Here is a 72,089-nt window from a genome sequence, read left to right on the forward strand (position 1 = left end):
AACTGTACGTGTTGGCAGTGAGAGGTACAGACCAGGAATGGAGTGCTGACGAGGAGTGATAGAGTTTTGGAGTGAGAGAGTTGACATTTTTTTTTATTCGTTCATGGGATGTGGGCGTCGCTGGCGAGGCCGGCATTTATTGCCCATCCCTAGTTGCCCTTGAGAAGGTGGTGGTGAGCCGTCTTCTTGAACCGCTGCAGTCCGTGTGGTGAAGGTTCTCCCACATTGAGAGAGTAGGCCATTCGACCCTTCGGGCCTGCTCCGCCATTCAAAATGATCATGGCTGATCATCTAACTCAGTACCCTGTTCCCGCTTTTTCCCCATATCCCTTGATTCCTTTAGCATTAAGAAATATATCTATCTCCTTCTTGAATATATTTACTGACTTGGCCTCCACTGCCTTCTGTGGTAGAGAATTCCACAGGTTCACCACCCTCTGAGTGAAGAATGGTACAGCAAATTCAGGCGAGGGGCAGATGCGCGGTTATATGCGAATATCCAAATGTTGTCGTCTGAGTTGCACCAATCTGCCATTAGCTTTGCGAAAACAGAATCTCGCTGTCTGCCCCACCATTGAAATGCATTGAATGGCATGAAATTGCTGTATTTGCGTGGTAGATACAAACTAAACTCACCACAGAAAGTTAAGTCTTGTTATTTTAAGTGTAAGTACCCTTTTAACGACATGATAAGAGCATAAGAACATAAGAAATAGGAACAGTAGTAGGCCATACAGCCCCTTGAGCCTGCTCCGACATTCAATAAGATCATGGCTGATCTTTGACCTCAACTCCACTTTCCCGCCTGATCCAAATATCCTTTGATTCCCTTAGAGTCCAAAAATCTATCCATCTCAGCCTTGAATATATTCAACGACTCAGCATCCACCGCCCTCTGGGGTAGTGAATTCCAAAGATTCACATCCCTCTGAGTGAAGAAATTCCTCCTCATCTCAGTCTTGAATGGCCAACTCCTTATCCTGCGACTATGACCCCTAATTCTAGACTCTCCAGCCAGGGGAAACAATCTCTCAGCATCTACCCTGTCAAGCCCCCTCAGAATCTTATATGTTTCAATGAGATCACCTCTCATTCCAGAGAGTATAGGCCCATTCTACTCAATTCTCTCATCCCAGAAATTAATCCCAGGAACCTTTGCTGCACCGCCTCCAAGGCAAGTATATCCTTCCTTAGATAAGGAGATCAAAACTTTACGCAGTACTCCAGGTGTGGTCTCACCAAAGCCCTGTACAACTGTAGTAAGACTTCCTTACTCTTGTATTGCAACCCCCTTGCAATAAAGGCCTACATGCCATTTACCTTCCTGATTGCCTGCTGTACTTGCATGCTAACATTTTGTGTTTCTTGTACGAGGACACCCAAGTCTCTCTGGATACCAACATTTAATAGTTTCTCACTGTTTAAAAAATATTCTGTTTTTCTATTCTTCCTACCAAAGTGAATAACCTCACCTTTCCCCACATTATACTCCATCTGCTACCTTCTTGCCCACTCACTTAACCTGTCTATATCCCTTTGCAGACTCTTTGGGGTCGATTTTGAAATGGTGGTGGGTTGGCAGCAGGGGGGTGAAGGTGCGTGTGGCAAACCCGTATGACCAAACCCGCACAACCAAAACTTACCATTTCCGACGCGATCGCATGGTGTTTGCCGATGATTAACATCCTCTCCGGGTTTCGCGCCCGGCAGCCAGCCTGATTGATAGGCGAGGGAGGGGGAAGGCGAGAAAGAGAGAGGGCGAAACGTCATCCGGCGCCGGAATGGAAGACCGGGGGGGTGGGGGTAGACAGTGGAAGATCCAGGGGGAGAGGGAAGATCCAGGGTGAGGGGGAAGATTGGGAGTGAAGAGGGGGACATCAGGGGGGGAGAGTGGAAGATCAGGGGTGATGAGGGGAAGATCGGGAGGACATCGGGGGGGGGTGAAGAGGGGGGCATCGGGAGGACATCGGGGGGGTGAAGAGGGAGACATTGGAAGGACATCAGGGGGGGGTGAAGAGGGAGACATTGGGAGGACATTGGGTGGGTGAAGAGGGGGAGGTCGGAGAGAGAGACATTGGACATCGGAGAAGGGTACAAAGGTAGGTTCATTTTGTGTTTTAACTTCCTTCGATGGTTTTTTAATGTAATTTGTTTAGTTTCTTTATCCCTGATCCGGCCCTTCACGTCTGGTGGGCAAGCCGCCCAGGTAAGTTAAAAATCATTACAATCACTTAATCTGTCACAGGTAAAGTGCCTTAAATACCTCAATGAGGTACATTTGGCTCTTTAACTGACATCCCGCCGACTTTAATTGCTGACGGGACTTCTGGTTTCGGGTCGCCCGCGCGCACACAGGTGGGTCCCTGGGAAACTTGGAAGTCGGCGGGTTGGAGCTGGCTTCCAAACCTGAACAGGATTTCCGTGATTTTCGGAGACCCCCCCCCCCCCCGTCCCCAACGCATCCGCAATTGCCCCCTAAAATTGAGCCCTTTGTGTCCTCCGCACAGCTTACTTTCCCACTTAGCTTTGTATCGTCAGCAAACTTGGATACATTACACTCGGTCCCTTCATCTAAGTCATTAATATAGATTGTAAATAGCTGAGGCCCAAGCACTGATCCTTGCAGCACCCCACTAGTTACAGCTTGCCAATGATCCGTACTCTCTGTTTTCTGTCTTTTAACCAATCCTCTATCCATGCTAATATATTACCCCCAACCCCATGAGCCCTACCTTGTGTAACAACCTTTTATGTGGCACCCAACTGAATGTATTTTGAAAATCCAAATATACTACACTGGTTCCCCTTTATCTACCCTGCTAGTTATATCCTCAAAAAACTCTAATAAATTTGTCAAACACGATTTCCCTTTCATAAAATCATGTTGACTCTGCCTAATCATATTATGATTTTCTAAGTGCCCTGTTACCACTTCCTTACTAATGGATTCCAGCATTTTCCCAATGACCGATGTAAGGCTAACTGGCCTGTAGTTCCCTGTTTTCCCTCTCCCTCCTTTCTTGAATAGCGGGACCGTTCCAGAATCTAGAGAATTTTGGAAGATCATAACCAATGCATCTGCTATCTCTGCAGCCACCTCTTTTAGAACCCTAGGATGTAGGCCATCAGGTCCAGGGAATTTGTTGGCTTTTAGTCCCATTAGTTTGTCCAGTACTTTTTCTCTAGCGATATTAATTCTTTTAAGTTCCTCACTCTCATTTACCCCTTGGTTCCCCATTATTTTTGGTATGCTTTTTGTGTCTTCTACTGTGAAGACAGATACAAAATATTTGTTCAACCCATCTACCATTTCCTGATTCCCCATTAGAATTTCTCCTGTCTCAGCCTCTAAGGGACCAATGTTTACTTTTGCTACTCTCTTCCTTTTTACATACTTGTAGAAGCTCTTACAATCCTTTTTTATGTTTATTGCTAATTTACTTTCATATTCTATTTTCTCCCTTTTTATCAATTTTTGATCACCCTTTGTTGGTTTCTAAAATTCTCCCAAGCCCCAGGCTTATTATTCTTCTTGGCAACCTTATCAGCCTCTTCTTTCAATCTAATACTCTCCTTAACTTCTTCAATCAACCACAGATGGATCACTTTTCCTGTGGAGTTTTTATTTCTCAATGGAATGTATACTTGTTGAGAATATTGAAATATTTCTTTAAAGTTTGCCATTGCTTTTCAATTGTCAAACCCTTTAGTTTAATTTCCCAATCTACCTTTGACAACTCGCCCCTCATTCCTATGTAATTGGCTTTTTTTTAAGTTTACCACTCTAGTTTCTGACTTAACTATGTTACTTTCAAACTCAATGTGAAATTCTATCATATTATGATCACTCTTCCCCAGAGGTTCTTTTACTGTGAGATTACTAATTAACCCTAACTCATTACATAATACAAGATCTAAAATAGCCTGTTCCCTGGTTGGTTCCATGACGTATTGCTCTAGGAAACTGTCTCGAATGCATTCCATGAGCTTGTCCTCCAAACTACCTTTGCCAATTTGATTTGTCCAGTCTATATGCAGATTAAAGTCCCCCATGATGACGGCATTTCCTTTGTTACAAGCTCCTATTATTTCATGATTAATACTCTGTCCAACGGTGTAGCTACTATTAGTGGGCCTATAAACTACTCCCACCAGTGTTTTCTGCCCCTTGTTATTTCTAATTTCCACCCATATTGATTCTACTTCCTAATCTTGCGAGCCAAGATCCTTTCTCACCACTGTCTTTATGTCATCCTTTATTATTAGGGCTACACCCACTCCTTTTCCATTCTGCCCGTCTTTTCTAAATGTCATGTACCCTGGAATATTTAGTTCCCAACCGTGGTCATTTTGCAACCATGGCCCGATTTTCGACTCAAAGTGTGAGTGCGTTGGGGGTGAAGGGGCTCTGAAAATCGGGGAAATCCCGAGCGAGTTCGGAAACCAGCTCCAACCCGCCAACTTCCAGGTTCCCCACAGATGTGGTCAGTGTGTGTGCGCGCCCCACGAATGCGGAAGTCCCACCGGCAATTAAAGCTGGCAGGATGACAGTTAAGACGGTTATTTAGATTTTGAGTATTTGAACTAGTTAATTTCTCAGCGTGTTTCCCGTGCTGTGGGAAACACTCTATGTTGTAGGAGACGTGTTCCAGCCGGCAGCCAGTTGGACATTTAAATGCCTGTTTGACAGATGAGGATAAAAGATGAGTTATTGCAGCAGGGCACTCTGGTCTTTCAGTCAAACTTTTGGCTGGAAGTTCTTTGTGTTTACACTGAAAATGCTTAGTTTCCACTCAGAATTGTTCTGTTCACACATATTTAGCAACTTTTTGGACCCCCTCAAACTGACACCATCAGGATGAGGGGGCGCCATGGCTGCATCCACCACTACATCCGAGGACGAGCAACATCACCGGCCTCGCCAGGCACGGCGTGCACTTCTGCCACTTGGAGCTTCACAACACAGTGCTGCGCCACAGGGACCTGCACAAGAGCACAGAAGGCAACAACAGAGAGAGCGACGTCGCAGGAGGCACTACCCTCGCCACAGGGTCTACAGACCGAGGCTCTGCTTCCTGGACCTCTCTGAGAAGCAGTGCATGTGGAGGCTCAGAGTGAGTCGCCAGGTGGTTGCAGACACCTGCAGCCGCCTTCATGCCGAGCTGCTCCCGGCTGGGCCGAGCAGCATCTCATTATCCGTCGCAGTTAAAGTCACCACTGCCCTCAACTTCTTCGCCTCCGGATCATTCCAGGGTGCTACCCAGGACATCGCCGGGGTCTCTCAGTCATCTGCACACAAGTGCATAAGGCTTGTTTCGCAGCGCCTCGCAGTTTGTCAACTTGCCCATGGACGACCTCAGCAATACGGAGAGGGCAGTGGGATTCCACTCTGTGGCTGGCTTTCCACAGGTGCAGGGTGCAATCGATTGCACCCATATAGCGATAAAGCACCTCCACACGAGCCAGGACTGTTCATCAACAGAAAGGGGTATCACTCCCTCAACGCTTAGCTCGTTTGTGACCACCGCAAAAGATTCCTTCATGTGTGCGCCAGATTCCCTGGCAGCTGCCATGATTCCTTCATTCTGAGGGAATCCAACATCCCGCACAGAACACCCTTATGGGCTGGCTCTGCGAGGTATCCCTGCACACGTGGCTCATGGCACCACTGAGGAACCCCATCACCGAGCATCAGCGTTGATACAACGACAGCCACATCACCACCAGGTCCAAAATTGAGCATGCTGTAGTGCTGCTCAAGATGCGATTTAGGCGCCTTGATCGTTCTGGGGGAGCGCTTCAATACGCACCAGACAGAGTGGGACATGTTATAGTAGTTGTGTCCTGCACAACATGGCACAACAGAGAGGGGTGCCGCTTGAGGAGGCCCCATTCATATCTGCAATCTGCATTGAGGAAGAGGATGAGAAGGCGGAGGAGGAGGAGGAGGAGGAAGAGGAGGAGGAGGAGGGGGACGAACTCATGGACAGAGCAGCGGCTCACCTGGCTGCTCTTAAGGCCAGGGAGTCACTGATATGTGAACGGTTCTCCTAACATCAGAAAGTGTGAAGAGTCCAGTCCTCAGACCACCTAGAATGAGCAGCATCAACACCAGCCCCCCCCCACCCCTCCCTGCACAAAACAGTCCTGCAACTACACATACACCCACTGTAAAGTGACCCAATTGGTGGCATCAAGTGTCGCTGCTCATGGTGAAGCTCATAAAAAGCCAGTCAAGAATGGGCAAGACATGGCAGAAGTGGTGAGAATGATAACATTTAATGTGAATATAACAGAAACCAAATATAAATGAAAAACATGACAGTCTGTCAGACACCCTTGTGCATACCCTTCGTGATCACAAATCCTTAGCCTTCCTCTTCCTACTGCTTCTACGTGGTGCATCCCCTGTGGCTGCAGCAGAGGTAGTGGCAGGTTGCTCATGTTCATGCCCTGACCGATTAGATGCTTTGGGCCTACGCCCTCTGGGTTTTAGAGCCCATGAGGGCCCCTCCAAAGACTGCTCCACCTGCACCTGTGCAGGGGTAGACTCGGCCACCTGGAGAGGAGGCAGCATTGCGGGTACTGGTTGAGAGGGGGGCAACGGGTGAGACGTGGGAGCGCTTTGAGTGGCGTCCCCACTTCCATGTCCCCTTTTGCCATCATCCCTCCCCTGGGCCAGGGCTACACCACTCCTACCATTCTGCTGGACAACAGTTTGGAGGACATGTGTGATGCCTTGTAAGGCCAGTGCTAGTGTATCTGTCTCCCTGTTTAAGGCGGCAGAATATTGTTCACCCTGAGTCCGAACGGCCGTTGTCAGGGCCTGAATGGACTCATTTGTGAGACATGCTTGAAGCTCAATGGAGGCTAACCTTCTCTCCATCACAGACATTTCAGCAGTTACCTGTGACACTATCTCAGACAGCTGCTCACGTCCCTGTGGCTATCTCAGAGATTCCCTCCCGTACCTGTGCCACCATTCCACTCATGCAGGATTTGGACTCCTCCAGTACCTTGCAAATGTGCTGCTATCCCTCGATCATTCTCCTTTTAAAGGATGGCCCCTGGGGTTCAGCATCTGCGTCCAACTGAAGCAGAGCCTGGAAAGGAGTGCGCCCACCGACGTGGACTCTCCACAGCTGCCCCTGCCACCTGTGTCTGCTCGTGCTCACTTGTGTGTGATGACTCACCAGGTGCCAACCCAACTAACTCACTACTAGGACCCACCGAGGTGTGAGTATCTGCGCTGGTGGATGGCTCACTAAGATGTGATGGTGGACAATCAGAGGCCGGGAGCTCCTCTGAGGAATCTCCCTCTCCCATCACTGCGGTTGTTGAAGGACCTGTAAGAGAACAGAAGGCAATATTAAGCATCATCACAGATGTGTCATGTTGCGATGAGCATACTGAGGTGTTCAACATGGCAAGCATTGTTAACATCAATTCATATTGTGTGTGATAAATGTTAAATTTGTCACCAGACGTTTGTGGGGTGCCAGTCTCGATGTCCCTGACGGACAGGCACTCGAGGGTGCTTCTGATCTCCAATGCCTCCTGCTCCACATCTGTGAGGACCCCCCTACTTGTTGTGGCCCCCCCTCCAGTCCTCACCCTCTCGCGTACATTTTGTGCTCTCTTCTCCTAGAAGGGTAGAAAGAACAGACATGTGATGGTAAAGTGGCCAACCGATTAATGCATTGGTTTGGGTAAGGCTGACCATGAAGGAGATGCATCAGAGAGTGAGTATGAGACAGAGGATTGGGGTGAGTGGTAATGGTGGGTTGACAAATGGGGAGGTGAGGAAGTGCTCAGGAAGTCCAAGTAAATTGAGGATGAGTCTTAAATGGGTGTGAGGAGTGATGTGATGGATTAGTCTTGGCAATGCAGAATGAGTTGGGGGGGAGCGGTGATGTGGAACATGATGCTGGAGAATCAGTAAGTGTACTCACTTTTGCTGATCTAGTTAGGTCATTGAAACGCTTCCTGCACTGGACCCAGGTGAGGGAGATGTTGCTGCTGCTGGTGACCGCCTCTGCCATCTTGAGCCAGGCCTTCTTGGTGGCAGAGGCAGGGCACTTCCTCCCATCCGCAGGGTAAAAGACTTCCTTCCTCCTCCTCACCCAGGCCAGTAGCTGCTGCAGTGAGGCATCATTAAATCTTGAAGCAGCCTTGCCCCTGTGCTGCTCCATTGTGCGTTTTTGGTGTTTGCTGCAGCAAAAGCCTTTGGAGCAATGGCCCTTTAAATAGAGCTGCTCCAGCCGACAGCCTGTCATGCTGGTGCGCAGTCCGCCAACTGCGCATGTTTCGGATGGCAAACCCAGAAGCTGCGTTAAGGGCCACCAATTAACTTGCGATCGCTTGGGAAACGGTAGGGTTTTATTAGTCGGGTTACCCACACACCCATTGACCCCCTCCTGCTGTCATCCCGCCACCATTTAAAAATTGAGCCCCATGTTTCTATAATGGCTATTAGGTCAATCCCATTTATCTCTATTTGTGCAATTAATTCATCAATCTTGTTACGAATGCTCCGTGCATTCAGATAAAGAGCCTTTAACTTTGATTTTTACCATTTTTTTTCCTGCTTTGACCTTACTTGTTGTTGCATTATTATTGGTAAACTCTCTGTCCCTTCCTGCCACACTCTGCTTATCTTTACCCAAGTCACTACACTGTACTATTGTCTTAACTTTTCTCATTAGATTTCTAAATTTCCCCTCACCTGACCCCTCCTCCGCCCCCCCCTTTTTTAGTTTATAGCCCTATCTACAGGCCTAGTTATTCGATTCGCCAGGATGCTGTAATTACTGCCAATCAACCTCTCTGGCACAGAAAATTAACGTTTGCAAGTGTGGAGTCTCATTCCTTCAGGTTTTAATTGTTGTTGGAGATTTTAAAAAAGTAAAATTTAATTTTTTTCTTCTTTTCCTGTCTGTCTTAATCCAATTTTTCTTTCCCTCTTTATTTCTCTTTCTGTACTTGATTTGACATTGAATTCACCCACTCTAATTTACACCTCCTTCTCAGTCCTGTGCTGTTTATTTCACAATCCTTCAATCTGATTGATTAAGGAGATACACAGTTGCTTGCCCCATTCACTCAGGTCCCAGATGCCCTGTTTGTGATGTTATCAACTCACACTTTCAGCAACATGCCATGCAAAAAATTTAAAAACCTAAATGTGCAAGGGCAAGTCTAACAAACGGCAGATGCCACTCGATGCCCTGCTACAGCAAAATCTGGCCCAATGTAAAATCAGGTTCCCCTGTGACATACAATAGGCTGAAACAAATGGGAAATGGTTCATTGTTTTTAAATATGTATATAATAATTATGGGTGAGGCCATAACAATCCAAAATACTGTTTCACTAATGTTTTAATGTATTCATTGGATACCTTTTGTCATTGTTTATAATTTTAGGACATTAACTGGGGCTGTTATGTCTGTTATTAAACAGATTATGTGCAAGAGACAAAGGGATATTTTATAACATAACTACTGGTAATAGTGCATATGGTAAAAAAGGCAATTTTGTTGAGAAATAATAGGTCACTGGGATTTTCTATTTACTATATATTGGATCTTGATATAAAGTGGAAGAATAATAAACATCCTGAACAGGAGGGACAGGGGAGATTCCCTGTTGTTTCCCTGATGTAGATGAGCACACATGGTAATATGCAAACTATTTTAACAAATATTTTATGCCCATCAATGTTTAGATTTCCTCTCCTCTGTAAAGAAGTGTTGAGAATATAAGCCAAAATGATTATATCATCAGCATGAACATTGGTGCACTTACAACCTCATCTAGCGGCCAGATGTTGTATCAGAATTACAGCAGCAATCAAAATCAACCATGGCATTTTGCCAGCAGGGCTATAGCTGTACTATGGTAATAGGAAAATTGCTTGTTCAGAGACACTAGTGTCTGTATAATAATTCCCTATCAGCATGAAAACACAACCTAAATGGCCTCTCTCTATGAGTTGAAGGCCAGCATGTCACATCATTTGCAGCTTCTAACAACTGCCAGAATACACTAATTATAAAATGTTTGCTGTAGTGCAGTTCCCTTCTGCCAAATCCTTTTGATCAAAATGTATGCAACTTCTGAAGGCATGGTGGTGATGATGGGGAAGCAGAGGATGATAATGTAATATTTATAGCTCTCTAGAAGAACGTGCTGAGAAAACTGGATGAAGTATTGGGAAAGAATTTACACCCACTCCTGGGTAGTCCTTTATCAGCTAGTTAAGAAAGGAAAACAAATACTGTTTTTTGGCCTATTGTAGTATTTGAGGCATCATGACTGTCGGGTTCTTCGGGAGAAAATTAATCACATTTAAATATAAAGGGAGTATAGCCGCAGATGCTACTTTGGGAGTGGGGTAAGAATTTGTCACACAAGGAGGTCTCTCAATCATTAGAATTGCTACTTCTGAAAATATCTTGCAGATTTCATTTCAGTATTTTTTTGGTCTTGCATAATATTACAGTAATTTTCTGGGATATTAGAACTGATTATATTACTGTAATAACAAAATGCATATTATTTATGTATTGTCCTATCCTTCCAAATAAAAATAAACAGCTCCAAAAAAATTAGTCCCTTTCTATATCTTCTCTAGTTTCCTTATTCTCACTTTATCTGTCAATTTAGCTAGAAAGTCTGTTCTTTAGTTTTGTTTTTCATGTTTCATGAAGATTGTCTCTGTCCCTGCCATCCCATAGAGTGTTTCCTTCCATCGTCAAGAGCTAGGGGCTAATGTACAAAAGAACGCGTCCAAAGGTTGAAATCCCTGTCATTTTTCTTCAGCTTCTGATCAGCTTTACTGGATGTTGACTGTGTGTCAAACACTGACTGGTCATGTCTCTGTGACTCATAATGAAATTGAGGAACTGTGCAGATTGAGGTCAGAGGCTCAGGTAGGCGGTTTCAGTGCAATGAGACATCTCCATAGAAGTTTATAACCTAAGTACACGCAGCAATTAAAAATCTGAGGATTTTATGGTCCAATCAGTGGAACTCTAGGCCAAGGAGAACGAATGATTGCTAATGTATGAAGATGTGATTAGTTGAACAAGATATGCACTGCAAGTAATTTTTCTGCTGAAGTTGTTTAATATATTAACTGACATAACAACAGGGTAAAGCTGAAAATGAGTGCCAAATGAATTTGATCCTGGTGGTTTATGGGAGAACAGGCGGACCTGGAGAAATTGAACTTGTACCTATGTACAAATCAGAGATTTTGCAATAGTTTTATGTTTGCTCCACCAAACCTAGCTCAGCAAGTGATGGCTAACTCTGCTTTTAAAATTCTACACAGAAATAGAGTTTGAGATGATAACACTATCTGGAAGGGAGTTCTATACACAGGAGCAGTGTGTAAAGCTTTACTGCTGGGTGTTCCAAGGGGACAGCTGAAGCACCTCTTGAGGTCCTGGAACAAACATTAGCAGCTCTTGTGTTGCTATTCTGATCACAATATCTTGTAAATGATCGACAGTCTGGGCCCCTTTTTGTTTTCTCTAGAGAAGGTTGACTCTGACATGCCCACTGGCCTATATAGTTTTGGACTGTACTGAATCCAGGAGCAACAAGTAACTTTTCTCTGCACTCTGCTAAACTGGGCCAAACATAGTAGGGCTGATAGTGTGCAATGCTGTGCGCTGACAGTACGAGTGCTGATCCAGGAAGGAGCATAGGATGATAAGAACAGGAGTAGGCCATTCAGCCTCTCGAGTCTGTTCCACAAACTGGGTGCACATTATTGAGTGGCCAGCCCTTAGATTTGCTGTTCCTAAGTGTAGCATGCAGTGGAGTGAATCAGCCAAGTCCTGGGAATCAAAACATGACCTGCACTCCCTTCATTAAGCATGCCAAAATTATTTAAATTGACTTTTTCCTATAATCTGGGAATCTGCTTTTGTCTTTCAATGTCCATGTGAAATTCCTTCCCTAAATTTAAGAAATCCCTCCCTAAACCTCTCCCCCTCTTTTCTCCTCCTTTAAGGCCCTCCTTAAAACACATTTCTTTGACCATGTTTTTGGTCACCCCTCCACAGTTGATATGGATGAGAAGTCCTTGTACTGCAGTTTAGAAATGCATGGTGGTGGAAGACTTAATTACCATATATGAGACTCCTATTAATATAATCTGACAAAGCATACTCTAATGGGAAACTTCAAATTATGGTGTGGAGATGCCGGTGATGGACTGGGGTTGACAATTGTAAACAATTTTACAACACCAAGTTATAGTCCAGCAATTTTATTTTAAATTCACAAGCTTTCGGAGGCTTCCTCCTTCGTCAGGTGAACGATGTGAAAAATGGAGCATAGTGATGGATTCAAATTATGGAGCATAGTGATACCTTTAACTTTATTGTTATGGAGAATTATATTTTAAACGGATCCAGTTTGTGGATTTTTTGAATAAAAATTTCAATCACAAATAGAACTTTTTTTGTATTTTAGTTGGTACTTCTCCACGTAACTGGTATAAACAATAATAATGGCCCAGAAATTGCTCATAAAGTAACGGCGATGCTAACAAGGCTCACTGTTATTTCAGGGCAAATGGATGAGCAAGTTCCGGTGAGCGCACATGCGCAGTCAAACGCGGAAATCCAGAAATTACTCTACCATTTGCTCTGCTCCTCCGAAAGCTGCACGGGAAGGACAGCTCACCGATGGAATGAATGGACCAGCACGCAGTTGCTGCACTGCCCAGCTGGAAATGAACTAATCTGCACAGAAAAAGGTACGCTGGGATTTTTAGATCTAAACTAACTTTTAATGGCGTAGTAAGTCTTAATGACTGCCAAACAACCTTTCTAGCACTGAAAATTAACTTTTAAAAATGTGCAGTCTCATTCCTTCTGATTTTAATTGTTGGAGATTTTTTTTTAAATTACTTTTTTTTTACTTTTTATTTCTCTCTCTTTTAATTCAATTTTTCTTACCCTCTCTTTATTTAACTTTCTCTAACTGATTTTACATTGAATTAACTGTTGTAGCTTGTACTTCCTGGTTCTGACCCTGCGCGGCTTGTCAAGGATGCTTCAATCTGATAGGTTATGAGGACAGAGATCTCCTTTCCCTGTTCACACAGCTCACAGATGCCCGGGAGAAGACGCTGCACTTTTTGCATCTCACATTAGAGGAAGTTCCTGCACTAAAGCCTGTGAATCGTTTGTGGGCAGGTTTAAATCTAATGAGCGGCGGGCGCCGTTCGTTCGCTGCTTAGAGCAAATTCCGGGCCGATATATCTTTTATTTTGAGAACACAGGAATGCAATGAACAACATGTACACACAACACAACATAAATCATATTGAAACAAATCATTGGACTGCTTTCACATAACATCATTCTGAAAATAAAGATTGTCTCTTCTTTCCCAAACTAGGGTTTATAATAGCACTGCCTCATTAAGGATATACCAGCTGCATTGCTTTTACAAACACCAGACTTTTCAAAGCATTTTTCATATTGACCAAAACTTCTAAAATCACTTCAATTTGGAAAACTTCCCTTGACGGCATATTAATTCAGTTAAATAATGAAATAATGTAAAACCAGCCAGTCATGGCTTCCATTACATTTACTCCATCTCTTTGTAAAAGCAGGTATCTCTGATATCATCAGAATCTAAACCAAACTGACCTTTTGCCTGACCGTTAACCTCTCTATTATTTTACTTCCTCTGGCTGCCATCTGCAGAGGGTCAATCTGTAGGCAAACCCCTCTCTACTTCTCACAATGCTCAAGCAAATCATCTTCAATTAGGCCAGAACTGGAATGGACTAAAAGGTCAGCACCTATGGAGGGGCAGCAGGTGAAAATTAACTATCTGGATCTAATGAGGGCAAATCTCCAATAGCCTTTACCCTTCAACTTAAATGCCAAGGTTTAAACCATTCAAGAAAATGAAGTTCAGGGTTTCTTTATGAAAGAATGCTTTTGACAAATCAGCTATTGCTGTTCAACTGACTATAAAATCACTGGATTTACTGTTGCAAAAGAGAGTCTTGTGGCTCACTTCAATGAGCTTTTGGATTTCTATCTGGATGGGCTTGTTAACATAGTTAGGTTAAAATCTCATATTACTTCCACATTGTCATTTTTGCAGATGTTTTCTGTTTGACTTTTTTTTAAGACTATATAACTAAGGCTTCTGATTTTCAGGTTTTATTATGTCTGAATTCAAAAAACTCAGGTAAATTCAGCTGCATGCAAATACCTGCTTTTTCAGGTCAAAAGAAAAACAGAATGTTTGTAATCAGAAACTTCAGGCTTCATCAGGAAAATAGATTTAGAAAGAACACTTAAATTACTTTAAGTAACAAACATAACTGTCTTCACAAAGTATGATGCTAAAAGGAGCTGACATATAACATTTCCTTCCTCTGGAATTTCATTCAGCAGCCTACATGTAACGCAGGCAACTGAAAGTGCATTCTAAATCAATGCTGCCAGACAGTACAAAAGGATGAAGCACTCAGTGCACCAAACTGAGACAGTGGAAGCATGTGATACACCAGGACTGCAGTGTACAAATAATTATGTTTCCATATTTTATGGGGTTTAACATTAATTTTGGAATTCATCTTTTGGGGAGGGGTAATTATCAGATTTGATTGGAGTTAACTCTTCAATCAAAAGATTAAACTGTAATATACTACTTTTAAATTTGTATCCTTAAAAATGAAATGAATCATCTACCTTTCATTCCTATTAATGTAATTGTTAGGCTGCTTTATTTTAGTAAGGATTGAACAAAGGAGAGGATGACAAAAGGGAATATGAAAAGGTTAGGAAAGAAGTCAAAAAAAACAATTAGGAAGACAAAGAGAAACTACAAAATTAAATTATCAAGGAATATAAAAAGAAATAGAAAAGTATTCTACAGAGACATAAATAAAAGGAAAATCAGGATAGGGATAGGGCCACTAAGGGATACATACACGCAATAAACTCACAGGTAATGACAGCGAAATAGCAGAAATATTAAATTATTACTTTGCCTCAGTGTTTACCAGGGAGACGAATATGGTGAGCATGACAGTAAAAGAAGAGATCAAAAAAGATATAAAGACTTTTAAGATAGAAAAATTTGGGAACCAAATTGGGGGGTATAATTGATAAACTAATCAAACCTGATCTGGATGGACTGCATCTGTGCATATTAAAAGAAGTTAGGGAAGAGATAATGGAGGCACTATTACATACATATAAAAATGCATTAGAAGACGAAATAATGCCAGAGGACTGGTGGACAGCTAATGTGATTCCTATACTTAAAAAGGGAGATAGAACAGGTTGAGGGAACTATAGACCAATTAGCTTAACGTCGGTGGTAGGAAAGATAACGGGATCCTTACTCAAAGATGAAATAGAAAAACATCTAGAAACCAAAAATATAATAAAGAATAAACAGCACTGATTTCAAATTGAATTATTTTAAGGAGTAACAGAAAGACTAGACAAGGGTAATGTAGTAGATGTAATATATTTGGATTTTCAAAAGGCCTTCGATAAGGTACCGCATAGTAGAGTCATGACTAAGATCAGAGCATGTGGAGTCAGGGGACAAGTAGCAGAATGGATAGCAAGCTGGCTACAAAACAGAAAACAGAGGGTAGGGGTTAAAGGTAGTTACTCAGACTGGCAAAAGGTGGGAAGTGGTTTTCCACAAGGATCGGTGCTGATGTTCACCATTTACATAAACTATTTGGACTCAGGAATCAGAAGTACAATTTCAAAATTTGCAGACCACACCAAATTGGGGGGTATAGTGAATACCGAGGAGGACTGCGACAAATACAGGAAGACATTAATAAACTTGCAGAATGGGCATGTAATTGGCAAATGAATTTCAATATAGATAAGTGTGAGGTGGTGCATTTTGGTAGGAAGAATAAGGGGGCAGATACTCCTTGGAAAATAATAGTCTAAATTGGGTAGAGGAGTAGAGGGATCTGGGGGTATGGAAACACAAATCACTAAAAGGAGCGACGCAGGTTAATAAGGCCATAAAAAAAAACACAGGTTCATTTCTAGAGGGATAGAATTGAAAAGCAGGGAAGTTATGTTAAACTTGTATAGAACCTTGGTTATAGCACATTTGGAGTACTGTGAACAGTTCTGGTCTCCTGTGAGGAACTGGAGAAGGTGCAAAAAAGATTTACTAGGATGATACCAGAACTCAGAGGTTATACCTATATCAGGAAAGAGTGAGCAGGCTGGGACTCTTTTCTCTAGAAAAAAGAAGACTGAGGGGTGACCTGATAGACGTCTTTAAGATAATGAAAGAGTTTGATAGGGTAGACATGGAGAAGATGTCTCCGCTTGCGGTGGAGGCCCGAACTAGGGGCCATAAATATAAGATAGTCACTAATAAATCCAATAGGGAATTCAGGAGAAACTTCTTTACCCAGAGAGTGATTAGAATGTGGAACTCGCTACCACAAGGAGTAGTTGAGGCGACTAGCATAGATGCATCAAAGGGGAAGCTAGATAAACACATGAGGGAGAAAGGAATAGAACAGTATGTTGATGGGGTTAGATGAAGAAGGGTGGGAGGAGGCGTGTAAGGAGCATAAACACCAGCATGGACCTGTTGGGCCGAATGGCCTGTTTCAATGCTGTGCATTCTGTGTGATTCTACGTAAACCGTTTCGTATAGCAGTAAGTATAGTCATAAAGATCATAGATTTAAATAAAAATGTGTGAGTAACATATTTTGTCTGTTACATGTACAGTACATTCAAATAGCAGAATGCAAACAGGATGGACAACATTCCTGTTTGATTTATGAATTTAGACTAACAAAATGTGGTTTCTAAATACATGCTAACTACTCCTTATAGCCTCTCTGCTCCTTAGATAAGCGTTGATGGTAGTCCATTTAATGCTTTTAGAATAATTTTGACTGTTATTTTCCATGAAGGATATTAAGCTAACTGGGCTTACAACTCACTCATAGCTTGGTGATCAGGATATAATTCACTATTCTTCACTTCCCCTGTTTAACTACAGCTTCATTTATTTCCTCTCATTTCCTTGAGGATTCTAAAGTGTATCCCATCTGGCTCAGTTGTCATAGATATTTTGTTTGAGTTTCTTCATAACACATGTTTTATTGACGTCGACCTGTGTTATAGATTCTTAATTCAAAATAATTAGAATTTGATTTTACCCGTAGTCTTCACTTGAAAAGTCATACAAATATAAGAAAAGGATGGTGAAAGATCTTCAGCTCATGAAGCACACCCCATCCAGACATGGTAAAACCACACACATTATTGACATACCCATAACCATGCAATCTCCTGGGAAAGGTAAAGAAAAAACAGAAAAAAGTCTGCAGCCATAAACTCTGGAAAATTCCTCTCCAACTCCCTACATAATCATATGAAACTCCAGGATACCACAATATTCTATAACTGCTCATTATCCACCTAACTAGCAACTTGCCCTTTATAACTGGAAATATACTCTTTACATAGGAACTTCACAAGTTCCCTTTTAAAGGACGGTAGATGGAATCCGTACCCACTGCATGTTTCAGTAGTCAGTTCCAAAGGATGATGACTCTCTGCAAATACTGATGTGAAAAATCTATTTAACGTATCAGCCATTTTCTAATTTATTATAAAATCTCTTCCCAACTTGTCCCATAAAGGACTTAACTGGCCTTTAACACACTGCTTATTACATACATAGCTAGAAAATGTCTTTGATCCCTTTTCTTGCTGCTATCTACAATCTACATTTCCATTCCCTCTTCTAATAGAATCATAGAACCTTGTGTAGTCAATATGACTCTCTGTTCAATGTTCAAGACTGACACCGTAATGGTTAATAGCCATATGACTTTACTTAGCACAAGCAAGAATCAATACCTTACAGTATTTAAGTAGTAGTTTACAAAGCACAATTGAGAATTATATCACCCCGTTGTCCTTTGGGTAGAAGCCACGAACTCGTTCCCTGTTCCTTCATGCATGTACTCTTGTTCTCGTTTACCTGCCTGGTACTTTTTTTTCTGTGCTCTACACTTAACAAAGTCTCAGGCTCCCCAGTTATACCCAAAAAACGGAACTGCGGCAAAATACATCCAATCAGGCATTTTCCTAAATACTCCCCTTAACTTACCTCATCATATGGACAACATGTATTTCTCCAGAAGAGACAGTGCCTTGTTGCCCCCCCCCCTTATCTCTCCTTATCCTTAGTACAATGTTCCTCAGTCCCTGCAGTTGATAAATCACCCTATAGGCCTCGAATGTGACAGGAAATGGCTAGCTTCAGCATTCCTGTATGTCTGAAGGACGTAATGTTATGTTCCTCCCTTAGTTTGCAATAACAAGATTCTCATGGCTGTTAGTGCCTTCAGCTGCAGTAAGTTAATTTTAAAGTTATAGTACAGTACTTTCAGCTAAAGCTTTGACTAATTAACCCTTTCGAGCCTGGTTCCACTAAATATCATAACCTATACTTCCTTACATTTGCAACAGAGAAGCAGCCCATTCAGCCCATTGTGCCTATCCCAGTCTCTGAAAGTCCTATTCCCCATACCCTTTTGAGATTCAGTCTCTCTCACTCATAGTGATTCTCAGTCTCTGATTCTCAGTCTCTCTCACTCATAGGGATTCTCAGTCTCACTCAGTGATTCTCAATCTATCTCACTCATAGTCATTCTCAGTCTCTCCCACTCACAGTGATTCTCAGTCTCTCTCACTCATAGTGATTCTCAGTCTCTGATTCTCAATCTCTCTCACTCAGTGATTCTCAGCCTCTTTCAGTGATGCTCAGTCTCTCTGTGATTTTCAGTCTCTGACTCATGGGATTCTCAGTCTCATTCAGTGATTCTCAGTCTAAACCACTCATAGTGATTCTCAGCCTCTCACAGTGATTCTCAGGCTCTGATTCTCAGGCTCTGATTCTCAGTCTCTTTCAGTGATTCTCAGTCACTCACTCGGTGATTCTCAGTCACTGTCACTCATAGTGATTCTCAGTCTCTCTCTCTCACTCAGTGATTCTCAGGCTCTGATTCTCAGTCTTTCACTCATGGTGATTCTCAGTCTCTCACTCAGTGATTCTCAGGCTCTGATTCTCAGTCTTCCACTCATAGTGATTCTCAGTCTCTCACTCAGTGATTCTCAGGCTCTGATTCTCAGTCTTTCACTCATAGTGATTCTCAGTCTCTCTCACTCATAGTGATTCTCAGTCTCTCTCACTCAGTGATTCTCAGCCTCTCTCAGTGATGCTCAGTCTCTGTGTGATTTTCAGTCTCTGACTCATGGGATTCTCAGTCTCATTCAGTGATTCGCAGTCTCCCTCACTCAGTGATTCTCAGGCTCTGATTCTCAGTCTCTCACTCAGTGATTCTCAGGCTCTGATTCTCAGTCTCTCACTCAGTGATTCTCAGGCTCTGATTCTCAGTCTCTCACTCAGTGATTCTCAGGCTCTGATTCTCAGTCTCTCACTCAGTGATTCTCAGGCTCTGATTCTCAGTCTCTCACTCAGTGATTCTCAGTCTCTCACTCAGTGATTCTCAGGCTCTGATTCTCAGTCTCTCACTCAGTGATTCTCAGTCTCTCACTCAGTGATTCTCAGGCTCTGATTCTCAGTCTCTCACTCAGTGATTCTCAGTCTCTCACTCAGTGATTCTCAGTCTCAGTGATTCGCAGACTCTCTCACAGTGATTCTCACTCTCACTCTGTTTATTTTTCTCGGTAGCTCCTCCTGCTGACCGGAGGTCTCGGTGCGATGCTTGTCTCCGCCTCTCTCTACTATCCTGGGTGCGTTCGGCTCTGACCGCTTCATGTCTCAGTTTATTGGCGGCCTTAAAGTTCGCGGATTCCACGTCCCTGCGCGGCCTGGAGCTGCGAATGAAGCCTAGGCCTGGGTCGCTGGGAGGTGAGTTTGAAGCGAACAGAAACACGGATATCGCGGGGCCTGGCCGTGAGTCTGGGCCTGGGCCTGGGCCTGGAGTGAGGGCAGGTGCGGGCCGGCGCCGGGCCCGAGTCGATCAGAAACCGTCCAACTGACGAGCTTGGGAGTCATTTTAAATCCCGACGGTGTCTCCACTGTTACTTTTTAAAAATCTTCAAAACACTCACCGATCTTCCCCTCCTCCCCCGCCCTGAGATAAATCCACTTTTGAAATGTTTCTCATTTTAAATCTTTATTTGTCAGAGTGCCCGGTGAATGTGTCAATTTATTTTGGAGGACATTTTTTAATTTACTCATTGTATTAAGTTTGGTTTTAAAACTCCATTATTATCTGTTAAACCACTGGAAAGTGGGCTGTAAGTGAATCACTTTCAGAACTTCAGCAGCACAGGAATAGGCTAAAAAAAGAATATGTGAAAAGGATTTCTTGCACTAGCCACAAGGCATCTAGGTGTAGGCTGGAGAGTTGTGTGGTGGGCAGCAAGTGAAAGTGATTTTTATAATGGGGGCTGGTTTGGATGTCCCCCAAATACAGTATTTCATGGTTGAAGTGATACGCAATGAAAGAAGGTATGCCAGAAAGATCAGTAAGCATCTAAGCTGCACCAGCCATTATGTCACCAAACGTATCTGCATGTCTTGGTACACCTATCTGTCAATCAAGGACAACTGCCTCCGCAGACTCCAGGTCAGCAGGAATCTGTTGCAGAGTGTTGCCATTTGTTGGAAGGACATCTGCAGCTAACCTACAACATAGGCATGGTACTGACTGGCTGTGAAGAGCTTATGTCTTAGGCTTATTGAAGATATGCAGCACTGCTGCTGTATAGTCACGGTACCCTGGAGTGCCAAAGAGGGCAACTCTTCTCATACCCACCTCATACAGCATAACAAGGGGCCAGATACTGAATCACTTTGTCACTTGCCTCCAGACCCCATAACGTACCTCCATATTTGGTTTCCTTTCACTTCGTTTTTGCCTAGCACATGTTTCTGCCTCTTTCCTTTTAGCCTTGGCAAAGTCAACCAACCGGTCGAAATGCTTTTTGAGCCTCTCTAAAGGCTGTATGAATTTTTGCCCCTCAAAGTAGCTACTTTAAATTTCTTCTCCAGCACAATTTGCAGGACCCTCCATTAGGTTAGATCTTTGCACAAGGCCAGTGTTGCATTGAGAACTGTGAATAATTATGGAAATGAACTAACCCAGGAAAATTGTGTGCAGTCAGCATACTATTCTTCTGTCTAGATTTGCACTAGAACTTAGCCATTTTTGATTGAACTTAGCCAGAAAATGTATCCGATAATTTGTATATATCTCAACCTACCATATTATCAAACCTTGGCGTTCTGATTTAGGATTTAGCCACCAATGAGGCCACAGTGCTGATTATAGACCATTGCAACCTCGAGGCTCATGAAATTCAAACAGCATAAATCAGTGAGTAAGAAATAAAAGCACAACCAGAAATTGGGTTGCTGGGCTTATGTGCTGGATTGCACACAGGCCATAGTTTGGACACCTCAGGGTTCAACAAATACTCTGAAATGTTGCTTAATTTGTCTGTTGGAACAAAGATACATTTTTTAGAAGCTTCCCTCAGGAGATAAATGAAGATAGATGAATAAAAAGTATGTGCTAGAGGGGATTGTACTTGGTCTGTAGAAGAAACAGATTTGTCACTGTGAGGGTTTGTCGGCTATTACACTTATCTCCAGTGGGTGGACGCAACTGAATTGAGTTCCCGATGTGCATGAATGATATAAATACAATATTGTATTTTAGTTTGTAAAATGAAGTTAGTAAACTTATGCAAATGTAAGTAATGAAATTTGTAATGGCATCCTAGAAGTTGTCACCTCAATTTAAGAGTAATTTGGGCTGTTGCCTGTGTTATTTATGTGCTTCTCTTTGTCTGAGTAAAGTGGCAAATGTTAAGAGCTAGGTGATTGGGACAAATCCAGAAAAACAAAGTCATCAAGGATAGCCAGGAGAGGAAACTCCGACAGTAGGAATCCCAATGCTTGTGCCTACCTACCAAATGCCAACTCAAAGATAGTTCACAGTGCTAAATTAGTCTGGCAAATGATTTACCATTTGTTCTTCAAAAAGGAGTAAAAAGGGTGAATTTAGGTACCTGGTGCAATCACAGTAACTTTACAGGAAAGCCAAACTTCCTCAAGCAGTAAGTTGCCATTTTTGACTGGTGAGAGTGGGTTTGATTTCAGTCTTTTTGCCCGCGGGACCAGTGTGTTGACCCTTTGGTATGAATAAAAGTGTGACAGCTATTCATGGTGGATGCTGTTGCACAATGCCAGCACTTTGCTGTTCAATTGAGCTTTTTATCTTTAAAAAATTCTTATTATTATTGTAGTTTTTTTTGTCTAATTATGTCTCTGTGAAGTGGCTTGGGATGTTTCTCTATGTTAAAGGCGCTATATAAATGCAAATCATTGTTGTAGTTGGTTGATATATTTGTAGGCAGCTGATTTTTTTTTGGCTCGTGCTACGATAGGATATTACAGTAGGTACTTAATTTAAGTCTAATTGCAGTGGTAATCCTTACATGATTCATTCTGTAAATTGAGGATCTAGTCTAACGACTATACCAATCATAATGAGAACTCTTGCTTATTAAAGAAAGAATGAACTTAAATTTATACAATGTCTTTCATATCTTCAAGACACCCCAAAGTGCTTTACAGCCAATTAATTACTTTTTAAGTGCAGTAGCTGTTGTTATCTAGGCAGATATAACAGCTAATTTGTGTACAGCAAGGTCTTACAGACAGCAAATGAGATAAATGACAGTTAATTTCTTTATGGTGGTGTTGGTTGAGGGATAAATGTTGGCCGTTAAGGTTTTTAAACAATCTAATATCTGGGTGGTTGAGCATCTGCTCTTAAGAGCCATTATTACAGTAACCTCTATCCACTGTAAGAGATTTTTTCCCCTTTCATATTCTGTTTTAATGAAACATTTAAATTAAATCAAATTATTTTTTCAGTAAAATAACCTTTGTTGGTATAAAGGCTATGTGATATCTAATGAAGGGGATACATTGAATGAAGATTGTATGAATTAATCAGAACAACTTAAAAATTGTAATCAACTGAAACCAATTGACCTACTATCTTGTCAGTGTCTTGCTTTAGGGATGATACTGTATTAGTTTGAAAACTGAAAACTAGTATTTTAGATCCCATTCTACAGACTACTAACAGGTATGATTATTTTATTTATTAACTCGGAAGTTCATGGATGGATTGGTCAGAAACTTTTTCTTGCTGCAGTTCATTTAAGGAGCAGTTAAATGACACTGATTTTAACCAAAATGATTTTCAGAACACCAGCAGCCTGGAATTATACAGTCACTTGAACCACTTACAGTTTAGACAAAGCAGACCCGGTCAGTGCAGGCACAGAGCTCTGCTCAGCAGCTGAGGAAATTCAAAAACAATCTGTGGGCTTTTTCTAAATATCAATTTTACGTTTAATAAGTTGGCTTTGCAGATACTAGAAGTGTTCTGAGATTACGGGTACCTCCTCCAAGTACTCTTGCATCCAACACCAATTGCTGAACAGGCAGCAAGATGCCTGGGGTCATACCGCACATTTTTCACCCCTGTGACACTGAAACTGTTTTGCAGCGTCACAAAATGTGATCATATAATACTACTATATTATTGGAGGGCAGGTTTAAAACCTTGTTAAATGCTTTCTGAAGCCGAGGGACAACATGTTGTAGGGCTTGCTACAGTCCACTTGAAATGCTACTTCCTCAAAGAAATCAAGAAGGTTGGTTAGGCAGGATATTCTCTCTCTGAATCCATATTTACTGTTGTTAATTTAATTTTCAAATTTACACCTAATAATTGATTCCATATTTTCCATTGGATGGAAGGAAGTCTAATAGGTCTGTAGTTGCCTGAGTCTGCTTTGTCACATTTTTTGATTATTGGCATCTCCCCAGTGTCAAGTGACTCCCTCATAAAAATTGTTTAAACTCTACTAGATTGTACTGCTGTTAAATAAAAAGAACTTGCATTTATACAATACCTTTTATGTCCTCAGGTTATCTTAAACAGCTTCAAAGCCAATGAATTGTTTTTGAAGTGTACTCACTGTTATATAGGCAGATACAGCAGCCAATTTTCGCGTCGTAAGATCCCAGAAACAGCAATAAGATAAATGACCAGTAAATCTGATTTTGGTGATGTTGGTTGATGGATAACCCTTTGATAGGACACCATTGGAACTCGCCTGCTTTTCTTTTGGATAGTGCCAAAAGAATTTTACATCCAGTTAAGCAAATGGGTGGGGCCTTCTACCCTATATATTCTCCTACTGTATTTATCTTGTGATCTTGTAACCGTTCCTCCTAAAGTTTTCACTTTTTAGAATTCTGGTGAAAGTATGCAAGTTTACAAAAATAAAATTATTTGCGATGAGAAAGTTCTAAGTGGTTTTGAAACAAAGACATTTATTTAACTTTGCAAATAATGTGACATACTAGATATTTTTTTTAAAATCTGGATTAGATAAGCAAGCAACATACATTATATAACTTCAAATCATATATGAAGGACTGTGAGTAGGGAAAGACTAGTACTTGTTGGGGAGTCATCAGTTTAAAATTGTCATTGAAAGTGAAAAGAGAGTTTAGGTGAAATTTCTTCATACAGAGGGTTGTTGGAGCATGGCATGCTTTACCTTAGGGAGAGGTTGAGGCCGAGGTCACTGCATCTTTTAAGGGAAAAGTGGATAAATATTTAAAGCAAGGAAATATACAGGGCGATGGGGAGAGAGCAGGTCAGTGGGATTTTAAAAAATTCGTTCATGGGTTGTGGGCGTCACTGGCAAGGCCAACATTCATTGCCCTTCCCTAATTGCCCTTGAGATGGTGGTGGTGAGCCCCTTTCTTGAACCGCTGCAGTTCGTGTGGTGAAAGTTCTCCCACAGTGCTGTTAGGTAGGGAGTTCCAGGATTTTGACCCAGCGACGATGAACGTTGATATATTTCCAAGTCAGGCTGGTGTGTGAATTGGAGGGGAACGTGCAGGTGGTGTTGTTCCCATGTGCCTGCTGCAGGCAGGTAGTGGTCGAGGGTTTGGGAGGTTCTGTCGAAGAAGCCTTGGTGAGTTGCTGAAGTGCATCCTGTAGATGGTACACACTGCAGCCACGGTGCGCCGGTGGTGAAGGGAGTGAATGTTTAGGGTGATGGATGGGGTGCCAATCAAGCAGGCTGCTTTGTGCTGGATGGTGTCGAGCTTTTTGAGTGTTGTTGGAGCTGCACTCATTTTGAATTAATTTTGGATTGCTCTAGCAAAGAGCCGGCACTGATGGAAAGGGCCGAATGGACTCCTGTGCTATAAATTTCTATGGTTCTATATCCTAATGATAAAAATAATAAATTGCATAAGTTAGTGCTTAAGTTTCTTATTCACACCAATGCAGTTGCATTTTTAATTTCTGGCCCTGTTTCATCCAGACAGCAAGATGTAACTTCCCAGCTCATTGCAACTCACTGGCAAATTGAAGCACGTCACCTTCAGGACAAGTCATGCAGAACCAATAATGACATCAAAAGTCACAACACAACCAAAGTAGCGTAAAACTCACCCGTTCAAACCTTCCATTAATTAACATACTCATTAATAATTCTTTGTCTGTTTGTATTGTCTTTCAGAATGGCTGCACATTGCATAAGGAAAATTGCTTTCCAAGCACTGCAAAATAAAACTGGTTATACTAGTTTGTGTCTTTGTACTGAGAGTGTACGGCATTTTAATACTTTGTTGATACAAACCATGGTGAAAGTAATGATGCCCCAATCCAGGTGCATCATACCCTACTGGAAACCAGGCCCCTGTATTAAGCCTTTCAAAACTTTTACAACAGCTGGTGAGGATGAAGGTGAGCCTGAGACAGAGCAGCACAGGGTGAAAAAGGATCCAAGAGCACGAAGAACCATAGGGAACATTGGCAGAAAAATTCACCACCGTATCATTCACGTGATAGATGAAAATGGAGAGAGCCTGGGAAATATGCACAGAGCTGATGTTATTCGTATCATGGATGAGCGTGGAGTCAAGATTGTACCTCTCAGGGAAAATGCAGACCCTCCAGCGTACAAACTAATGACAGGAAAACAGATCCATGAGGAACAAATGAAACTCAGAGAAAAACAAAAGGAGAAACCTAAAACTGGTGAGTGGATGGACTGTTTCATCATAAGTGAGAGATTTATCAAATTTATCCTTAATGAAACCTCTTCCTTCTCTCCCCACGCCCTCACCCATCAGAAAAAGATGAAATCCTAAATATAGTGTTTGATTTTTTTTCTTAAAACTAGGACCATCTGGTGCCATGTTTTGTCCATCGGATGAAACAATAAGACCCTGGGTTTTTCTGGTGATTCCGATGGACATTAAAGGTCCAGTGGCACTATTCAAAGACGTGTAGAGTGTTCCCTCTCTCAATCAGTATCTCCTAAAACAGATTGACTGGGTGTTCCTCTCATTACTGTTTGTGGGACATTGCTAGCAAAGAATATCTACTACGATCACACCTCAAAAAGTAATTTTGTGTCAACTGCTTTGAGACATCTCAGTGTGATATATGTGCAAGTTTTGGGGTTGTTTCCAGCACACATACTTGATCTGAATTGTTTTCAAAAATATCTTCCATAAAAGTCCAAAGAATAGTAATGGCAGGATATGTACTTTTCTTCTGTACTCTAGCATGAGCATGAAGAATATTTTTTCACAATAGAACATCCATAAGGGTAATTACATTTCTGTGATAAAACACTCTCAAATGGCTAATCTGGCTAGCCTCTGGATTCTTACAAATCTAAGGACAGACACAGTACTTATAATCCTACCCGTCCCTGTATATAAAAGTATCTGGTGAAAGATGAGAGGGCAGGACATATGGTATATGCAGTGACCACCAACTGATTTTGCAAGATGAACCAGATGAGGGAGAGTGGGCATCTTTTTTTAAAATTGCTAGATTACATTTCACTAGCAACTTGATCTTCACAAGACAATTTTTCATGACTGTTGTAATTATCTATTTTGATAACTGTTTGACTCCATCAATGCCTCTTTAAATGATGTATGTAGCAGTTTATTAGAAATTTAGTACAGCACAGTTGATCTGGTTGATAAGGCCCCTATTGTACAGAAGGAAATTACATATCCTGCCATTACTATTCTTTGGACTTTAATAGAAGATATTTTTTGGAGGGGCGGGGGGGTTGTACTTAGTTTGTGAAACTTTTTTGAAACATCTATATTAACAACCTTAAAAGCTGAAGGAGAATTAATATATACTGGGTATTCTTTTAATGGTTTGACTGAAATCATCTGTTTTTCATAGCTGTTAGTGCTAAATATATCCCTCCCCCCATTCAAAACTACTACAGGACTATATTCTCATTATAGTAGTGAACTTAAGCAATGTGGAAATTTCTTCAAGGTAATCACATTTATTTGTCACTTTGTCATATCTGTTCAATTGAATTCAAGAAAAATTAATTTGAATAAAGAACAAATCATTTCAAGGGGTTTGTGTTGAAATAATTTCCTCCTCTTTTACTCACTTCATTTTTAAAAAGTACAAAATACCCAAACCACACCTTCTCCCAGACTTTCTTGTATAATTTAACATCAGATGTATACCTTAAAATGGAGAGACTACTGGCTTGTACCTTATTTTTTTTTAAAAGAGTATTGTCTTTGTATGCATTAGGTAGGGTACAGAAAAAAGTAAAATATGTAAATAGGATGAGCTTATGAGTAAAGGTAAACTTAATCTAGAAAGGCAGTGGTTATGGGGAGACTTCATCAAAGTTATGAAATTTTAAATGGTACTAGTCAATTTCCCATAATGTTACACATGGGCAGTTCATATTAAGTGCACTATTTAGGTGAAGTGGAGTTAGAGAGTCAGGGGGATAATTGAACTGTGGCCCAGGTAGGACTGCGGCGCTGGAGGAGAGAGGGATAAGAGATAGTGGAATCGCTGACGGAGGTTTAGAGGACAATATGGGAAGGCAGAAGAGGGTTAGGCAACAGAGGATGGTTGAGCACAGTCTTAGATTGGGGGGAACAAGGGGGAAGATCAAGCAGGGTTAGAGGCCAAGGTGCTTAAGGTAGAGCAGGAATAAAGCTTGGTGGGGGTGGGGCAAAAGGGGTTGGTAGAGCAGGGTTAAAGACCGGGGGAAGGAGGGGGGATAGACGCGAAGGGGACAGGGAGGAGGGAGTGGAGAAGATAAGGGGAGAGAAAGATGGTGGAGGACAGAAGGGAAATGTGGCCGAGAACAAGCCTCCAATTTAATAAATAAATATTGGGATCTTCACCTGAAAATAAATATTTAATATCAAGGCTGGGCTTTAGGCCGAGAAGGGTTTGGTAACCAGATTGCACCAAGAGCATGAGCACAGAGGTTGGGAAAGACAGACTGAACCTCTAACGGAGTGAAGCACTAACAGAATAAGGACATTCAACTGGGAATTTGTTGAGTGTGGGAATTAGGTGCAGAGGGGGAAGGAGGTGCTAAGTGATTTAAACCAAGGAACTATAGACTAGATTGAGCGGAGTATAAAGGGAGCCGCACCGAGGAATCAAAACAAGTCAGTATTTAGTTCATTGGCTAGCGTTTTTTAGTAGTTGGTTAGTGTTTTAATGTTAGACAGTAAAGTGCCTTAAAGCTAAACAAAGTTTAAATAACTGTTAGCCAACATGGCAGGACAGCTGAGGCCCGTTGCCTGTGCCATGTGGGAACTCCAGAACAGTTTGTGTCCTGGAGAACCACGTGCAGGAAGTGCCGCCAACTGCTCGAGCTCGAGCTCAGGGTTTTTGAGCTTGAGGGACGGCTGGCATCACTACAATGCATATGGGAAGCTGAGAGTTTTGTGGATAGCACGTTTCAGGAGGTAGTCACCCTGGAGTTCAGGGAGTTCAGGTGGAGAGGGAGTGGGTGACCACAGACTAGGAGGAATAGGCAGTGCAGGAGTCCCCTGGGGTTGTGGCACTCACATCCGGTATTCAGTGTTGAATACCAGTGAGGATTTTGACACCTCGGGGGAATGCAGTCAGAAGCAAATCCACGGAGACTCGGGTGCACAGAGGGACAAAAGAAATGCAGTTGTTGTAGGGGATTCGATAGTCAGGGGGATAGACAGGCGTTTCTGCAACCGTCGACGTGAGTCCCGCATGGTGTGTTGCCTCCCTGGTGCCAGGTAAGGGACATCAATGAGAGGGTGCAGAATATTTTGAGGGGGGAAGGGGAACAGCCAGAAGTCGTGGTCCATGTGGGATGCAATGACATAGGAAAGAAAAGGGTCGAGGTCCTGCAGTCAGAGTTTCAGGAGCTAGGGAGAAAGTTAAAAAGCAGAACCTCAGGTAGTTACCTCTGGATTAATCCCAGTGCGATGCACTAGTGAGTATAAGAATAGTAGGATAAGGCAGATTAATGCGTGGCTGGAGCAATGGTGCAGGAGGGAGGGCTTCAGATTCCTGGAACATTGGGACCAGCTCTGGGGCAGGAGGGATCTGTTCAAGATGGACTTCAACAGAGCTGGGACCAATGTCCTTGCGGGGAGGTTAACTAGTGCTGTGGGGGAGGGTTTAAACTAATTTGGCAGGGGAATGGGCACTGGGATGAAACACTAGAGAGGAGAAACAAGGTGCACAGAGGACTGGGAGGGACAAATAGCATGAGAGTAAAGAATAGTTCAGAAATAGGAGAGATCAGACGAGACAAATGCGAGGCAGTCTATGAGTTTGGAGTGCATGTGCGTAAATGCACATAGCGTGGTAAATAAGGTTGGTGAGCTGCAGGCACAAGTTGCTACATGGGACTATGATATAGTGGCAGTAACAGACCTTGCTCAGAAGGGGAGGATTGGGTACTTAATATTCCTGGCTGCAAGGTATTCAGGAAAGATAGGGAAGGAAATTGATCAAAGAAACTATTATAGCATTGGAAAGGAATAATGTAGTTGAAGGATCATGGACAGAATCTATTTGGTTAGAATTAAGGAACAATAGAGGAGCTATTAGCTACTGGGTGCATACTATAGGGCACCAAATAGTGGGAAGGAGATAGAGGAGAATATTTGCAGGCAAATCACTGAAAGGTGCAAGAACTATAGAGTAGGGATAATGGGGGACTTCAGTTATCCCAATATAGACTGGAACAGTAAGTGTAAAGGGTAAAGAAGAGAATGAATTCCTGAAATATGTTCAAGAACTTTCTGGAACAGTGTGTTTCCAGCCCAACCAGGAAGGTAACAGTGCTGGATCTAGTTCTGGGGAATGAAGTGGGGCAGGTGGAGCATGTTTCAGTGGGGGAGCATTTGGGGAACAGTGATCATAGTATCATTAGGTTTAGAATAATTCGGGAAAAGGACAAGGAACAATCAAAAGTGAAAATGTTTAACTGGAGGAGGGCTAATTTCAATGAGTTAAAAAGGGATTTTGCCCAGGTGGATTGGAATCAAAAATTGGTAGGCAAAACAGTAATTGAACAATGGGAGGCTTTCAAGGAGGAATTGGTTCGGGTACAGAGTAGACACAGTCCTACGAGGGGGAAAGGAAGGGCATTCAAAGCTAGAGCTCCCTTTATGACTAAAGATACAGCGATGAAAATGAAACAGAAAAAGGAGGCTTATGACGAATGTAAGGTTCATAATACAGTAGAGAACGAGGCTAAGTACAGAACATTCAGAGATCTAAAAAAGGAAATAAGAGGGGCAAAGGGGGAGTATGAGAATAGATTAACAGCTAACATAAAAGGGAACCTGAAAGTCTTTTATAAACATATATAAAATTAAGAGTAGTCAGACGAAGTGTGGGGAATAATTAGGGACAAAAAAGGAGATCTTCTTGTGGAGACAGAGTGCATGGCTGAGGTACTAAATGAATACTTTGCATCCGTCTTCACTAGAGAAGAGGATGCTGCCTTGTAGCAGTAAGGGAGGAGGTAGTAGTGATATTGGATAGGATAAAAATAAATAAGGAGGAGGTACTTAAACGATTAGCAGTATTCAAAGTAGAAAAGTCACCGGGTCCAGATGGGATGCATCCTAGGTTACTGAGGAAAGTAAGGGTATAAATTGCGGAGACTCTAGCCACAATCTTCCAATCCTCCTCAGATATGGGGATGGTGCCGGAGGACTGGAGGATTTCAAATGTTACATTCCTGTTCAAAAAGGGGAAAGGGATAAACCCGACAATTACAAGACAGTTGGCCCAGCGTCGGTGGTGTTAGCAAAATTAAAGCCCATGTGATAAAAGGGATAGTGGTAGCGTGGATACGAAATTGGCTAGGGGACTGAAAGCAGAGATTAGCGGTGAACGGTTGTTTTTCAGACTGGGGGAAGTATATAGTGGTGTTCCCCAGGGGTCAGTATTAGGACACTGCTCTTTTTGATATATGTTAATGACCTGGACTTGGGTATAGAGGGTATAATTTCAAAGTTTGCAGGTGACATGAAATTCAGAAATGTAGTAAATAAATGAGGAGGACATAGACAGACTGAGGAAATGGGCAGACATATGGCAGATTAAATTTAATGCAGAGAAGTGTGAAGTGATGCATTTTGGTAGGAAGGATGAGGAGAGGCAATATAAACTAAATGATACAATTTTAAAGGATGTGCAGAGAGACCTGTGGGTGCACATACACAAATATTTGAAGGTGGCAGGACAAGTTGAGAAGGCTACTAAAAAAGCATATGGGATCCGGGCTTTATTAATAGAGGCATAAGAGTACAAAAACAAGGAAGTTATGTTAAACATTTATAAAACACTGGTCAGGCCTCAGCTGGAGTATTGTGTTCAATTCTGGGCACCACACTTTAGGAAGGATGTCAAGGCCTTAGAGAGGGCGCAGAAGAGATTTACTAGAATGGTGCCTGGGATGAGGAACTTCATAGAAATTTACAGCACGGAAGGAGGCCATTCAGCCCATCATGTCTGTGCCGGCTGAGAAAGAGCCATCCAGCCTAATCACACTTTTCAGCTCTTGGTCTGTAGCCTTGTAGGTTGATGCACTTCAAGTGCATATCCAAGTACTTTCTGCCTCTACCACCCTTTCAGGCAGGGAGTTCCAGACCCCCACCATCCTCTGGGTGAAAAAAATTCTCCTCAACTCCCCTCTAATCCTTCTATCAATTACTTTACATCTATGCCCCCTGGATTTTGCCCTCCCTGCTAAGGGAAATAGGTCCTTCCAATCCACTCTATCTAGCCCTGTCATAATTTTATACACCTCGATTAAATCTCCCCTCTGTCTCCTCTGTTCCAAAGAAAACAACCCCAGCCTGTCCATTCTTTCCTCATAGCTAAAATTCTCCAGACCTGGCAACAGCCTTGTAAATCTCCTCTGTACCTTCTCTAATGCAATCACATCTTCCATATAATGTGGTGACCAGAACTGTATACAGTACTCTAACTGTGGCCTATTTAGTGTTTTATACAGTTCTAGCATAACCTCCCTGCTCTTTATGTTTTATGCCTTGGCTAATAAAGGGAAGTATCCCGTATGCCACCTTAACCACCTTATCTACCTGTCCTGCTATCTTCAGGGATCTGTGGACATGCACTGCAAGGTTCCTCTATACCTCTATACTTCTCAGTATCCTCCCATTTATTGTGTATTCCCTTGCCTTGTTTGCCCTCCCCAAATGCATTACCTCACACTTCCCTGGATTGAATTCCATTTGCCACTTTTCTGCCCACCTGACCAGTCCATTGATATCTTCCTGCAGTCTACAGCTTTCTTCCTATCAACCACACGGCCAACTTTTGTATCATCTGCAGATTTCTTAATCATGCCCCCTACATTTAAGTCTAAATCATTGATATATTCTACAAAAAGCAATGGACCTAGTACTGAGCCCTGCAGAATCCCACTGGAAACAGCCTTCCAGTCACAAAAACACCCGTCGACCATTACCCTTTGCTTCCTGCCACTGAGCCAATTTCAGATCCTACTTGCCACTTTCCCTTTGATTCCATGGGCTTTTACATTCTGCCATGTGGGACCTCGTCAAAAGCCTTGCTAAAATTCATTATGGACTACATCAAACGTGCTGCCCTCATCGACCCTCCTTGTTACCTCCTCAAAAAATTCAATTAGGTTAGTCAGACCTTCCCATAACAAATCCATACTGACTGTCCTTGATTAATCTGTGCCTTTCAAAATGACGATTAATACTGTCCCTCAGAATTTTTTCCAATAATTTTCAGTTATGTGGAGAGACTGGAGAAGCTTGGGTTGTTCTCCTTAGAACAGAGAAGGTTAAGGGGAGATTTAATAGGGGTGTTTGAAAGAGGTTTTGACATAGTAAAGAAGGAGAAACTTTTTCCAGTGGCAGACAGGTCAGCAACCAGAGGACACAGATTTAAGGTGATTGGCAAAAGTGCCAGAGGCGACATGAGGAAACATTTTTTTACACAGCAAGTTATGATCTGGAATGCACTAGCTGAAATGGTGGTGGAAGCAGATTCAATAGTAATTTCCAAAAGGGAATTAGATAAATACTTGAAGTGAAAAAAATTACAGGGGAATGGGACTAATTGGATACCTCTTTCAAAGAGCCGACACAGGCTCGATGGGTCGACTGGCGGCCTCCTGTGCTGTACCTATTATATATCTTTTGATTTTAAAAATGTAAAACTTAAAAAGTTGTTAAATATTAACTCTGGTTTAAAAAAAATATAAATGACATCAAAAATAGAAACAAAAGCTGAGTAATTTATCTCTGCAGGGCCTCAGCTATTTTCAGTCTATATTAATGACTTAGATGAAGGGACAGAGTGTAATGTATCCAAGTTTGCTGACGATACAAAGCTAGGTGGGAAAGTAAGCTGTGAGGAGGATGCAAAGGGATATCAACAGGTTAAATGAGTGGGCAAGAAGGTGGCAGATGATGTATAATGTGGGGAACCGTGAGGTTATTCACTTTGTTAGGAAAAACAGGATATTTTTTAAATGTTGAGAAACAATTAAATGTTGGTGTTCAGAGGGATTTGGGTGGCCTTGTACATGAAACACGGAAAGTTAACATGCAGGAACAGCAAGCAATTAGGAAGGCAAATGGCATGTTGGCAGTTATTGCAAGGAGGTTGGAGTACAAGAGTAAGGAAGTCTTGCTGCAACTGTACAGGACTTTGGTGAGACCACACCTGGAGTACTGTGTGCAGTTTGGTCTTCTTACCTAAGAAAGGATATATTTGCCTTAGAGGTGGTGCAACGAAGGTTCACTAGTTTGATTCCTGGGATAAGGGGGTTGTCCTACGAGGAGAGATTGAGTAAAATGGGCCTATACTCTCTGGAGTTTAGAAGAATAAGAGGTGATCTCATTGAAACGTTTAAGATTCTAAGAGGGCTTGACAGGGTAGATGTTGAGAGGATGTTTCCCCTGGCTGGAGGGTCTAGGGCTAGGAGGCATAGTCTCAGGATAAGGGGTGGGCCATATCGGACTGAGATGAGGAGGAATTTCTTCACTCAGAGGGTCGTAAGTATTTGGAATTCTCTACCCCAGAGGGCTGTGGATGCTTAGACGTTGAGTACATTCAAGACTGAGATCGATAGATTTTTGGACTTCAAGGGATATGGGGATTGGGCAGGGAATTGGAATTGAGGTCGAAGATCAGCTATGATCTTATTGAATGGCGGAGCAGGCTCGAGGGGCTGTATGGCCTACTCCTGCTCTATTTCTTACATTCTTATGACTGGGTCCCAGAACCTCTGCAAAGCCACCCAGTGGCCAGAGTGTAGAACTACAACATCACAGGCGTTACATTAATGGGAAAATCCAATCAAAAACATGACCAGGCAGACATCACCAGATATGGACACAATTATCATTGAAAAGCTCATACACACTGTTGACATAGGTCTTTTGAATGGAAAGATAACAGAAAATACTGATTTTAATAATATATGGATGAATGAACAAATCTAAAATATCACTTCAAAGTAAACAAGGAAAGAAGGACCAGAGGACAGAAATGGAAATTAGTGAAAAGCAAATTTTGAAATTATTAGGTAAGAACTTCTTTACTCAGTGAGAAATATTTAAAACCATTTTCTAAATAGAGGACTAGAAGCAGAAAAAATGTTTAAATTACAGTTGCATGCTACAATAGAAGGGTTAATACACTGCAGTGATGAGCTCGGATGGGCTGAATGGCCTTTTCTCACCTGACTTTTCTTATGTTCTTACGAAGCAAATGATCAGATGGTTAAGTTGCCAAATTTAAAAATGAGGGATGGTAGGGTCTCTACACAATAAACAATTTGCATTTATATAGAGCCTTTAACATAGAAACATAACCAACAGTGCTTCATAGAGGTATAATCAAAAAATGAACACTTAAGCAAGGAAGGAGATATTAGGTCTGACCAAAAGCTTGGTTAAAGAGGTGGGTTTTAAGGAGGAGGGGGAGGTAGAGGGGTGATAGGGTCTAGATGACTGATGGCACAAATTTTAAAGGGAAAGAAATCAAAAATTATACTAAAACACTTTTTCTCACTCCTTCTGATTGTAGGACCGTGCCAAATAAAGGAGCAGACTTTCTCAGCAGACATTGCAAAGCATGACCTGCAAACAAAAATTAAGCAGATCCAGCAGTGGGTTGAGAAGAAGCACCATGTTCGTATTACTGTTAGAAAGGGAGCTGCTGTGGACAAAGCAGATAAGATGGTAGGACTTTATGCATCTGATTAACAAAGACTAAGTATGTCTTGGATAAACCAATCTACATTTTTATGCTCTTGACAAAATATAATTAGATGACTACCTTCTAGGGCCATAGTCATTCTTCAGATGGAAGCATCATTCATATATCACAATAAGCCTAGTGCCAGCGACTTGCATAAATGTGAGCTTTTAAGATATTTTGACATGGTAGTACCATGCATTTGGCCCTTCCCCCTTCTGTTACACCTCCTCTGATTCTTTAGTTCTTGGAAAAACAAAATTTTGGAATCACAGTTGTAACCACTAACTTTAACAGAGGAATATAGAGAAAACACATGAAAAGGAAGCAACTACTACCTGAGCGGTAATTCTGTAGCCTTGTACACTTCTGTATAATCAAGATAGTAACTGACATGATCAGCAGTGGTCCATAAGCTGCCTATTTTCTTGATTTTTTTTTTTATAATTCAAATGTAAAGATAGACACTAAATGTTCTGCAATGGTGTGCATGACATGAACATCTGTCTTGGGTGTTAGTGTATCTCATTTCATTGAAACTAAATCAGTCTCATCTGATTAGAAGGGTTAGATGGTGTGTGTGATTTGAGGATGCTTGCATTCAGAATGACGATAACTGTAAAAGGTAGGCAATTTCATTCCTATCTTCCGCATACAACTGGGATGACAGCAACGTGGTACCGTTAGTGGAGTGAGGAGATAACACATCAGTCCAGAAATGCTCTTCCAAAATGCAAATTGTCATTTGTGGAGAGGCCTAAATATTTGGTGACGGTTTGCAGTGTGCTTTACAGCTGTTATCAAATTTTACACTTTTTGAAGTGCCAAAAATGTAGCCATTGAAAAAGTCATATCCTTGATTTTTCTTTAAGTTCAAATGGTAATAATGCAGGGCATATTATACCATCTCTGAACATTGGTGAGCTATAGAGACCATGATTTGCATCTCGCATGGTGTGTGTTGTGGATTAATGAGTTAACTGGTAAAATTATAAGGGCCTTGGAGAGCTTTATATTTTGGTACTATTATGACTGTAGCAATACAGCTGAGAACACAATTTACCACATTGGTACTTATCTAGTGAGGGAGATGTCTCTGGTTTCTTTTGTAAAATGAAGTGATGTGGTTGAAAGCAGGCCATCTGTATTTGGAACCTGGTATTTGAAATTGCAGCGTGATTTTTAACTGGTTCGCTGGGAATGTTTTCAGGGGCTCTCCCGATCAGCCACGTAAAACTGTTTGTGTCTGTCTTGGGTTTTCAAAGTTACGTTGACTGACCAGGATATCCTGAGGAAATTCCCAGAGCTAGTTCTTGGAAGAACTAAGTGTATGATTTGAACAGAAATATAACTTAAAAGCTCTTTTCCGTTCTCCAGCTAAGGTTAGCTATGCAGTGTAAAAGCATGGGAGCAGCGATTTTTCTTGTTTATTACTTGGAGGATGCAAATGAGTAATAACTTCCTAGTTAAGACTTTATTGTTGGCTGTTTTTCTGTACTAAGAATTGTTGTTGCAGTTTTTAGTAAATTATATCACTGATGCAAAACTCAAGTTGTTCCTGCTGAGGATATGGTAACTTGCTAAAACAGGCTTTGAGTTTCCATATAGCTATGGTAGTGGTCGATAATGGGTTGCATGTGCAGCATTTATTTCATGACTGACTTAGTTGGTGTTGCCAATTACAGTTTGCTTTGACATGTCCCAAATCAGAAAGCCCAACTGTAAAATGTGGTGAAGCTACATTTTCACTGCACCACCTGCATTGCACTGGCCTTGGATCACTCCGTCCTGGCTCAAAAAATCCATCCCGAATAAAAGAAAACCTCTAGTTTAGTGTATTATGTGGTTTCTTTGCAATTTGCCATCTTGGCCTACACTATTCTATCATGAAGCAGATACCAAGTTTCCAGAACACGGAATTGCTAACTCTTGCATTACCAATCTACCAATGGTTGTGGCTGTTTTCAGCAGCATAGCTGGAAATTTGGCTGAAGGGCCAAATTCTTCTATCATAAACACAATGTAGTAGGGAGAGGGGAAGAGGTGGTTTACATAATTGAATTTTATATGGTTCTTTAATATCATATCACATCCAGTATTTTTCAAAATGTTTTCCAATTTGATACTATATGCAGTTAGGTTCAGCTAGGATAAGAACATAAGAAATAGGAACAGGAGTAGGCTATACAGCCCCTTGAGCCTGCTCCACCATTCAGTAAGATCATAGCCGATGTTTGACCTCAACTCCACTTTCCTGCCCGTCCTCATATCCTTTGATTCCCTTAGAGTCCAAAAATCTCTGTCTCAGCCTTGAACATATTCAAACGACTCAGTATCTACAGCCCTCTGGAGTAGAGAATTCCAAAGAGTCACAACCTTCTGAGTGAAGAAATTCCTCATCTCAGTCTTAAATGGCCGACCCCTTATCCTGCGAGTGTGCCCCCTAGTTCTAGACTCTCCAGCCAGGGGAAACAACCTCTCAGCATCTACCCTATCAAGCCCCCTCAGAATCTTGTATGTTTCAATGAGATCACCTCTCATTCTTCTAAACTCTACTCAATCTCTCCTCAAAGGACAACCCTCTCATCCCAGGAATCAATCTAGTGAACATTCATTGCACCGCCTCTAAGGCAAGTATATCCTTCCTTAAGGAGACCAAAACTGTACACCAGGTGTGGTCTCACCAAAGCCCTGTACAATTGTAGTAAGACTTCCTTACTCTTGTACTCCAACCCCCTTGCAATAAAGGCTAACATGTCATTTGCCTTCCTAATTGCTTGCTGTACCTGCATGCTAACTTTGTGTTTATTGTACGAGGACACCCAAATCTCTCAACACCAACATTTAATAGTTTCTCACCATTTAAAAAATATTCTGTTTTTCTATTCTTCCTACCAAAGTGAATAACCTCACATTATACTCCATCTGCCACCTTCTTGCCTAACCTGTCGATATGCCTTTGTAGACTGTGTCCTCCTCACAGCTTACTTTCCCTCCTAGTTTTGTATCGTCAGCAAACTTGGATACATTATATTAGATGAAGGGACTGAGTGTAGAGTATAAATAGGATATTTATTTACACCTGAAATTATATTTGAATTAACAGTACGTGTGAAACAGGTACTATTTATATTATCTGGAACAGTTTTTCAAGCTTTCTTCTAATCTATTAATCTCTTATCTAAGGAAATGCTGCTGGATCAAATTGTTCAGTCCATGCCTGACAAAGCTACCTACGTGTTCAGACCAAAGGTCATTAAAGAAGGGAAAGCAGTTATGTGCGTTCTACGGCACCTGTCTGAAAAAGAACTAAATGTGTACAGACAAGAAAAAGTGAAAGCTGATGCCAAATCTGTCTAAAGGTGCATGCCCTGAAACTATAAAAACTCACAATCTCGAAGTGAGTTATAAAGTGAACTTTAATTGTTAAATATGCTCTACCTTGTTCACAAAGCATTTGTAAATCCTTCATTTAATGCAGTAAGTTACATTGCTGACACATTAAATTTCAGAACCATGATCAACACAAAAAGTTGACTAGAACTTTGTTGACAGAATCAGGATCAGCCTGGCTCACATATGAATTAAGGCCACTTGGGTAAAGTGCAACAGTGGAACTGAAAACTAGCATGCAGTCAATATTTTCATGAAGAAAAGTGAAAGAGTTAAAAATAAATTTGTTCAGAACAGGAAAAGGCCATTTGGCTCCTGTTCCTATATTTGGTGTAACATAACATTTTAAAAATACATTTGCCTTATAATTGAACTGTATTGAGAGCAGATTTTACTATAGAAGGCTATGACTGGATTAAACTATTTTAGTATAAACAGATGAGAAAGTATTAGGAAGTGTGAAAATAAACAATGGATAGTAGGAAGATAAGCCACATTATTATTACTGTGTTGGGAAGTAGCAAGAAAAATTTGAGCTCATCACCTCTATCCACAAGCTGAAGCAATAAAAGGTCACTTTTGTATCCATGGAAAGTCTTGATTGAAGCCTGTAATCTGGCTACAAAATCTCATTACCCTTTTGAGGCAAGTTAATGAAGAATTTACAAATACCACACAGCAATGCAACAAGCCTTCAAAGTCCAAGATTTCAGTCTCTTTAATACTATAAATGATGACATTAATTGGCTACCGCTGACTCAGTCAGCAGAGTTTTTTCCTTTATTTCTGACATCTTGGCCTTTTCAAGCATTTCAATTAAAGTACTCGAGGCAGCAGCTGGCTGTTTCTTAGGAGGGACGTATCCAGCAAGATGAGAGGCAAGACTGCGCTTGGGACGAGGCCGTTTTCCCTGTAGGAAATAAGATGTCAAATGTATAATAGAACTAAAAGCTTTTTTTTCAGAAGCATTCTGTTGCTTACTATGGAAAATACAAGACAGAATGATTCACAGTGAAGTGTGTTTTTTTTACACCAGTGAAAATTGAAATCTTCAGAAGAGCAAGCAATGAAATGCCATCAGTTTTGCTGCTCCAAGATCATTTTTACAAGTTATCCACTTTTTGTATCTCTGCTGGATTATTACTTCCTCTGCACTTGTGTGTTAAAACTATTTCCTTCGCAGTTTCATTTATCTTTTTGAACTTTTGGGTATTCCTTTTCCACCAGCAGACAAACTATATGGTGGGAAAAATATAGTTTTAGTGCAAATGGAAAATGCAGCAGGGACTAGGGCTTCGTGGGCCATGGTTTGGATACCCCGGGACTAAAATATTAATAAAATACCAACCTTAGTAATCATGGAAAATGCTGGAAATGCACAAGTTAGTCAACAACTAGAGAAGAAAGATGGGTTAACTTTGCCTATGGGACCCTGTAGCAATTTTTATAAATGACATCACCTGAAATGTTAACAAAAGCAAATACTGCAGATGCTGGAAGTCAGGCAGCATTTGTGGAGATAGAAACAGAGTTAATGGGGGTGATTTTAAACCTCAAGGACGGGTGGGTTGGGGACGGGTGGGAGTTGAAAAGAGTTGCTTTTTGGGTCGTGATCATAACCTGGCTTTATTTCCGGCATGTAAAAGTACAGGCTTCCCACTGGGAATGCAAAGTCCGAAAATTTTGCGGTTGCAACCCAAAAAAAACAACTATTTTCAACTCCCACCCGCTCCTAACCCACCTGTTCTTGGGGTTTAAAAATCACCCCCAAGGTCTCAGGTCAATGACCGTTCCATAAATTCTGATGAAAAATAATTGGCCTGAAATGTTAACTCTGATTCTCTCTCCACAGATGCTGCCTAACCTGCTGAGTGTTTCCAGCATTTTCTGTCTTTATGCCTGAAATGTTAACCAGTCTTTCTTGTTCAGTTCCTGCCCTATCTGCTGTAATTCATTTCCAGCCTTAACGGTTTTTATTTTCAACTTTTGATAAGCTATCCATACAAAATAGCAGTGCCAAGAATTTGACTGTGCTAAGGTTACAGAATTCTGGAAAACTACTTTTTAAACATTCTAACCGTACAAGTAAAACAAAAAGGACTAACTGTACTTGATAGTATCAGTAGTTATATCAAGAATGTCCCCCCACCCCCCAAAAGCAGGACACTTCCTGCACTGTTCCAGTTAAAGTACTGTGAATTTTAAGTGCTCAAATAGCTTGAGCTTTACAAATCTCGCTGATGACTTTTTCACATTGAGGGGTTCAATCTCTCTTCCTCTGCTACTAATGTCTGCAGGAGTGATAAAAATTCAATATCACACCTGTCTTGTGGTTAGGAGAAGGCATGGATTATCACTGTACAAGAGTTCAATTATTTGCATGCAGTCACTTTTTGGCACACAACATATTCACATAAAAAACACTGTTGAATTAAATAATTAAACCAATTTCATAAAAGGTACCTTTAACTTCTGTTTTTTAGGGTCATGAACAACAGCGTGGCGTTCCAGGCTTTGCTGCAACACAAATAAGTGGTAATATTTTAATCATCTTACAACATTGGTCTATTTAGAGCATACTTGTCAGTCTAGGGGAATTTGCTCCATTCATTTTCAAAAGAATGGTTTTGTCCATAAATCAGTATGATTACCTTAACATGCAAATTTTTAGTGTACTCAGCTATAAATTTACACCAAAAACATTTTATGCCAATCTGTGTACTACATTCTGTAGATGTATGGAATTGCATCTCTAGAATCTGTAACTACTTTTAAATTTGAATTAAAACACAAGACAAACATTAATGTTCACACAAAAAAAGCTAGGCTACTATGTGGAATCATTCAGTAGGAGCTCAACAAAAGGCTTCTACTATATCTAATCTTTATAATTGAGAAGGAAATAATTACTTTCATGGAAAAGGTTTTCCTACAGCCAGGATGTTCACACACAAAATTTCGTTGTCCCTCGTGGAATGAGAGAATGTGGCTTTGCAGATTAAATAACGTTGTGTAGGTTCTCTCACAGCCCTCTCTGGCACATCGGAAGACTTCCCTCTCTTCAGCATGAATTTTAAGATGTTCTTGAAAAAAGTTTTTGCGTTTGAATTTCTTATTGCACTGGCTACAAACAAAGGCTTCTAAATAAAAAGTTCAAAAATATATTAAGTATTAAAATAATATAAAATTACAATGGCATTTAATATCATTTTTATATCACTTTTAAGCACTTCTCTCTAAGTTTTACATAAAGAAATAACTCACTGAATCACTACTCTAGTGAGCTAAATGAAATCTACTAAGTTCAGATAAGCCAGTAGCCTAACAAAGTTTATAACTATCCCAAACCCCCTCCCCCACAAGATCGATTGTGGATCAGTACAAGTGACAGTTCTATATTTTGTGAATTCTGAAACTGCAGATATTCTTTAAGATTCAAGAAAAAGATTGAGATAATCATCCCATTATCAGCCTTTAAAATTAGTTTTAAATCTCATACATCTTTCATTTTTGTTTAACTGTTGGCATATGTGAACTGCCATGGAAAAATTACTGAATGAACATGCATAAAAGGATTAATAAACCTGGAACTATGAAGAAAAGCTGAAGCAGCTACATCCATTCTTACAGAAGAGTAAAGGGGTGTGGGGGCAAACATGCTCCAACTTTTTAAAGTAATGAAAAGAAGCAATATGTTGGTTATAGATGTATTTTATTCAATGAGGGGCCATAATAGAATAAAGACATGATAATGAGCTGAAGCTAAGGGGTAAATATGAGTACCTTCCTCACGCTTAGCATTATAGAATACACACACTTGCCTGGGGTAGTGCATTTAAAACACTCCAATGAAAAACGTACAGATTCCTGAAATAACGGAGAAAGGGGGTTTGAATGGGCATGAGGTAGAATTTAGATGAAAACAATCAAACTGGGATCTGGATGACGGTGAGTTAGATGACTTTTTTCTCATCCATGTTATTACAATTGCTAGATATGGTTATTAAATAAACAGTACTTCCAACAACCTGATTATTTCAACTGCGTATTAATTCAGGTTCCTTAAAATAATCCTCAGTAATTCATTCCAGCCGGTTTATCCCACAAGGCTAGATTTTTTTTAAAACCTGAAAGAATGTCAAAGGGATATTCCAGGGTCTTACGACATAGAATCAATTTAATTCCAGTCCTATTTTTATTGTTAAAACAGAATGCATTGCACATTGTCTTGTGCAAGATAGAATTAAGCAATAAGCATTTTTGTCCCACGTTTGTCAACACTATTCAATTTCTTGAGTTGATACTCATTTCTGTGGTTACCTCGGTGTTGCTTCTGTGTGTGGCTAAGTAACTCTGTCCAGGTTTTTCCAATAAATGAGCAACATTCCACTTTGCATGCATAACCTGCAGACCAATATGACATTTCAATTAATTGTTAAAACCTCATCACTATATATTTTGTGTACAGAACTGCCACTGGGGAAGAGAAGCGTAGAAAGATACAACTCAAGTCTGAAGGGCAAGTGGGCTACATGTGTCCTGGTGTCAAAAGTTGAATTTTTTCAAATCCAAGCTGACATTTCCATTAATTTGTACTGCCTGCGTGGTATAACAATTTTCAGTTTTACAATTAATATGTTGACTAATCAAGGTGAAAGATCATTGCCTTATGCATAAAGAAAGATACAGTATATCCACATGAGCCAGAAATCCATTAAAATATGGCAGTCCAATTATATACAAAGGAAATTATTCTTGATCGAGTACTAGTAATTTAAATATAGTTGGGCTTTTCACTCACCAGTGTTTAACACCAGATCTTGCAAGAAACCAATTTGTTTGCTGTCAATTGGGTAATAGCTGATCTTTTAACAAACCAATCTAATTTAGGTAATCAGGATAGTACTTAACTGGCCATTATAGCCGAATGGTACCAATGTATAGTTGTGAAAATGGAAGAGACTCATTTTCTGATACACTTAACAAATTTTCAAAACATCACAGCAAAACAAAACCCGTTATATTTTTGTTTCTTTTTTAACCTTGGCCCAGATTATCACCAACTCCCAATACCTTTGAGTATGTCTATCGTTGCATTAAGATCTAGGTAAGCTTTCGGTAACATATCTGGGAAGTGAACAGCAAACCCTGTCTGGCAATTGCTTTTACATACTGGACTTATTCTCTGCCTCTGCAAGATCTCAGTCCAGTCTTTGAAAGCATTACATGAGACCACAATTTAAGTTTAAATGATCAAGCAAATTTACAAAATACAAGCAGGCAAATAAGTCACAGTCATTAAGTCATGAATTTATAGTAGCTATCCTTCCACCTAACTCATCAAATGACCAAAATAATAAAAAGATTACAACTCTTAAGAACTAAGCTAACGCTTGTAAATAACTTTTAAATAGTGTTTCTTTTCCTAGAATTTCTTAATACTGTGGTAAAGTAGTTCATCTAAACTTTTTTCTGGAAATTCCAGATGTTTTTCCTGTCTTCCAGGAGTTTCAAACTGATCGAATGTCAGGAACCAAACAGACTCAATTTATGCAGCTTGCTAAGGTTGGCAATGGGGATATGAACCTTTATTTCCTGATTATATTGCATATTCTGTAATTTGTGACAATCTATTCTGATGTGTGAGAGATTCAACTAAAGCACAGACCTTTTTATATCATGGAGGAATGTTACTGGAATTTCCTGGATTTTGAATATTGGATCATTCAAATTTACAAAGAAGCGGTCACACAGCATCCCTCGGACAAACTTGCAACATTGTATTGAAATAAGCTTGCATAGGGATCTGAACTAGTTACCCACTTATGTACCATGACTGGATTTAATGGAACCGCTAAATCATTACTATACAAATACCTCCTTTTGTCACATCATTTAAATCCACTTACAGATGGGAGCCCTGCATTTTAAAGAGTAACCATCATACACAAGTTTGTTTTTGGAGGGGGAGGAAGAGAGAGAATGGATGGACAGTATAAAGGGAAATGAAACTGTTATTCGTGAGATGTACTAAAAAAAAATTGTTGCAGCAATTTCTTTAGTCTCATTCCACAATTCTACCACAGCGTACTGGCAAAAGGGATTCCTAACTCCAGTTATAATCAATAGGACAAAACCCTACATAGTAGTTTTTGCAATATATAGTAATTAACAGGCAAAAATAGTTTACCAGAGTGGTCAGCCCTGTTTGCATTACTTAGAAGCAGATTTTACATCAGCAAATGTGACAAGATGTTTGGAATAGTTGGACTATTCCATTCTCCTCGTTGAACTAGCTGTTTGAAGAAAGGTTGGAACGTAAAAGGACACACCTGCATGTATCTTTTCATGACGTTTCAACTTGCTTGGAAGACAGAAATGTTTGTCACACCCCTCATAGTTACACCTAGCAAAAAATTGAAATTCAAATAAATGTGTTCAATATTTCCTCAAGATAAAAAAAAAAGTATAATTAAAGCAGATTTTGATACCTACTTGAATGGTGGCACATTTGTGTGTTCGTACTGATGCACTTTGAGTTGCTGATGTTTCTTAAATGATCTACCACATCCTTCAAAATCACACTGCATGGCCAAATACAAATTTGTCATTAATCACATGCATCAAATCTAACAATAGTTGAAAAGTGAAAACAAAAAGATGTTGCTATGTTCAGAGTTATATTTAATGCATTTGACCTTGTAGAAATGTGACTATTCAAGCAGTAACTCCCAAGAATTAACACAAGCAGTTGCTGAATATGGTTAATGTTTTAGCAACTTTCAACCTTGACTCAGTAGACTTTCATCACAGTCAAAAGGTCATGGGTTCAAGCTCCATTCCGGAGACTTGAGCTCATTCTAGGCTGACACTCCAGTGAAGCACTGAGCGAATGCTTCATTGTTGGAGGTACTATCTTTTAGGTCGATGTAAAAGCAGGGGTGTTCTCCTGGTGTCCTGGACAATATTTGCATCCTAGGTTGCTGAGGGAAGTACGGGTGGAAATTGCAGAGGTACCGGCCATAATCTTCCAATTCTCCTTAGATATGGGGGTGGTGCCAGAGGACTGGAGAATTGCAAATGTTACAAGCTTGTTCAAAAAATGGTGTAAGGATAAACCCGGCAACTACAGGCCAGTCAGTTTAACCTCTGTGATGGGGAAGCTTTTAGAAACGATAATCCGGGACAAAATAAATAGTCACTTGGACAAGTGTGGATTTGTTAAAGGCAAATCGTGTTCAACTAACTTGATTGAGTTTTTTACCATATTGCTATAGTACCAGGTTTAATGGATTTGGCATTCAATCCCCATTGGGTCCTGTAGTATTCAATTAAACTATTAGTTCCACCCAGCAGACCATTAATAAATTGAGATACACTGTCCACACTACAAGATTAATGTTAGTGGAAAGGTACCTGGAAGCAGAACTCTAATCATTACACAATGAACCTAGGTAATTTTATAGGCTATTAATAGATTTGTTATATATGTTTATGATTTTTATGGGACCATTAGCAAAGTTGTATAACACAAATGATTACATTTCTGAGACCAACTCAATGCAAGTAGCTAGCTGTGCCATCTTTTTGGCTGCCTATCTTGTAGGGCCAGTTTTGATTCTGAAAACTGATTGTGCGGTAACAGTGACCCATTTTCATAGGTTGTTGGATCTGTACTTTCAGCAATTTAAGTCACCAAAATAGTCACTGCACTTTAGAAATGGAAACTATCAAAAACAAACCTCCCACAGTTCAAAACAAAGTAAGTAATACCAAAAGCCATATTAAATGACCTGTGGGAACTAGTCTTAGCAAGATGGTCATTATTTTGCATTAAAAGGCACATGTACCTGAGTCATGCATATCAGAAAGTCCCATGTTCGATTCCCTACTCTGCACTGAATAACTTGATCTTAGTCTGGGTGGCAATAGGAGAGCTACAGTTGGTTTCAACTCCCCTGGACCAGGAGAAAATCATGCAGGATTTTCATTCCTGATCACTATCCAGTAACCCCTACTAGTAAGTGCATGTGTATGGATGCAAGAGATAGCAAGATCAGGGTGGCTGTTACACTTCTTCCCCTTCCCTTTCTCCCTCACTAAAACAGCCTGCCTCACTCCTAGTCTAGTCTCATACATAAAGATAGGCCACTAGGAATAGATACTGAAGGGCAACCAACATCCATGAAAACATACTTCTGCATGAGTCAATGCCTTCACGAGGGGATGCCCCGGAGCATATTACATTTGCGAGACCATGCAGACACTGCGACAACGGATGAACGGACACCGCGCAACAATCGCCAGACAGGAGGGTTCCCTCCCAGTCGGGGAACACTTCAGCAGTCAAGGACATTCAGCCACCGATCTTCAGGTAAGCGTTCTCCAAGGCGGCCTTCGAGACACACGACAACGCAAAATTGTCGAGCAGAAATTGATAGCCAAGTTCCGCACCCATGAGGACAGCCTCAACTGGGATCTTGGGTTCATGTCACGCTACACGTAACCCCACCAGCGAAAAAAAAGTTATCTTTTTATTACAACTGGTCATTCTCTTTCTCTTCCTTTCGGATGTTTCTCTCTCTCTCTCTCTGTCTTTGGTTCTGGCCGTTTGTATATTCAGTAGTCTTGTATCTAATGTCTCTCTGTCTGAACACTATTCAATTCCTTTGATTGCCTTGATAACGGGCAGTTGGAAAGATTATCTGTTATCACCAGGCATTGTTCTCTGACTATATATGCAGTAACTTTCAAGGAATCCCACACACACCTGACGAAGGAGAAAGCCTCCGAAAGCTTGTGATTTTCAAATAAAACTGTTGGACTATAACCTGGTGTTGTAAGATTCCTTACATTCAGGAGGGGAGGCAGGGAGAAAATTGGCAAAGAAAAAAAAATTACTATATTCAACTTTTACTATAATGTACCAGTGTCCCAGCTGTCAACTGTGGGGAAATTTGGCTTTTAGAACTTCACAGTAAAGACACCATAACACTGCTTATTATGTACGCAGCACCAAATTCGCTGTATGCTAGGAAGCTCCCATTTTGAGAACACAGGGCACATACACTACCAGTTTTTGGTCAAGTTGCAGTGGCCCATTTGGGATTTCTGTCTAACATATATACATTGGTAATTATACAGTTTAAGGAGCAGATAAGGGCAGAGGTTAGTTACCAAATAAAGCTTTTCTACATTTTCATGCTTTCTTGAGATATGCTTCTTCAAATTGTCCTTTGTAGTGAAAGTTTTATTGCATCTTTCATCTGTACATCTGCAAGGCATAAAAAGTTAAAGGACAATCTATTTGCAGTGCTTCAAAATGCAAACGAAACTAAAAGAAACCTAATAGTTACTTCCTAGTGCGTTCAGTGATCGAGAAAGGAACATTTTTCCACCAGTTTCTGAATCAACCTGTATAGCACGGGTTGGACACCCATGTGCCTTCATCAGCTCCTGGCTTGATATCTCCAAGTTTCCCCTTCATTAACCGCACCTCGTTCGTTCACCTCATCCTCAATTGCATTCGCTTACTGCACTGTCCTTGCTGGCTCCAAGTCCCCCAATGCATTGATTTTGAGATCTTGGTCTGTAAATCCCTCCATAGACTTATCCATCCTGCCTTTGCAATTTCTAGGTATGACCGGGTCTAATTTTGTTTTTCCAAAGATCGGTGTCGAAGCGGGGCATCCGTCACACATGCCATTTAGCTCAAGGTGCTTGAAAAGAGGACAATCTACTTTTAGTCTTAACATTCAACCGCAGCAATAACAAAATCTTTCCTTGTGGGAATTTGGAATTGAATAAGGCAAGAGTTGCTTAAAGTGATCACTCCTCTTTTGCTAATGAAGTTGGAGTCGAAGACCACTTCAGCCACCTAATTCCCTATTACATTTTTTAACCAATTCCTCCCAGAGTGGAGTTTTCTGGATGAATTCAACCCATTTTATTCAGTCAAGAAAATTTGTTACCTTTTACTGCAAATAAATTACATTTTACAATATTTAAATGTTATCTTCCATTTTTCATTCAGATGATACTTCAGATTACAATATTTACAAATGTTTTCTGGTATATTGCCAATGGGAATAATTAAAGATACTGATGAAGGATTTTGGACTTTTCATTATAAAACCAAAATACCTGTTTTAAGGAAACTAAAAGGAGTGACTAGAAACATGGATTAATTTCCTGAAATTGACTGTTCAAGGCAGCATGCTGGGAAGGTTGGTCACATTCGAAATGTGTTAGTCAGCAGACTATCTAGAAGGTTAAAGACAGCTGCGAAGCCTTGAAAGTCTGTGAGAAGCTGTTGTAAACATTAGGTGCTGTAGTATCAATTTCTTTTAAAAGCATAGGAAAGTACTAGAAGCTTGTTTTACACCAGCAAGAAGGGTATAAAACCAGCCATTTGAGTAAGTTCAGAGAGACCGACAAAAGACAGTCCACGAAACCAACCAGAATCAAGAAGACCACGCAGATGATGCCAGGGATGAGGGACTTCAGTTATGTGGAGAGACTGGAGAAGCTGGAGTTGTTCTCCTTGGAACAGAGAAGGTTAAGGGGAGATTTGATAAAGATGTTCAAAATTGTGAACGGTTTTGACAGAGTAAATAAGGAGAAACTGTTTCCAGTGGCAGAAGGGTCGTTAACCAGAGGGCACAGATTTAAGGTAACTAGCAAAAGAGCCAGAGAGGCGACATGGGGAAACACTTTTTTACGCAGCGAGTTGTAACAATCTGGAATGCACTGCCTGAAAGGGTGGTGGAAGCAGATTCAAAAGGGAATTGGATAAATACTTGAAAGGAAAACATTTACAGGGCTATGGGGAAACAGCAGGGGAAAGGGACTAATTGGATAGTTCTTCAAAGAGCCGGCAAAGGCACAATGGGCCAAATGGCCTCCTGTGCTGTACCTACTATGATAGGATGTTGATGGATTATTAAACTTAGTCTCCGGAAGCAGACGAATTGGCCATTCTAAGTTTTGTGTTGTACTATTGACTTAAAGGTTGTATGAGTCTGTAAAACTTCTTGTATTTTAATGTTAATAAAACCAATAGTTAGAAAAGTAATAAATCTTGGTTGATTCTTAGCTCTTTAGGATAATTAGAGGTAAGAGAATGTGAAAACAAACGCCTTACACTGAACTGAAGAATTTCTTAATGTATACACCAACCTGAATGGCTTTTCTCCTCTATGACTCTGAATGTGTCTTGTAAGGTGACCTTTTCTGGAGAAACCTTTACTACAACCCTCATATTCACAAGCAAAAGGTTTCTGGAAAAAAGAACTGAACATTAACATCAAGATTGTTCTTTCAAGCTATTATCTATAAGTTCTCTTTACGGAAATTATTCAGTACAAAAGACAAAAAGGTTCACCCTCAGAACTCCCCCAAATCACTTACAAGAGTACTTTCAAATTCTCAACTGTCTAGCCTTTGGCCCTCCATTCGCCACATTACTTCTGTGGCTCAATCAAAACCTCACACTCTCTCCCACCCTTGTTGTTCCCCTTGATACAGCCCCCATCTTCGCTCCCTTAAGTCCAAGGAATCCAGATTTAAACATTTATGATGCACAACTGGTTTAGCCATTCATTGCCAGATCTGGCTGGACCACATCAACCACTATCCGGCCCTGCTCTCCTGTGCCAAAACTACTCACTACTCCAGGATTTTCCTGGAATACAGATAACCCTCCGCTTCTTTTCTCCACTATCAACCGTCTCTTTAAACCCCTCTCCCCTGCCCCCTCCACGCTCACCTCCAACAAGTGCGAAGAGCTCATGGATTTCTGTCGCTAAGATGGAGATCATCCGTTCAGCTGCCTCTGCCGCATCCCACCCTACCCCTAGTCACCAAGCCAAGCTTCCGCCCTACTCCTAGTCACCAAGCCAAGCTTCTGCCAGAGATCCCCCTGCCCTAGCCCTGAACCCGTGTCTTTCTCTATCTCCCCTCATGCCCTCTCCGGGCTCATCTTGTCCACGAGACCCACCTCCTGCTCTCTCTCTTATTCCCACCAAACTGCTAACCATTCAACTTTCCTTCCTGGCCCCCATGCTAGCTGATATTGTAAACCGTTCCCTCTCCTCAGGTACTGTCCCCTCCCTTTCAAATCTGCCCTTGATCCCTCTGCCCTTGCAAAGTACTGCCCTATCTCCAATCTTCCTGTCCTCTCCAAAGTCCTTGAATGTGTTGTTGCCTCCCAAATCCGTGCCCATCTTTCCTGCAACTCCCTGTTTTATCTTCTGCCATCAGGTTTCTGCCCTGCCACAGCACTGAAATGGCCCTAATCAAAAGTCACAAATGACATTGTGTGACTGTGACGGTTGTGCATTATCCCTCCTCATCCTTCTCGATCTGTCTGCAGCCTTGGACAAGGTTGACCGCACCATCCTCCTCCAACACCTCTCCTCTTGTCCTGATGCGCGGGACTGCCCTCGTCTGGTTCTACTCTTACCTAAGCAGTTATAACCAGAGAATCTGCTGCAACGGCTTCTCTTCCCACCGTTACCCCAAGGATCAATCTTTGCCCTCCCCACCACTTCTCATCTACGTGCTGCTACTCGACAAAGTCATCCCAAAACACGTCAGGTTCCACATGTACACTGACAACACCCAGCTCTACCTCACCACCACCTCTCTCAACTTCTGCTATGCCTGTGTGTCGTCAGACTGCTTGTCAATACCCAGTCCTGAATGAGGCCAAATTTCCTCCAATTAAACGTTGGGAAGACTGAAGCCGCTAACTTCGGCCCCTGCCACAAACTCTGTTCCCTAGCCACTGATTCCATCCCTGGTCACTGTCTCAGGCTGAACCAGACTGCAACCTCGTCATCTTGTTTGACCTTGAGCTTCCAACCCCATATCCTCTCCATCACAAAGATTGGTGACTTCCACCTCCGTAACTAGTGGAGTCCTGCAGGGATCTGTCTTGGGGCCTCAATTATTCACAATATTTATTAATGACTTAGATGAAGGCATAGAAAGTCTCATATCTAAGTATGCCGATGACACAAAGATTGGTGGCATTGTAAGCAGTGTAGATGAAAACATAAAATTACAAAGCGATATTGATAGATTAGGTGAATGGGCAAAACTGTGGCAAATGGAAGGTCATCCACTTTAGATCAAAAAAGGATAGAACAGGGTACTTTCTAAATGGTAAAAAGTTAAAAACAGTGAATGTCCAAAGGGACTTAGGGGTTCAGGTACATAGATCATTGAAGTGTCATGAACAGGTGCAGAAAATAATCAAGAAGGCAAATGGAATGCTGGCCTTTATATCTAGAGGACTGGAGTACAAGGGGGCAGAAGTTATGCTGCAGCTATACAAAACCCTGGTTAGACCGCACCTGGAGTACTGTGAGCAGTTCTGGGCACCGCACCTTTGGAAGGATGTATTGGCCTTGGAGGGAGTGCAGTGTAGGTTTACTAGAATGATACCCGGACTTCAAGGGTTAAGTTACGAGGAGAGATTACACAAATTGGGGTTGTATTCTCTAGAGTTTCGAAGGGGTGATCTGATCGAAGTTTATAAGATATTAAGGGGAACAGATAGGGTGGATAGAGAGAAACTATTTCCGCTGGTTGGGGATTCTAGAAGTAGGGGGCACAGTCTAAAAATTAGAGCCAGACCTTTCAGGAGCGAGATTAGAAAACATTTCTACACACAAAGGGTTGTAGAAGTTTGGAACTCTCTTCCGCAAACAGCAACTGATACTAGCTCAATTTATAAATTTAAATCTGAGATAGATAGCTTTTTGGCAACCAAAGGTATTAAGAGATATGGGCCAAAGGCAGGTATATGGAGTTAGATCATGATCTTATCAAATGGCAGAGCAGGCATGAGGGGCTGAATGGCCTACTCCTGTTCCTATGTAATATCGCCATTGTCCACACCTGCTTCAGCCCATCTGCTGCTGAAATCCTCATCCATGTATTTGTTACCTCCAGACTTGACTATTCCAATACTCTCCTGGTTGGCATCACACCTTCCACCCTCCATAAATTTAAGCTCATCCAAAACTCTACTGCCCCTATCCTAACTTACACCAAAGTCCCGTTCACCCATCACCCCTGTGCTCGCTGACCTACATTGGCTCCTGATCCACCAACATCGTGCTCAATTCACTCCATGGCCTCCTCCCTCCAGATAACCCTCGGCGAAATCTGCATGCCGAAAACTCTAGTAAATTTTTGTCTGATTATGGTCCTGTGAGGCACCTTGGGGCGTTTTCTTGCATTTATACATAGCGTATTTAACGTAAGTTGTTGGGATATTCAAGAGCTGGGAGCGGTGCAAAGAGCCACAAGGCTGATCCCTAGTGTCAAGGGTCTGAGTTGTGAGGAAAGACTTGGGCTTTTCAACACGAGAACGAAGTATCTGAGTGGTGATTTTAATAGCGCCATATAAGATGGTAAATGTTATGAGAAAGGCTAATGCAGACTATTAAGTCCCCAGAACATGTGCCGGTCTTCACTCAGCTTATCAGCTCCTCCTGCAGCGCGTTTCTAACACTGAATAAATGCAGCGTATGCTGTGTATGGAGAGTTGGGACTGAGGGTTGATTTGATGAGTGAGTAGGGCCCAGTGTGGAACATGCCCGGGCACCTCCTGCCAGTATTAGTGAGCCGGCCGGCCGCTCCTACCTCCCCCGTGTGTCTGCAGAGGTGAGCCTGCAACCGCCAGTTCTTCGAGAACGTGGCTCCGCAGCCGAAAGAGCAAATAAAGAGATTCCCCGAGAGTTTGGCCGATTCCTTGCCCGGCACCGACTGTTTTCTCCGCCCCTTCTCAGGCACCGCCTCTCCGCTCCCAACAGCCGTTCTCGGCTCCTCCTCCTCCTCCTCCTCCTCACTCCCGGCTCCGCTCATCGTCCGAACCCCGCAATCCATCTTCGCGCGCATGGAGCGCACATCCGCAGCGGCTCTTCTACCTGGCCTGGAGATGGAGGGGTGGGAGGGACCAGCGCCTCTTCTGCTGTACAGGTGTCACCCCACGGCACAGCCGTGGATGTAACCACCTACTTCAGTAATTATCTAAATGGAGCAGTGACCTGAAATCTGTGACAAACAGGTATCATTATAGAGCTGCGCATCTATACAAACGCTTCCTTACCCCCCCCCCCCCCAACAACTTGGATCGATCTTGAAACGTCAGTCGCTGCGATCTGGCGCACGCGAACGTTTTTTTTTAAACCCGAGTCACGTGGGTTGGAGCCGCTGGTAAGGAGGATTTAACGGGTGCACGGGCTGCTGAGTATCCCCGAGTGATGGTCGATGGATAGTTATACAGAAAAAACAGAGCTTAGTCCTTTTGGTTACAAAATAAACCCCCTTCTGTTTGCAATCCCTCCAGCCCTGTGGTCCACCATATATCCCCTTCACTGGGTGGGCTCTGGGACTCTGTCCTTAATCCTCTACCTTGCTACCTCCCTCTCTACCTTCAAAAGACTCCATAAAACCTACCACTCCTGCTGTGGATTTTCTCACCCCCCCCCCCCTCCATTATTTACCTGTGGAATTCTCTACCACAGAAGGCTGTGGAGGCCAAGCCACTGAATATATTTAAGAAGGAGCTAGATAGATTTTTAGACACAAAAGGCATCAAGGGGTATGGGCAAGAGCGGGAATATGGATTGAGATAGAGGATCAGCCATGATCATATTGAATGGCGGAGCAGGCTCGAAGGGCCGAATGGCCTACTGCTGCTATTTTCTATGTTTCTATTCTACCATCTTGGACATTTCATGGACTCATACAGCACAGGAGGGGTCATTCAGCCCATCGTGCCTGTTCGGCTCTTTGAAAGACCTATCCAATTAGTCCTACTGCCCTGCTGTTTCCCCATAGCCCTGCAAATTTTTCCTTTTCAAGTATACATCTGAGAATCTGCATCCACCACTTTTACAGGCAGTGCATTCCAGATCATAACAACTTGCTGAGTAAAAGCATTTCTCCTCATCTCCCCTCCGGTTCTTTTACCAATTATCTTACATCTGTGTCCTCTGGTTACTGACCCTCCTGCCAGTGGAAAACGTTTCTTCTTATTTACTCTATCCAAACCCTCCATTCAATCTCCACTTAACCTTACCCTGTGGCTGGTGGAAACCTAAAATTAAAATAGAAAATGCTGGAAACACTCAGCAGGTCAGGCAGCATCTGTGGGGAGAGAAAGAGTTAACTTTTCAGGTCGATAACCTTTCATCTCCCCTTAACCTCTGCTCTAAGGAGAACAATCGCAGCTTCTATAGTCTCTCTGCACGTTATTACGTTAAACATGCTATACAAATGCAAGTCTAAAACGGCTGCAATCTACTATCTTTAAAAGGCTATGTGGTAAAAATTACTGACCTGTACATTAGTACACCCTGTATACTAATGTGTCCTGTATGAAATTTGCAGGAAATAGCTACTAGGAAAGGGCACAAGATAGAAACAGCTGAGATTTTAAACTAAGAATTATGTAAACAGTCCCATGTGTTCAACCACCTTTCGATTCATACTGAAATATTTTGTCCTAGATTCCAAACAGCATAATTTTAATTACGTGGTAGCAGTATTAGTGAAGAAAACCTCAGTCTTGGATTAGTTTAGGCATTTCTAAACCAGGTGTGAACAATACTACAAAGATATAAGAATACCAGCACATAAAAGACAGCAAAAGCTTCCAGATCAGGTTAATCATTAAAAGAACAAAATGTAGAACTGAGTCTCTGTGAGACTTCCAGCTCCATTACTGATGAGGCTGGGAATCTGAAGTCCTGCCTGCAGAGCTTGACACAACACAGTGGCAGGACTATGCAGTTTGTTGAGGGGAAAGCTCTCATACAGTATCTGACTAGTATTAAATCATACAACAACAACAACAAATTGCATTTATATAGTGCCTTTAATGTAGAAGAACATCCCAAGGCGCTTCACAGACAAAACGATGCCGAGCCAAAGAAGGAGATGTTAGGAGAGGTCACTAAAAGATTGATCAAAAAGTTGGATTTTAAGGAGGGTCTTAAAAGGAAGAGAGGGGTTGGAGAGACAAAGGGATTTAGAAAGGGAATTCCAGAACGTAGGGCCTAGACAGCTGAAGACACAGCCACCAATGGTGGGATGAAGGGAGCAGGGGATACACAAGAGGCCAGAGTTTGAGGAACACGGATTTCTCGGGGATTGTAAGTCTGGAGAAGGTTACAGAGATAGGGAAGGACAAGGCCATGAAGGGATTAAAATACGAGGATGAGCATTTTAAATTTGGGGGCATTGGAGGACCAATAAACAATATAGGTCAGCAAGCACAGGTGTGAGCGGGACTTGGAGTAGGATAGGATATGGGCAGCAGAATTTTGGATGAGCTAAAGTTTATGGAGGATGAGAGGCTGGGCTTGTAAGCATTGGAATAGTCGAGGTGACAAAGGCATGGATAAGGGTTTCAGCATGGGCTGAAACAAGGGCGGAGCATACTTGGTGAACGGATATCTCTCAGAAGCACCTTTCCAGCTTAATAGAAGCAGTTTATAGAATGTGTCCAAGAAAGCTCATAAATGCACCTTTACTTTTCCATTTACATAGTGACCACCACCCTTACTCCAATTCTGTCTCACGACTTGGCATCACGTATGGAGTAAAATGGAACCGTAAGTATTGTTGGTGCAGCTTAGTGAAGCGCAACAAGTTTCAAATGTGATGTTGATGGCTCCACTGATTTTCTATGTGAGACACAGACTTGGCGTTTTAAACGCTGACTGTTTACGTTAGACATAGGCATTTGGTATGTATGAGCTGAGCTTCCGACCCCTTATCCTCTCCATCACCAAGCCCGTCTACTTCCACCTACGTGCTATTGCCCGTCTCCACCCGTGCCTCAGTCCATCTGCTGCTGAAACCCCCTCCATGCTTTTGTTACCTCCACACTCGACTATTCCAATGCTCCCTGGCCGGCCTCCCACCTCCCACCTTCCACCTTCCGCAAACTTCAACTCATCCAAAACTCTGCCACCTGTATCCTAACTCGCACCAAGACCTGTTCATCCATCACCCCTGTGCATGCTGACTTACATTGGAACTTAGGCTAGCAACACCTCAAATTTAAAATCCTCATCCTATTGTTCAAATGCCTCCATGGCCTCACCCCCTTCCTATCTCTGTAACCTCCTCCATCCCCCCAAGATAAGAACATAAGAAATAGGAGCAGGAGTAGGCCAATCGGCCCCTCTAGCCTGCTCCGCCTTTCAATAAGATCATGGCTGATCTGATCCTAACCTCAAATCTAAATTCATGTCCAATTTCCTGCCCGCTCCCCGTAACCCCTAATTCCCTTTACTTCTAGGAAACTGTCTATTTCTGTTTTAAATTTATTTAATGATGTAGCTTCCACAGCTTCCTGGGGCAGCAAATTCCACAGACCTACTACCCTCTGAGTGAAGAAGTTTCTCCTCATCTCAGTTTTGAAAGAGCAGCCCCTTATTCTAAGATTATGCACCCTAGTTCTAGTTTCACCCATCCTTGGGAACATCCTTACCGCATCCACCCGATTAAGCCCCTTCACAATCTTATATGTTTCAATAAGATCGCCTCTCATTCTTCTGAACTCCAATGAGTAGAGTCCCAATCTACTCAACCTCTCCTCATATGTCCGCCCCCTAATCCCCGGGATTAACCGAGTGAACCTTCTTTGTACTGCCTCGAGAGCAAGTATGTCTTCTTAAGTATGGACACCAAAACTGTATGCAGTATTCCAGGTGCGGTCTCACCAATACCTTATATAACTGCAGCAATACCTCCCTGTTTTTATATTCTATCCCCCTAGCAATAAAAGCCAACATTCCGTTGGCCTTGATCACCTGCTGCACCTGCATACTAACTTTTTGATTTTCTTGCACTAGGACCCCCAGATCCCTTTGTACTGCAGTACTTTCCAGTTTCTCGCCGTTAAGATAATAACTTGCTCTCTGATTTTTCCTGCCAAAGTGCATAACCTCACATTTTCCAATATTGTATTGCATCTGCCAAATCTCCGCCCACTCACCCAGCCTGTCTCTATCCCCATGTAGGTTTTTTTATGTCCTCCTCACTCTCTACTTTCCCTCCCATCTTTGTATCATCTGCAAACTTTGATATGTTACACTCAGTCCCCTCCTCCAAATCGTTAATCTAGATTGTAAAGAAGTTGGGGACCCAGCACCGACCCCTGCGGAACACCACTGGCTACTGGTTGCCAGTCCTAGAATGAACCATTTATCCCAACTCTCTGCTTCCTGTTAGATAACCAATCCTCCACCCATGCCAGAATATTACCCCCAATCCAGTGATTCTTTATCTTGAGCAATAATCTTTTATGTGGCACCTTGTCGAATGCCTTCTGGAAGTCTAAATACACTACGTCCACTGGTTCCCCTTTATCCACCCTGTACGTTATGTCCTCAAAGAACTCAAGCAAATTTGTCAGACATGACTTCCCCTTCGTAAAGCCATGCTGACTTTGTCTCTGCATTCCTCCAATTCTGGCCTCTTGCTCATCCCTAATTTCCATCGCCCCGCCATTGGCGGTCGTACCTTCAGCTACATAGGCCCTAAGCTCTGGAATTCCTTCCCTAAACCTCTCCGCCTCTCTACCTCACTCTCCTCCTTTAAGATGCTCCTTAAAACCTACCTCTTTGACCAAGGCCTGTCCTAATATCTCTTTATGTGTCTCAGTGTCAAATTTTGTCTGATAACACTCCCGTGAAATGCCTTGGGATGTTTTACTATGCTATATAAATGTAAGTTGTTGTTTTATACGGTCATCGTCTGCCAACAATCACTTTCTGGGTTCACACGTGGATAATGGCTGATTGGGTGCAATACGAGAGCACCATCTGTTGTTTCTAATGTAAATTAATGACCTGGATACAGAAACTGAATGTAAGCTTATGAAATTTGTTGGCAATGCTCAAATAAGGAAAACAATGGAGACAGATGTTTTGTAAAAGGATTTGGTTATGTAATTAGGGAAGCAAATGGCTAAATTTAAAACTGATTATACTGCATATTAAGGGGGGAAATGTTTTATAGGTAGAAAGAAATAACTAGCATTTATATAGCACCTTCTCATGTCCTTGGGACATTGCAAAGTGCATCAAATCCAATGAATTACTTTTGAAATGTAGTCACTGTTATGAAGGCAATTGAATGGAGCTGAATTAGCACAGGGGCACTTAGATAGCATCCCTCTCCACGGGTGCTGCCTGATCTGTCGAGTGTTTCCAACATTTTCAGTTTTTATTTCAGATTTCCAGCATCTACAGTATTTTGCTTTTGAGACTTAGAAAGTGATCATTGTCTAATCACTTTCAATGTCTAGATAATGTGGCGAAGCAGTTAATAAACTTATTCCTGGGCAATATAGCTGGAGTACTAGGCTTCAGATGTTATGCTAAGGCTTTACAGCACTTTGGTCAGGCCATGCTTAATGTACTGTGTTCAATTTTGGTCACCATGTCACAAAACCATTGGAGAGGGTACAGAGAAGAGCAACAAAACTGATCTCTAGTGTAAAGAGGATGAGCTTTGAGAAAAGCTTGGAGAAGTTCAAGCTCTACAGTCTCAAAAGAAGGTTGTAAACAATTTTACAACACCAAGTTATAGTCCAGCAATTTTATTTTAAATTCACAAGCTTTCGGAGGCTTCCTCCTTCGTCAGGTGAACGATGTGAAAATGAAATCCTCGAAATGAAATCACATTTATAATTCACAGAACAATGCTTGGTGATTACAGACAGTTTTTTCAACTGCCCGTTGCCAAGGCAATCAGTGTGCAGACAGACAGGTGTTACCTGCCAGGTCTCAGAATATACAAATCACCAAAAAAAACAACAAACAAAAAAAAAAGAGATAGAGAGGTAGAAACATAGAAAAGACAGCAACTGACCCGTTATATTAAAAACAGATAACATTTGTTCGCTGGTGGGGTAACGTGTAGCGTGACATGAACCCAAGATCCCGGTTGAGGCCGTCCTCATGGGTGCGGAACTTGGCTATCAATTTCTGCTCGACGATTTTGCGTTGTCGTGTGTCTCGAAGGCCGCCTTGGAGTACGCTTACCCGAAGGTCGGTGGGTGAATGTCCATGACTGCTGAAGTGTTCCCCGACTGGGAGGGAACCCTCCTGTTTGGCGATTGTTGCGCGGTGTCCGTTCATCCGTTGTCGCAGCGTCTGCATGGTCTCGCCAATGTACCATGCTCCGGGGCATCCTTTCCTGCAACGTATGAGGTAGACAACGTTGGCCGAGTCACAGGAGTATGAACCATGCACCTGGTGGGTGGTGTCCTCTCGTGTGATGGTGGTATCTGTGGATCATCGACACAGATACCACCATCACATGAGAGGACACCACCCACCAGGTGCATGGATCATACTCCTGTGACTCGGCCAACGTTGTCTACCTCATACGTTGCAGGAAAGGATGCCCCAGAGCATGGTACATTGGCGAGACCATGCAGACGCTGCGACAACGGATGAACGGACACCGCGCAACAATCGCCAAACAGGAGGGTTCCCTCCCAGTCGGGGAACACTTCAGCAGTCATGGACATTCATCCACCGACCTTCAGGTAAGCGTACTCCAAGGCGGCCTTCGAGACACACGACAACGCAAAATCGTCGAGCAGAAATTGATAGCCAAGTTCCGCACCCATGAGGACGGCCTCAACCGGGATCTTGGGTTCATGTCACGCTACACCTTACCCCACCAGCGAACAAATGTTATCTGTTTTTAATATAATGGGTCAGTTGCTGTCTTTTCTATGTTTCTACCTCTCTATCTCTTTTTTTGTTTGTTGTTTTTTTTGGTGATTTGTATATTCTGAGACCTGGCAGGTAACACCTGTCTGTCTGCACACTGATTGCCTTGGCAACGGGCAGTTGAAAAAACTGTCTGTAATCACCAAGCATTGTTCTGTGAATTATAAATGCGATTTCATTTCGAGGATTTCATTTTCACATCGTTCACCTGACGAAGGAGGAAGCCTCCGAAAGCTTTGTTGTAAAATTGTTTACAATTGTCAACCCCAGTCCATCACCGGCATCTCCACATCAAAAGAAGGTGGTTAAGGGGAGGTGATTCTCTCTGAAGTATATAAAATATTAAACGGTATAGATAGCTAAGCTCAGAATATTACTTCAAAACAAGTGAGAAAAGTAGCATCTGCCTCAACTGTTTTTCCTATTTTAGCGTCACCAACAAATATCATAAGGTTACATTTGGTTTCTGTATTCAGGTCATTAATTTACTTTAGATACAACAGCAGTAAGGTCCACTGATACTAGTGGTGCTCTCATACTGCACCACCCAAGTGGCCATACCTCATGTGTGAGCCTAGAAACTGATTGTTGGCAGGCGATTTCTCATGTCAACACATTAGCTCTGACTGATAGGATAGGTAGGCAGTTTTCTCCTAGGCCTCTCATGAAAAACTTTCAACAGGCTGCTGGGAAGTAAATCAGTGAAACAGAGGCGACTAGCCCTCTGATGTGACTAGATTATTTGCTACCAGCCTTTGCCAGTGCTACTTTCTAACAAGCTGACAAAAATTGTGCAAATAAAAGTTGGTCTAGTTCACTTTTCAGTGTTTCCTTTTTGCCTCTCCCAGCTCAGATTACTCCGTGGTGTTTAAACATTACAATCATAGAATCTTACAACACAGAAGGAGGCCATTCGGCCCACCGTACCTGCACTGGTTCTTTGAAAGAGCGGTCCAATTTAGTCCTACACCACAGCTTTTTCCCCATTACCCTGCAAATTAGTTCTTTAGTACATGTCCAATTGCCTTTTGAAAGTTCCTGTGGAATCTGATTCCAACACCCTTTCAGGGAGTGGGTTCCAGATTTTAACAACCTTCTGTGTGAAAAAAATTCTCCTAATTTCCCCTCTAGTTGTTTTGCCAACTATTTTAAATCTGGTTACACCCCTGGTTACCAACCCACTTGCCAGTGGAAACAATTTCTCCCTGTTTGCTCCATCAAAACCCCTCATAATTTTCAATATCTCGATGAGGTCTCCCCTTAACCTTCCCTGCTCTGAGGAGAACAATCCCAGCTTCTCCAATTTCTCCACTTAACTAAAGTCCTACATCCCTAGTATCATCCTGGTAAACCTCCTCTGTACCCTCTCCAAGGCCTTGACATCTTTCCTAAAATGTGGCGTCCAAAATTGTACACAATACTGCAGCTGGGCCTAACCAGTGATTTGTAAAGGTTTAGTATAACTTCCTTGTTTTGTATTCAATGCCCCTATTTACAAAGCCAAGTATCCTATACGCTTTCTTAACTGCCTTATCAACTTGCCCTGCCACCTTCAAATATTTGTGAATATGCACCCCCAGGTGCTTCTGCTCTTGCAGCCCCTTCAAAATAGTACTATTTAGATTATAATGCCTCTCCATTTTGTTCCTCCCAAAGTGCATCACTTCACACTTATCCACATTAAATTGCATCTGCCATGAGCCTGCCTATTTCACCAATCTATCTATGTCCTCCTGAAGTCTACTACTATCCTCCTCACTATTTACAATGTTGCCAAGTTTTGTATCCTCCGCAAGCTTCTAAACTATATTCCCTATACCCAAGTCCAGGTCATTTGTATATAACAAGAAAAGCAATGGTCCTAATACCGACCCCTGGGGGACCCCATAGCATACTTCTCTCCAATCAGAGAAACATCCATTCGCCACTACTCTGTGCCTCCTATCTCTTAGCCAATTACGTATCCAAGTTACCACCGTCCCTTTAATACCATGTGCCTCTATTTTCTGAATAAGTCTGTTCTGTGGTACTTTATCAAATGCCTTTTCAAAATCTATATACAACATCTACTGCACCTTTATCAACCCTCTCTGTTACTTCCTCAAAGAACTCAATCAGGTTAGTCAGGCACGATTTGCCTTTAACAAATCAGTGCTGGCTGTCCCTTATTAACCTATGCTTCTCCAAATGAGAATTAATTTTGTCCTTGACAATGATCTCTAGTAGTTTTCCCACCACTGACGTTAGACTGATTGGCCTGTAGTTACCAGGTTTATCTTTCTCCCCTTTTTTGAACAGGGGTGTAAAATTTGCAATCCTCCAGTCCTCTGGCACCACTCCCATATCCAAGGAGGTTTGAAAAGTTATTGACAAGATTATGGTGGACTCAAAATGTGGAACAAATTTTTGTTAAAAAATGAAGCAGAATTTTGATATGTGTAATAAGATGAGTACTGAGGAAATAAATGAAATCTAACAATTCTAGCTGTTATCAGTGTTACTTCAGGAACAAACCGGAAATTGGTTCGCATTTATTTTCACTGGGGGACTGGGTGCACTATGGGTTTTCACCAAATTGAAAATCTCACTTAAAGACCATAGGGATGGCTGATTTGGGAAATGGAAAATATTACACAGGCATTATAGGATGTGCTCTTCTGAGCTTGGGACTAATATACATTTTTCTTGATATATATTAATGACTTGGACTTGGGTGTACAGGGCACAATTTCAAAATTTGCGGATGACACAAAACTTGTAACTGTAGTAAACAGTGAGGAGGATAGTGATAGACTTCAAGAGGACATAGACAGACTGGTGGAATGGGCGGACAAGTGGCAGATGAAATTTAACGCAGAGAAGTGTGAAGTGATACATTTTGGTAGGAAGAACGAGGAGAGGCAATATAAACTAAAGGGTACAATTCTACAGGAACAGAGAGACCTCGGGGTATATGTGCACAAATTGTTGAAGGTGGCGGGGTAGGTTGAGAAAGAGGTTAAATAAGCATACGGGATCCTGGGCTTTATGAATAGAGGCATAGAGTACAAAAGCAAGGAAGTTATGCTAAACCTTTATAGAGTACAAAAGTAAGGAAGTTATGATGAACCTTTATAAAACACTGGTTCGGCCACAACTGAAGTATTATGTCCAATTCTGGGCACTGCACTTTAGGAAGGATGTGAAGGCCTTAGAGAGGATGCAGAAAAGATTTACTAGAATGATTCCAGGGATGAAGGACTTCAGTTACGTGGATAGACTGGAGAAGCTGAGGTTGTTCTTAGAGCAGAGAAGGTTGAGAGGAGATTTGATAGAGGTGTTCAAAATCAAGAGGGGTCTAAACAGAGGAGATAGAAAGAAACTGTTCCCATTGGCTGAAGGGTCAAGAACCAGAGGACACAGATTTAAGGTGATCGGCAAAAGAACCAAAGGTGACATGAGGAAAAACTTTTTTACACAATGAGTGATTGTGATCTGGAATGCACTGCCTGAGGAGATGGTGGAGGCAGATTCAATCATGGCTTTCAAAAGGGAATTGGATAAGTACTTGAAGGGGAAAAATCTGCAGGGCTACGGGGAAAAGGCAGGAGAGTGGAACTATCTGGATTGCTCTTGCAGAGAGCCGGCATGGGCTTGACAGGCCAAATGACCTCTTTCTGTGCTGTAACCATTCTACGATTCTGTGGGCAGAGTAGGGAGAACTTTACTTTGCATCTAACCTGAACAATACCTGATCTAGCAGTGTGAGGTGCTAACATCGGGTGCCTGAAATGGCAAGTGTTTCATTTTCCAGTCTTAACATATCTCAACACAAAAAATTATATATTTATACATGGTCTCAGGATTTCACATTCAGTTGTATTATTTTGTTTTAACAAATTTAACAAATACATTTAGTGCAGTACTTTTAGTTAAGATGATAGCCTTGCAGTTCTTAATAATCTTTATCTGGCTGAATAAACAAGTTAAATGTACAGTTGGCTTTTAATAAACACACCAGATCATTTAATTTATTCCCTCGACATATAACGCTATCCATTTATCTAGTCATGGAGTCCACCCATAGTGATACATGGATAATGGTCTAACCTTTCTTGGTGCCTTTGTACTATGGGTTTTCTTTATAACTTCTTTCTACTTTAGCAATCTCGTTTCCTAAATTGAGATCTGCTTCTTGCATCACAACATGTTACAAAGTTTTAAAATCATCAGTATGGTGATATTTTTAGAATTGAATATACTGTACCTCATGAATGAGATTTCTTTCCTGGAGAAGTCTGGGAGCATGCTGCCCCTCCTCCCATGCTGCCCCTCCCCCCAAAATGTTTTGTGACACTTTATTTGGTATATTTTCCAGTGTTTTGAAACACGGTGTGATATACAGTTAGTACACATAAAACAAGCTTCCCTAAATCTTTCATCCTCTCTAACTACCTCCCCATCTCCAATTTCTCTTTCCTTTCCAAGGTTCTAAAATGTAGTGTCAACTCCCAATTCCATACCCATCTTTCCCAAAACTCCCTGTTCAGATCACCATACTAGGAGTACTGTGCACAATTCTGGTCTCCATATTATAAAAAGGATATTGAGACATTGGAGAAGGTGCAAAAAAGATTCATAAGGACGATACCAGAACTCAGAGGATATACTTATCAGGAAAGACTAAACAGGCTGGGGCTCTTTTCTCTAGAAAAGAGAAGGCTGAGGGGTGACCTGATCGAGGTCTTTGAGATAATGAAAGGGTTTGATAGGGTCGACATAGAGAAAATGTTTCCACTTGTGAGGGAGTCCAAAACTAGAGGTCGTCAATATAAGATAGTCGTTAATAAATCCAATAGAGAATTCAGGGGAAATTTCTTTACCCAAAGACTGGTAAGGATGTGAAATGCACCACCACAAGGAGTAGTTGAGGCAAATAGCATAGATACATTTCAGAGGAAGCTAGATAAGCACATGAGTGAGAAAGGAATAGAAGGGTATGCTGATAGGGTTAGATGAAGTAGGGAGGGTCAGGAAGTTCGTGTGGAGCATAAGCGCCGGCATAGACCAGTTGGGCCAAATGGCCTGTTTCTGTGCTGTTGACTCGATGTAACTCAATATCCCTCCAAACTGTCTCCCACCCATCTCACAACACCGAGAGACCCTAACCAAAGTCGTGAACTACATCCTCCATGACTAATGAAATATCGCTCCTTCTCTTCCTTGATCTATCCACAGCGTTTGATCTAACAAAGCATGCCATCCTCCTTCATCTCTTCTCCATTGTTCATCTCTGAGGGACCGCCTTTGAGTGTTTCACTGTCACCTATGGAGTTCCTCAAGGAGCTATATTCAGTCTCCACCCCTGTATATATGTTGCTCCTCAATAACATCATCCACAGGCATGAGGTAAGTTTCCATATGTAAGCTGATGATACCCAGCTCTATCTCTGCAATACGACAGTGTTGCCTCAGCACTGTTATATCTGACTCAGAAGGTTATGGGTTTAAGCCCCACTCCAAAGCAGTTCTAACTGTTGAAGGTTTCCAGTGCTTGTACACAACTCATGTTTATATTCAAGACTTATTACAGTCGGTGAAAAGAAATCATCACAACACTATGAGAACAGTGTCAGGCAGGAACTAAAAATAATCACTATCACTAGAGAAAAAGTACTAGGTAATCTAATGGGTCTAAAGGCTGACAGGTCCCCTGGACCTGATGGCTTGCATCCGAGGGTCTTAAAGGAAGTGGCTACAGAGATAGTGGATGCATTAGTTGTAATCTTCCAGAATTCACTAGATTCTGGAAAGGTCCCAGCGGATTGGAAAACTGCAAATATAACACCCCTATTCAAGAAGGGAGTGAGACAGAAAGCAGGTAACTATAGACCAGTTAGTCTAACATCTGTCATTGGGAAAATGGTAGAATCCATCATTAAGGAAGTAGTAGCAGGACATTTGGAGACTCATAATACAATCAAGGAGAGTCAACATGGTTTTATGGAGGGGAAATCGTGTATGACAAATTTATTAGAGTTCTTTGAGGAAGTAACAGGCAGGGTGGATAAAGGGGAACCAATGGATGCAGTATATTTGGATTTCCAAAAGGCATTCGATAAGGTGCCACATAAAAGATTACTGCACAAGATAAGAGCTCATGGTGTTTGGGGTAATATACTGGCATGGATAGAGGATTGGCTAACTAACAGAAAACAAAGAGTCGGGATAAAAGGATAATTTTCAAAATGGCAATCTGTAACTAGTGGGGTGCCGCAGGGCTCAGTGCTGGGGCCTCAACTATTTACAATATGTATCAATGACTTGGATGAAGGAACAGAGTTGTCTTGTGGCAGTACTCATCCCACCACTACCACTCAACCCAATCCTCATACAATCTCATGGCTCTATCTCCTACTCACCCTCTCATGCATCTCTTTCACGGTCAGCCTCACTCAACCTGCCACTACCTGTGCTGCAGCCACAGGGCATGCAACACATATGTGCAGTAGGCAGCGTAAGGCAAACATGTCGTGAGCATGAAGGGGATGCACAAGGGTGTTTGAGGGTTTGTCATGGTTTTTACTTATATTTAATTTCTGATCAACTCACATTACATATTATATTGTCACCATTACTGCCACGTCTTTGCGAATCTTGTCTGGTTTGTGCAATAATGCCCTTTCCTGAGGATCACTATGAAGACCCACAACTGATGCCACCCATTGTGTCACTGCAGAGTGGGTGTAGGTGTATTTGCAGGGCTCTTTTGTGCAGACGACTGAGAGACGTTGGCGATGTCCCTGGTGGCACCCTGGAAGGATGCGGAGGAGAAGTTGTTGAGGGCAGTGGTGACTTTGACAGCGACAGGTAAGAAGATGGTGCTCGGGCCAGCCAGGAGCAACTCGGCATGAAGGAGGCTGCAGATGTCCACGACTACATGTCGAGTGACTCTGAGCCTCCATGTGCACTGCTGCTCAGAGAGGTCCAGGAAGCTGAGCCTCGGTCTGTAGACCCTGTGGCGAGGATAGTGCCCTCTGCGACGCATCTCTCTCTGCCGTTGCCCTCCCTCCTGCTGTGCAGGTGGATGTGTCACAGCACTGTGTTGTGGAGCTCCATGTGTCAGAGGTGGACGGCGTGGCTGGTGATGCTGTTTGTCCTCCGAGGAGGTCATGACTGCAGCTACGGCGGCCCCCATCCGTAAGATGTATGTTTGAGGGGGTCCGCAAGGTAGGTAAATGTGTCTGGACACCGGGGTAAGTGTGCAAGTTTGTGAATTTTGTTAGGATGAGGGTGGTGGAGGCCAAACTTTGTCCAAAGTGACAGAGTGGCCTCCTGCAATGAGTGAGGGTCTCCCCGCAACCTGTCAAATGGACCTTTGCAGCTGCCACAGGCTGATGGCTGCAACACGTCCATTTGAACTGGGAGTGTTTCCCCCAGTATGGGAAACAGTCCCAGTTGACTTGAAAATCCCACCCCTCCTAAAATATCAGGTCTGTAAATGACCTGAAGTACCTAGTTAATTACTTTAAGTGGCACCCCGCTGGCTTTAATTGCCGGCGGGAGTCCCACATGCGGGGGCTGCGCGCGCATGTCAGCACGTCACTGGGGAACCCCGAAGTGGGCGGGTTGGAGCTGGGCTCCAAACCCGTCCCGGGAATCCCCGATTTTCGGAGCCCCCCCGCCACTAACGCAGTTGCTCGGGGGTGCGAAAATCGAGCCCAAAGTGTCTGCAAGGGATATTGACAGGTTAAGCGAATGGGCAAAAATTTGGCAGATGGAATATAATGTGCGAAAATGTGAAGTCATCCACTTTGGGAGGAAAAATAAAAAAGCAAAATATTATTTGAATGGAGAAATACTACAAAATGCTGTGGTACAGAGGGATCTGGGTGTCCTCGTACATGAAACACAAAAAGTCAACATACAGGTGCAGCAGATAATCCGGAAGGCAAACAGAATATTGGCCTTTATTTCTAGTGGGATGGAGTATAAAAGCAGGGATGTCATGCTACAACTGTACAGGATGCTGGTGAGACCATACCTGGAGTACTGCATACAGTTCTGGTGCACTTATTTAAGGAAGGACATACTTGCATTGGAGGCAGTTCAGAGAAGGTTCACTAGGTTGATTCCATGTATGGAAGGGTTGTCTTATGAGGAAAGATTGAACAGGTTGGGTCTATACTCATTGGAGTTTAGAAGAATGAGAGGAGATCTTATTGAAACATACAAGATTCTGAGGGGACTCGATAGGGTAGATGCTGAGAGGATGTTACCCCTCATGGGGGAATCTAAAACTAGGGGGCATAGTCTCAGAATAAGGCGTCGCCCGTTTAAGACGGAAATGAGGAGGAATTTCCTCTCCCAGAGGGTGGTGAATCTTTGGAATTCTTTACCCCAAAAAGCTGTGGAGGCTGAGTCATTGAATACATTCAAGACTGAGTTAGACAAATTTTTGATCAGCAAGGGAGTCAAAGGATATGGGGAAAGGGCGGGAAAGTGGAGTTGAGGTAAAAATCAGATCAGCCATGATCTCATTGAATGGAGGAGCAGGCTCGAGGGGCCGAATGGCCTACTCCTGCTCCTATCTTTCTTATGGTATTTACATCGCATTACCAGTTAGTCAGGAAAGTAAAATTACATAAAACTAGCATGAGGCATACAGTACCACTGGCTGTAAATGGTCTCTTCACACTGACAGGAAAATCTGAACCAGTATCGGTTTGACATGGGAATATTTTTTATCTGCCTGCAACAGTGGTGATTCTCCAGTTTGTATTTCAATAGTGCCATCTAGTGTCAGACTGCTGTGTTTTATTTAAGTTGGTAATTGCAATGGGGTTGTGCTTGCAGGAGGCACAGTTACTGGGTCATCTTAGCCTGGGAAATAATTACAATTGATTTGAAAAGAAGTGGATCATGTTGTTCACACAACTCTGGAGCCAGCCTAGCTTCCACTCCGGGATGTGGTGCTATGTATTACAATGAAGCATACAACAATCTCCAGGTGTCTTTATAACAAATCCTTACTCTAGTATTGTAGGCACTAAATTGTGTTCTTTGTACTCTTGTTTATGATTTCACTACAAATAACAAAGAGAGAAAAGCTTTCCCCAATATGTAGAAATAACATTTATTATTTTTCCTTGATTGTAAGATTTAAATATACATAAGTCTGAAAACATATAATCCCCTACTGTGTGTAATATACAATAGTTTTTCTCCTTGAGTTTTTTCTTGTTTATCCATTGGAATTCATATTTTCTATTACCACCACCTACTTTATAATCTAAGGGTTTGGGTATGTAGCTTCATATCACATGACTGAAAAGAAGAGTTACAGGATTATGATGCTACAACTGGTAGTAAAATTGTATGCTGATAGGAAGAGATTATACTAAAAATAGTATGGTTTGTTTTACCTCACTAAAATTCACACCAATATGGACTAATCATTACACACACTAATATGGACCAATCATTAGACACTAATATGAAGCAATCAGATTTAGACAAAATGTCTGCAATTTCTCTGCTCACAGAGTTTGAGTTCAATTAAAGTCCCTACTGTTGCAAGATAACTCGCAAGTAAATGAACAAACAGAGCCATCTGCTGGCCAGTGTTAGTAATGTCTTGTTGTGGGTTCAGTGGTTTTGGATGATTTATAGCATTATTAACAAGCTATTTATAATTGTGAGTTGATAATATCAGTTAACCTAACAGCATGAATCATGCATTGGATTGTTTTTTCTAGTCCTATAGGTGTCATTTAAAACCCATATAGCAAGGCTACATGAAAGAGGTCATCAAGTGTTTACAGCGATGATCAACACTTGTTTTATTAGCAGATTTACTAGACGTAATTAACTTAACTACCTGATAAAACAGACTTTGATTGAAGCAGTGGTGGACTCTCATACTGATCTGTGTGGCTAATTTCACTTTTTAAGTTAAAATAATGGTAGGTACAGTTTAGCTAACAATAGAGCCACAACTTTACAATAAACCAGCTTTGTGTTTAATAGCAGTGCAGTTGCTACCTGTAGACAAACAGAATAAACAGAAGATAACAGGTGCCCTGTTGGGTGTGGATGTGCACTTTCGGTACTGACATCAGCCAATGGCTACAACACATGGAAACTAGTGGCACTGGTAAATTATTAAGCAACTCAGAAACAGTGGAAATTTTTGTTATATCTAGTATCCTTTTGGCAGCCTGCGGGCAGTGTAACCTTTTCAACCTAATGGTAATTTGGTAAGGGGAGTTCATACTGTCTCACATGCTAAAGTGTTCAATGTTCAATTTGTTACAAAGAAATCAACTTGTTAACTTTTTCACACAAAGGGTAGTGGAAATCTAGAACTTTCCCAAAAGGCTGTTGGTGCTGGGTCAATTGAAATTTTTAAGACTGAGATTGATAGATTTTTGTTAGGTAAGAGTATCAACAGTTAAGAAACAAAGGCAGGTAACTGGATAAACGGGTGAACAGGCTCAAGGCGCTGAATGACCTACCCCTTTTCCTAATTCTCCTGAGAGCTGGACCAAGTTTAACACGTAAAGTAAGATCACAATGACTTACATTTATATTTTAAAAAACATAAATGCTTGAAATCTGAAATAAAAACAGAAAAACGCAAGCCATTTAGTGTCTGAAAGAGAAAGGTTAACACTTTGGGTGAGATTACGCAAAGATTACTGTCCCTAATAAATAGTTCAGGATTCTATGCGTTCTCTGATTCTGATGTTTCATACTTTTTGTTAGAAATTTAGGAATGGCTCATTCCTCACATGGTGTCCTCAGGGACAGTAAGGAAGCAGGCGCAAAGCTCTTTCACAGGGAGAGAAGGAAAGTTGAAGGGTGAATTATATTGTGCTTCTCAATATTGTACACCCCTAGCAGCAGGTTAAAAGTGTGGAAAAAGTTTACATGCCATCCCTCACGGCTGTGGAATGATGCAAAGTCCAAGGAGGGAAGAAGATTAAATAAGATGCGAGGATCAAATAAATTTAAAGAAACTCTTTTTTGCAGCTACTACATGACAGGAAATCCCCCATGGCACGATGCAACAGTGCATGAGCCCACTGTGCCTGGAACCACCAAAGGAAAAAAATCCTTTGCTAAGTATATTTTTTAAAAACACAAATAACTATGTTTTATTTGAGCAGTAAAGGTAATGATGAAATCATGATTCATTCACCAGTAGAGCGCTGAAAGTTT

General features: G+C 41.8%; 2 protein-coding genes across 9 annotated transcripts; one reads left to right on the forward strand and one right to left on the reverse strand.

Annotated features, from left to right (window-relative positions):
* Positions 1-19,774: 19,774 nt before the first annotated feature.
* mtif3 (mitochondrial translational initiation factor 3) lies at positions 19,775-45,696 on the forward strand. Of its 8 annotated transcripts, none has more exons than XR_010963247.1 (6): positions 19,775-19,940; positions 25,664-26,184; positions 35,548-35,702; positions 38,905-39,080; positions 41,595-41,646; positions 44,597-45,696. XR_010963247.1 is itself a non-coding variant. In XM_067986011.1 (5 exons), exons 2-4 carry the CDS (start codon positions 25,665-25,667, stop codon positions 39,076-39,078), a joined length of 849 nt encoding a protein of 282 aa, XP_067842112.1. In that variant the 5' UTR covers positions 19,775-19,940; position 25,664; the 3' UTR covers positions 39,079-39,080; positions 41,595-43,138. The 8 variants fall into 8 exon arrangements, 3 of the variants coding, with proteins under 3 accessions (XP_067842112.1, XP_067842111.1, XP_067842110.1); XR_010963245.1 differs by having other exon boundaries at positions 19,776-19,940; positions 38,905-39,118; XR_010963246.1 differs by having other exon boundaries at positions 19,776-19,940; positions 38,905-39,118; positions 44,617-45,696.
* On the reverse strand, positions 39,120-54,009 carry LOC137323172 (transcription factor IIIA-like). Its single transcript, XM_067986681.1, has 9 exons — positions 53,767-54,009; positions 50,290-50,390; positions 48,289-48,385; positions 45,607-45,695; positions 45,444-45,517; positions 43,432-43,515; positions 42,022-42,251; positions 41,575-41,628; positions 39,120-40,021 (listed from the first exon to the last, which is right to left on the reverse strand). Exons 1-9 carry the CDS (start codon positions 54,007-54,009, stop codon positions 39,851-39,853), a joined length of 1,143 nt encoding a protein of 380 aa, XP_067842782.1. The 3' UTR covers positions 39,120-39,850.
* Between the last annotated feature and the right edge of the window lie 18,080 nt (positions 54,010-72,089).

Source organism: Heptranchias perlo, chromosome 6 (genome assembly GCF_035084215.1).
Source record: "Heptranchias perlo isolate sHepPer1 chromosome 6, sHepPer1.hap1, whole genome shotgun sequence".
In the NCBI taxonomy this organism is placed as follows: Eukaryota; Metazoa; Chordata; class Chondrichthyes; order Hexanchiformes; family Hexanchidae; genus Heptranchias; species Heptranchias perlo.

What these genes read in the sequence shown, in the direction of transcription:
- LOC137323172 (XM_067986681.1), bottom strand. Translation starts at nt 54,009, where the DNA reads ATGGATTGCGGGGTTCGGACGATGAGCGGAGCCGGGAGTGAGGAGGAG. An exon ending in TCATGAAAAGATACATGCAG is followed by an intron (nt 43,516 to 45,443) that starts GTGTGTCCTTTT and finishes ATTGGTCTGCAG; the next exon opens with GTTATGCATGCAAAGTGGAA. An exon ending in CACACAGAAGCAACACCGAG is followed by an intron (nt 42,252 to 43,431) that starts GTAACCACAGAA and finishes CTTTTTATTTAG; the next exon opens with AAGCCTTTGTTTGTAGCCAG.
- mtif3 (XM_067986011.1), top strand. Translation starts at nt 25,665, where the DNA reads ATGGCTGCACATTGCATAAGGAAAATTGCTTTCCAAGCACTGCAAAAT. An exon ending in AAAGGAGAAACCTAAAACTG is followed by an intron (nt 26,185 to 35,547) that starts GTGAGTGGATGG and finishes TTCTGATTGTAG; the next exon opens with GACCGTGCCAAATAAAGGAG. An exon ending in TGGACAAAGCAGATAAGATG is followed by an intron (nt 35,703 to 38,904) that starts GTAGGACTTTAT and finishes CTCTTATCTAAG; the next exon opens with GAAATGCTGCTGGATCAAAT.